A 67,912-nucleotide genomic window follows, 5' to 3' on the forward strand; every position below is an offset into this window, starting at 1 on the left:
ATGGTAGTCCATAAACCAATGAGTGGCATAAGGCTGGGTTTAAACTTGATTGTATTATATATCACACAGTTCTCCTTACTGGATTACAAAAAATGAGCAAACAAGGAAACATTACCTGAAACTATTTTTTAAGTCAAAATCTTGTCCAGGATTCCAAAAGAAAAGCAAGTGAGATAAACATTTACAAATGTCAGCCCTTACTGCATGAAGGCAACACAATGACATTACCTTTACTGGCATTTATCAGGCCCACGCTGAGTTACATGTGGGTGGGTGTATTGCCCCGGGGGACATCTTCCCCAATCCTTGAGTATGTATGACAGCAGTTCTTGTCTTGTTTTACAAAGTGTTTTTTGTGAATTATATGGTTCATAAAGCTGAATGAAAAAGGAGAACTTGAGATATATTTTTTTTCTGTATTTAAAAAACTGTTTATTTTCCTGACTGCTTTTGCTGCAGTGCAATGCAACGTCATCCAGTGACACACGGCCTTGGCTGATAAAAGATCTTTCACGAGGTATTATGACTCTTTTGAAAACCTACCAGCAGTTTATAATGTGCAGTAACCCCAGCTGATTTATGAGGGGACATTATTATGGAACTGTCTCACAGTGTAGTAAAACAATAACCTATTCCCACTAGCTTAACAGAGTCATGTTCAAAGTGTCCGTGTACTCAAAATGAACCAGTTCGTAGTGGCAGTGGCAATGCTAGTAACACTGGCTCTTTAACTCATATAGAGTACAGATTACATTAGAGAACCAACTATCCAAAAAAAAAGTTATACAAGGTAACACATCTTACAACTGGTACCTAACAAAAATAACATCACTGACTAAACCGTCCAAAGTGCTGAAAATAAATGTATGCTACGCTGCAGTTTTGGCACTCAGCATATTCTTTAAAAGGCCATGAACAAAATGGGCCCTTAATCCTTACAGTTCCAGGAAGAGAGAGGTGCTTTAGATCCAACGCCAGCCATCAGCCACAGAAGAGGGTTTCAGCCTGTGATCCAGTGATTGATGAGGACCCTAATGGGGCACTGTGGAAACGGAAAGCCAGGGAGGAAATGCCTCCCATCTCACAACCACTCTTTAGCAACAAGTGTACGACTAAATGGTCGTTGAACGCCACAGAAGCAATGCCTCGGTGAGTGTGTGTGTGTGTGTGTGTGTGTGTGTGTGTGTGTGTGTGTGTGTGTGTGTGTGTGTGTTTGTGTGTGTGTGTGTGCCTGCAAACTTGCAACTGTGTATGCAGGCGCACATGTTTTCATCCATGCGTATACAGTATGTGTGCGTGCATGTCTGTTATTGCTGCAAGCGTGCACATGTTTATATGAGAGTGTAAGCATGATTGTGTGTGTGAGGAGACGAAACTGGCTCGCGCTAACCTACTAATGGGAGCATATTCGATAAGAGACACTTACACCACTCAGCCAGACGATAATGCAAACACAGATCCATCCTCTTGGTGTTTCTATTCCAAGATGGCCTGCTTTCTTGGAAAGCTAAATGGAGCATTAGCAGATGGTCTGTATATTTTAGTGGAGTTTTTTTTCCCATAGAGGGAAGTAGTTATTTATTTTCTATGTAACTAGATAGCAGGGAGAGAGGAACAGGGGAGCTGATTGGATGAGTTTAATGCACAAATGATCCATATCTCCAAGAAGAACAAGATTAATGTCCAAATGAACTCATCCTTCTCACCTAAAATGAACTGCTGCGGTGTAGACACACTAACGCAAAGTGCCAACCCACAGTGTCTCGCAGTTCTGTCAAATCATGTTTCAGCAGAAGTTCATGACTGTTGCATCTCAGCCTGCATCGTCTTTTTAATGCCCACAGAGTGCGCGTGACGAAAAAGACAAGCCTTTTTCAAAATTGCCTGAACGTGAATCATGATGGGGCGTTCAAGTACCCGAGAGTTGCCTTTGAAGTCAAAAAAGAAAGAAGTGTTGAGTAGAAAGGGTGAAAAAAAAAACTGTCCACCCTCACTTTCCCTCCTTTTTCCAGCCTCTTTGTGTCTCTGTGAACTTGCTCTCCTTGGATGAGACACAAAGGCTCCTGAGGAGAAAGGCCCCAGAATCGCCGCGACTGCCACACACAGATCTTTTCACTGGAGCCGGCCGTTGGAGCCACAAACCCAATGCCCGATCTCCCCTCGTGTGTGTGTGTGTGTGTGAAAGTACACCCCCACCTCATGTAATCTATGGCTTCTTCTTCCCACATCAAACTAGAAAGGAATGTGACCACCACACAAAGCAAAATCCCATTTAACTGGAAGACGGCAAGCATTTCTAGGAAACACGCACCGTGCAGAAAAAAAGGCAGCTTCATTTCTAAATGAACTGAAAGGTTCTATCATCATTAATTAACTTGAACAGAACATGTGTCACTCAATAAAATAAACAGATTTAAGTAAAAGTAGACAGGCACCTAGTTAATTAAATACTCACATGTGACTTTACATTTTAGTATTTTAGTTTTTATTCATTGGAATTATAAAAGTAACATTAATGTAGAATTTTCTAATGCGTAAGAGCAGTTAAAAGGTCCAACAGACCACTACCTACAAGATAAGTCATAATGATAACATCAAAGATAAACGTCATGTATGAGAAATTAATATCGGTAACGTAAGCCAGCTAGCTACATATTCACCTAGAGTATGCGCAACTTACTTAAATGTGCTTGGGGAGGTTGGAAGAGGTTTGTCTCAACAGTAAAATGTATGCTAGCCGGCTAACTAAAGCTAGCAAAAGCTGGTCACAAGGTCCAAACGAAGAATAGTTGTATCATTTTATTCTTTGTACATTTAGCTAGATTTAATATAAAAAAATCTGAAGAATTTGAAATGTAATCAACATAGATATTACTAATGTTAGCATCCAAAGATTCTTGTACGCCAATAGTTTCCACATACATATATGTACAATGGCGAGTCAACTCTGTAATATTTTGGTCAGGAATTTGCCTCCAGTACGTTTTTTTTTACCTTTGCGGTGGATTGTGGGCCTGCTTAGCTAACAGGCTGCTAACAAGCTAACATTATTGGTCATGTTCTTGTCCATGTAGTGCTCTGACCTCATGTTCCACATGACGGGGTGGCTTAAAACAGACAGTATGAGCCTTTCACCCATAGCTAAACAGGTAGTTTCTATCCATCCATCCAAGAGTTGCCCTTTCTTGCGTTGGACACTAGGGACATTATCCGTATATTAACTGATCTACGGACAACATGCGGAAACTAGGTGTTAACGTTACTGATTCCACATTCCTGTGTACCAGCAGCAGCTTTTGTTCTATAGGCTACTTATGTTATATGAACTGTGAGTTATGAAATGAGATGGAGGTGCTCAAAATAAAGCGTCTTGACATTACTAGCAAATGCACAAAACCCTCACCATCAATTCACTCCTGAATTCCCGTAATTTATGATGATGCAACTATTAGCTTAAAGGTATTGTGAGTTGTGGCACTCCTTAACTCCATGAATTGAACAAATGAGCACAAATAGCTCTCTGTATCCTCCACAATGTGCTCTAAAAGTACCATTGTATTAATTGTTTGCTGAAATGAATCCTTCGAGGCCTGGGGACAGGGAAGAGGAAGACTGCAATGAATGAGTTCCTACAGAGTCTTGCTTGCATGTAGAAGAAGCTAAACTCTTGTGAAAACTTCCTAGTTCACTTCCTTGGCTATGACCCCTGCTCGCTCAATCCCACCCACAATGACCCAGCATGGGAATGCCAGAAGAGGAGGCGGGATGAGGCTGCCAGCAGCATTCCACGGCTCGGACTCTGGCAGATCCGAGAAACAAAAGCATCGCAAAGACAAGGCGAGGTGAAGGCATGAAAGAGGAGGAGGGAGGAGAGGGAGTGATTATGGGTTAGAGTGAGAGAAGCATGAGATAGTTCAACGCAAAAGTAAAAAGCAGGGAGAAAATGGATGTACAAAAAGTGAAGGCAGGGAAGTGGAGGGAGAGGGAAAGAGGAGGGATTCTTGTCGACCCCACTGCTTCTTGGACCCCACTGCTCTTCCCATGGTCTGTACAGACACAGAACCACACCAGCTCCTGTTCTCACACAGTACTGCCCTCATACATCAGTCACATCCTATTACTGCTGACGCAGGGCTCCCAAAGAGAACTCGAAGGGCATGATGAAATTGGGGTCAAAGTGAATTTGAAGGCACGTCATGAGGGCCATTAGGTTATGGGGTGTCTTGTAGAGTGCGGACCTTTGTCTCTCCACCGGAGTGGCATCTCAAATTCAGGGCCATAAAGAAGAGAAGCCGTCAAATGATAGTTTGAACTTTTAAGCTTTGATCTGTTGGAGAACGATGTGAAGCTGTCTCTATACCATAAAAATTGGTAAATAATGCATGAAAAAAAAAAAAAGTAATGCAATTGAGTGGCGCCAAGTTTTCACTGTGGATTGAAGGCTCGTTATGGACCCTGTGGCTCTCCATTCCCTCAACACTCAGCACTGTTACCAGCCAGCTCGCATGGCAACATTGATCTGGATTTATGGATTCTCTCAGCCCCAACTTACCTTCAAACTAATCATGGCAAACTAATTAAAATGTATTCCCGTAGTTTACGGTTCATAAGCTACAGGTTTACTAAAGTGAATTACTTCAAAAAATAACTTTGTTTTTACCTTTTTTTTGTTACATATTATTATATTTCTTTGCATCTTTGACACTTTTGTTGATGCTTTTACATGTCAAAGGCTGAAGGTGCACATGTAGCCTCTTACCACTTAATGTGCCTCAAACAAGCACAAGCACACACACACATGCACACACACACACACAAAACATACATGCACGTGTTTGCTGCTGAGCTGAATCCCCTCTGAGACCTCAGTCCTCTGTGGACACCACCATGTGCCTTGACGTTGGAACCTGTTTTGCACGTGAGTTTGACCATGTGGCCCCTTTATCTCAGATTCTTCACCTCCACTTCTCTCCTCCTTCACTTCCTTCCAAACCACTCCCCTCTTCTCTTCCCCTCCTCCACACAGAGGAGAACCACGGGAGGTGGACTTCAAGAAGCTCAGAAAGACAAAGCATCTGCCTGAAAAGATGGATTTTCCAAAAAGCCACCAAAACCCCAGGGTTTCACACAGAGAACCAAATCATTTGTAGAGACATGACAGACACGTTTTTTGGTGGTTTTCAAGTAGCTACTGAGCTGGGTGTTCTCATAAAATGGGGCAAACGACCGCATGCTGCTATTGGCAGCCATTGCCCTAAGGCGATTGTAAATGTGTTTGACCAATCACTGCACTGCAGGTATATCACTGTTAGATTTGTTACAAGAAAATAGAAAATGCATCGTATCATGTGTCACACTGCATTAAATGTCGTACTATCGTGATATGCTCTCATTGAGGTGTTTTCATCTGTATTGTTTAGACACAACCCAAGACACGTTTGTAAGTGCCGTCAAGACAGAACACCCACATTTTTAAGAGGTATTTCAATGATATTACACTGCACTAGTTCTATGAACTATGTGGTCCTTGACTGTGTCAAGACTGAACTTGGGAAAATTACTCTAAAATACTATGCAGCTCATAAAAAGGAACAAGCTGCAATCAAATTAAATCTCATATTACACATACTGAGCAGTGTGAATGTCGATGTTTTAATCCATTTTACTCACTTCTCATTATATAGACAGTGAGTGATACAAATGTAGGTGTTTTATTAGAATTGATGTTAACTCTGCTTTACATGTGTTGTCAGTTTCATTTCATTGTTTTTGTTTGTGTTGACGTCGGGGCATCATTGCAAAAGAGAGCTTTCCCTCAGTGTCCCTCCCTGTTTAATCAATGTGATGATGATGATGATGATGACATTATGCATTCAATAAGGAGGGAAAGATCTACCACCATATCATGCATATAGATTCTGGACATAGGTCACAAACTGTCAATATTAGAGTAAATACAGAGGGATGAGAGTTAGTTAGTCATAACAGGAGCGGCTGTGGATTAACCAGGACATTATGATTGTCAGGCCTAGTGGCGCACTCACTCCTCTGACATCAGTAGGTCTGTATACTGTACACACACACACGCACGCACGCAAATGCACCTGCAAACTAGTCTACACAATCACCTGCCTGTGGTCGTCATGATGATGTCAGTAGACTGTGCACTATGTACACTGTAAACCAACGTAGGACCCCCTCCCACACCCACACACACTCTCCATCTCCCTGATGACACAGCAGTGGTGCTGCTCCAACACAGTGTTTTAGCTCATTATTTAAAACAGTGCCTCATACGGTGTGAACTACACCCAAAATGAGGGTGGCACCTAGAAAGATTGGAGGTCGGGAGAGTGTTGATGAGACATGTTGTTCACAAACAACGTCTTGTTGTGCTTCTGTACACGTGTACGTGTGTGTATTCTCAGCCGGGACTATATGCCCATATGTGGGCATGCCTGTATTGAGAATTCATGCACGACCGAGCGTCTGTCTCCGCAGTCAAGTGAGTCTGTGTGTATGAGAGGGAGCGAGCGAGAGGAATGGGTGTATATTTAGGTTGGCTTCGATGCGGTGGGACTCCACACTGCAGGGCCTGGCTGCCAGCCAAACTCCTCTGTTACCAAGGAAACATGCTGCAGCCTGGCATCCAAGGGGAGCAACCCAATTTAACCGTTTTTGGCCTTTTTCTGTCATAGGACACACACTGCATAGGACACACACACAAAGATACAAAAATATACACACACGTTTCCCTCAAGACATGCATGCATACACTTTAAGACACGTACATCCTCCACCAGTGAGGAAGTTTCATAATCAATGTAACCCCAGGAAATATTAATGAAGTTGTTCAGCATTAAGTCTTTTACTTTCCCTCTTTCACATTTGTCCTGCAGATCCTGTGGAACTGGTGTTGAAAAATGAGTGTAACACATAAATCAGCCTGCACATTCATCTATAACACATATGATTGGCCCTGAGAGGTGTTCCAGTATAAATATGTCTTCGTGCTCATGCATAGCCAATAATTTGAGTGATAAAAATCTAAATTTCAAGTCGAATACATGCATTTTTTTCGCAGCAGATGCAGAAGCATTCATATGTTTGCTCTGTGATGTACTGACACACATGGTAGAAGGGCAGCACATCCTCATGTAAATGCAAAGGGACAGTGCAAATACAGTTTGGACAGCTGTGACACAAAGAGAGTGTCAGGAAAACAAACAAACAAACTTGAGGTTATCACTTCAAACTGCTGAGAACTGCTGTTCAGAATGACTTCTGAGAGACCAGTCAGTCAAAAGAGGAAGGAAGAAGCCACGTGACAAGTCTGAACCCTGCAACACAGCAGTGACCACGCATCCACTCTGGATGGAGGAGATAAGGACGTCTGTTTCTATTCTGCTTTCCCACCACTCACTTGTATTCATTTCATCTCCATGTTTAGAAACTGAAAGTTGTCAATTTATTCAAATTATTACCATTTGATGAGTCAAACCGGACTGAATATGTTTTATGTTGGAATGAGATTATTGTGAAGACTGAACCACTGACAGCTGCAGTGTGCTCTCTTTACTGATGTCAGAGCGCCCTCTGCAGGTCTGAATATTACTGAGCAAATTGTCCAAAAATACCATTGTGTGTACTTTGCACTTTAGGAATTCTAATCATAAATTCCAGTTTAAGGACTTTATTATACTGGAGAGCTTCAGGTGGTAGACAATGTCACGTATGCAGAGCATTGAGCAGTCAGATATATGATCTGTGGGAAGTGAGAAATATCTACACAGGCTGAACACAGCTTAATAGCACCACCCTCAGCTCTCAGAGAGCAAACACTGTGACTCATAACACACTGACCTAAAAAACAACAGGGCACGTTACATAAATGATGTGCTGTATCTTTGAAGTTTGAATGATTTTACACACAGTTTTTTTGCTGACAGTAGTTTAATGGAATATTTTCTCTACTCTCTAGAACATAATCATCCAAATGCTCGCCAGTTTTCAGCTCAGAGCCACACTTTGTTCATTACAATAAATATCAACTTGACATTTGAAAATGCAAACACACTAAATAACTAACTATAAAACATGACGAACCTGCCTCAATATCAAATCATTCTTTAATAACACTTAGTAACACAGGTTTGTCAACCAAGAATTCAACTGTAAAACATTGTGGGTTGTATAGTTTTGCAAATAAAAGCAGTTAATAACAGTACAAACATAGCATATGATACTGTGCAACCTGCACATGATATACAGTGTGAAGTTAAATGTTTTATTTCCTTGAACTGTAAAGCATTCTACATATTTTTTGGCCAAATACATGAAAGTGAATGAGTCATCTTTACTTCATGGAATGTATACTAGACACTATCTCGGGATGGCCATCAACACGTTGACGTGCTGACTAATGACTACTCAGTAGTTATTACTACATTATTACAGGAGTAAGCCCATCTTCATACACAGACAGACATATAAACACCTCGCACAATACTCAAAACTTCCTCCGTGGTAGTTCCCGCTGCAATAAGTGACCACATTGTGTTGTGATGATACACTCACACACAGACTCACAAAGTGAAAACATTACAAACTGACCCAGGCTGGTAAACACTGATTTACACACCAAACTGGGTAAACAGGTTGCAAGACAATTCTGCACCTCATTTCATACCAACCTCATGATTGTACATTTCCGCCATAATTTCCCTTGCGAGAAATTGTTGATAGCACATAAGACACAAGTACGTAGGCACAGCGACGTGTTGCATGTGCTATTATACTCCTATACTGCACGTTTTCACACCTTTAGTGTTTGTGTGCATGAGAGACATTCTTAGACTTATTTTACTGCTTTGCCTCTCAGATTCCACTGACTGACAAAAGACAATATTGAGTTGAATTCCAAGTAGGGCTGTGACCTTTACTGAATAACACGCCCTTCTGTTGTTACATGAAAAGAGAACTCGCCCTGTGTGAACATGAAGAGAAAACAGGAGAGACCAACAACAACAGTAGAAAAAAAGGAAGATATATGTGGGAGAGAGGCGGTCCCTTTCCAGTAACTCCACACAGTTCCTCTTTCTGTAGAAGTCAAACCCGCCGTAATATTTCACTTTCAAAACATTGTACTTCCTGTTTTTAAGGCATTCAATAGGCCCGAAAATAAATGCACTAGACAAACACACACACACACACCCCTGCCAGTGTCAGCATGACCGCACTTGCTGACCTCCCTGCACACACACGGATAAAGCATTAAGCTGTGGGCGAGGTGGAGACCTGACATGTGGAGAAGGTGACGGTGCTGGCTGCGTTTGTCTGTGTGAGGCTGTCACTCAGAGCCTGATGTGTGGATGACTGCGCCGTATGTGTGTGTTTATGGTAATATTACCCTTGTTATGCCACAATATAATATAATAAATATAATAGAGAAATGCTGATTCTGTTGGAATCGCCTCACAGTCAGAGGATATTTTATTATGTAGTGAACTATATGTAAATCAAAGGGGCACTATGTAGTTTTGGAGAAGAAATACAAACGAATTTTTTTTTTCCATAAGTGAATAATCAAGCTGCTCTCAGGGGAAAATAAGGTCCAAGAGCACTGTTTGAAGCTAGAAAGGTGGCAGGGTCCGCCACATATAAACAAAGAATAACAGTATAAATTGTGCTGTCCTTTAAGCTCAGTTTGTTTATTCAGTTTATTCAGTCAAAGAGAGTTTGTTTATTTAGTTTGTTTAGGCTGAATCGTTTTAAATGTCTTCCCTAAAACTACATAGTCCACCTTTAGAAAGATAAGAAATACTTATAAAGTAAAAAAAAAATGCTTATTTTCATAGAGAAATGCTGATTTCACTACAACTTTACATGAACCTTACACTGCATATTTTTTTTTCTTTTCATGTCACTGTTAGGATCACCTGACAATCAGAGGATACTCTGTTATGTAGTGTACATGTAAATGAACTGTGACCTACATGTAGGGACTAAAACTTGACAGTCAAAGAGAGAGGAATGAGAAGACTGTCAAAGAGCCAAATGTCCACTGGAGCTGTCAAAGATGTAAAAGTGTGTGTGTGTGTGTGTGTGTGTGTGTGTGTGTGTGTGTGTGTGTGTGTGTGACACAGAGACTCTATATGGGGGCAGGGCAGCAGGTCCTGTCACTTCAATTTCTCTGCTTTGCTGGCTATCTCCTCTAGATTGTGAAAGAGAGGGACACCAGCCAAGACGCCATCCATGTACACACACACACACACACACACACACACACACACACACACACACTTCACCGCAGTCCCAGAGCAGCAATTTAGTGTTAGCGTTCAGGGCCCTGGGACCCCAGGCCCCCCTACTGTCTCCCAGCCAAGCGTGAGTCCTGGCCCAGCAAACAGAGCATCTTTCACGGGTGGCTGCCAGTGAGCACGGCTCCGTCAGCAGCATCAGCGCCAAGGAGCTGACTGGTGAAAGCAGAGCAGGACTGATGACTGATGCTGTCCTCTAAAAAACATGGGGACATTTGTTACACAGTGTGGACTGTCAGGACGCTGGGGATTTGACCCCCGTCCCCCTTATTACTGGAAACACAAGACTCTGAGGAACTGACTTTATCTTAGGTTGCACTTACAGTCAGTTCACCTACTTCTGTATAATACTGCCATCTACAGTATAGAGCTGAATGTCAGTTCAAATTGAATACCGTAACACTTTAATAATAATAATCATATTCATAATCATAATCATGAGAATAGCTTCCAAATTTCACTCCACGTAAATATCTCTCATCTCTTATATTAAGCTCCATAAAAGCCCCCTCACACTCACTTAACCACAACTAAGTATTCACATATACTTTTCTGATCTATTCATCAATCTGAGTTTGAAATGACGGTCAGCTGTTACACAGAACCCGGTCGTTGCAATGTGGGCTAAAATAGGAGTCCTTTGGAGTGACGTAAGTGCTCAGGTTACAGTCAGGCGAACTGCGTTTCACAAGGTGAGATGTTAATGTGTGCAGAACGTGAAGAATCCTGACCGGAGTGTCGACTTAGCTATCCAGTTTCTTCTCTCAGTGTTCAGCGCATCAGACCAAGCCAGAACAGCACCGCTGACCGCTTGCCGAGGATTCTGTGAGATGTGTTTACAGAGGTGTGATGTTACAGTCATACTGCATGTCTCAGTAAAAATGCATTCTTTTCATATTGATATACAAACAGGTGGTAAAATGTTCCCTTAACAAGAGGGCAGGAGATGTGTTTGCCTTTAGTGTCACTAGATGGCAGCATTTTACTTGTTTCTATGGGCCTGGCACAGCTCAACAGCATATTTGACTGATGGGTTTGGCTTTTCTTGTGTTACAGGATCATGTGCTTCATGAGTGAGTGTTTCAATGAGCGTATCGTCAATGTCATCCAGCAGCATTCGACAAAGAGAAGATAAAAGGAGGAATCTACCCCTAAATTCCGAAGCTGACACTGTGTCATCATGACATACATCAGCACTCTTCACACATCATTACCAGAGCTTGTAAACCAGACTCTCCTCGCTATAAATATTCAGTGAATCTGCTCACACCTCTATGAGGGTATGAATAAATGCAGTTGCAGTGTTTTGACCACAGAGGTGGAATCTGAAGAGTGCTTGTAAAGTGACACAACAGAATCTCCTCATTTAACCAGGTGTTGATGGGGAAGAAGATGTCAAAGCTAAAGCAGTTTTTAGACGTGTGATCGCATTGAACTTCAGCATTTTATGTGAGCACTTTTAATTCACGGTAAAAAAGTATTATAAATATCCAAGTAGGCTGAGAAGACATAGAAGTTTTGTATAGGTCCGCACATTTCATGGTAAAAGTGACATATTTGAAATTTCTATGAAATCAACCCACAGTTTACACAATAATTACCTCAAAATGTATTAAAAATTACCCCAGTATAATTTAACAATGATAATATTCTGCTATTTTCCAATAAGCATTTAATAAATAACAGGAAATTATTTAAAACATTTCCAGGGAACTTTCAACTGCTTTCTGCTTAGCTTCTGCTGATCATGCCACTTCCAGCCAGTTTCTGTCTGACTTCCCCTCAGCAGGCCACTGAACTGAAGTGAGTTGTTGCAGTTTGATTTCCGACTCGTTTCCGCCTCACTTGTGGTAATTTGAAAGAAAGTTTGTTAACCCTTAGATGCATGAATGATATTTGTTTTTTATTTTTGGTCCACACAAGAATGATTTTCTTTTTTTAAGTTCTTTTCATTTTTCACTTTTTAACATTTTCAGAATATTGAAAGCATTTTAAAAACTTACTAACTTACTATAAATTATAGGCAAATGATAATAACACATTATAACTATAATTCACACAATAGTCATGAATGACACACGCACACATACAATACATACAGTAATGTTAGCTAGATCATCGTGCAAGTATATTATTGAAACATATCAAATATTTTCTGAGGTAAAAGATGAGGATTGTACTTACATGTAAAGTGTGTTGTCCACATTAAATATATTCCTGACAGCCACAGCTGATAAGAATCAACGGTTCTTATGAGATTCCATAGGAAAGGCATGCAAATCATTTTTGACCCACTTATTGAAGCTCGGGGTAGTAATACAAAAACTAAAATGTCTTTAAATGTGTAAAAGATAAGTTAAAAATGTAAATGGCATTACATCAAAATCATGTTTTTTGCAGGAGCAGCTGGAATATGAAATGATAACAACTTTTCATCATGAAGATATCGCAAGAAGACGACCTCACCGGGTCGTTTCTGAAGTTCTAAATGTGATAAGTAGGATAATAGAAAGCTGGAACATCTACAGTTCTTCAGAGGGTGTCAGAGTATTTCTGTATTTTCTTAACAACACTATCAATTGTCTTTTATTAGACAGTCACTGAGACCTTCTACTTATATTGCCACCTCCCTCAGAGTATTGCCACACTACTACCAGCCAACTTGACAGAATATCAGCTTTTCTGTCAAGCTATTATTAGAGATCCACCGCACCAGACAAGACACAACTCTACTACAACAGTGGTTGTGTTGTGTTGACAAAACACAACACACCGTATCCAGCAACTTGTAAGTCCTAAGGGGATTACAGCCACTGTGCTGTGCCTGGATCTGTTTCCAGCGCTCTGCTCGCTGTAAAATCTCTGTGGAATCTGTGTGCCACCCTGTTACCCCATGATATGAATAACTGGACAGGCATAGCAGTGGCTCAGCCTCATACCACACAATTATCCCAATTAACACCAGCCACAGGGCCTGCTGTAGGCCCGGGAGAACGGCATGGTGTAGCGCTGTCCTGGATTCATCAGATGGAAAAAAGGATGGAGGGTGGACAGAGAGGAGAGGAAAAGAGAGAGTTCATGTTGTAATGCGACTCTGGTGTGACTGCCTGGGTCGTTGCTCCTCATTCCATTGTTTGATATTTGCCTTGGCAGGAACACGAGGTGTCATAAAACATGCATCCTGAACATAACTTCTGTAAACCCTCCAGGACTTCACCCACAAGTCATCATATCTTTCTCCTTCCAGCCACCTGTGCTGCTACCACAGCTCAATCTGTCATTTGTCACACAGAGGTTTGGCCCTAAAAGTACCGAGACTGACAAGCCATACAGCACCATGGAGCAGGAGCCATATAAAGCTGCTGGAAGGGTTATTTCAGAAACACTTTGTATTAAGGTCATTGTAATACGCATTAATTAATTGTAATGAGCCTCTAATTAGAACTTATAAGATGCTTATGCATTTATTATTGTCTTTTAAGACAATTATAAGTACTTATTAGAAACATGCAATTTAAAGTTAAGTTAATAACATGCTCATTAAATAAAAATACTATATACGGGTTAATAATAAGGGTTAGTAATAAACCAATAATAACATTTATTTTTGGTTTATAACACACTTATAACTACTCATTAGAAGCTTGTTGTGTGATTGTATTTGATAAAATAAAGACTCTTCTTCTTCCTCTTCTTCCTCTTTGTATTTTGAAGGGTTTAGATATGAGGGAGCCTCAAGCTTACACTGTAGCATTTTAGCTAACAGAGCCGTGTTCAGCCTTTCAGTTCTCGCTGGGCTAATGGGAACAGTTGAGTATCTGCAGTTGTTAATTCTGTCTTGCATATTTCCATATTTAGAAATGATTGGCGCCGCGCTACTTCCTCATTTCAGCCCTGTCCATGACTATCCTAATCATCTGAGTTCACGACCAAGAGACTTACTGACTCTACATACATCATCACAGAGGAGACAGGTCCAAAAGGACCCGCAGGGAGTCGGCCGTGCTTCAGGCAGAGCCCTTTGTGCAAAGGGTTGCAACAATGATGAGCACTGGAAGGTTTTTGTTTGTCTAGGTTCCTTGTTGACCCATAATTGAATTTGTCATTAGGACTGATAATTAATTTGTATTTTTAATTATTCAGTCCAAAACAATAACCTAAAAAGCTCCAAAATAAACAATTTTAACACGATAAAGACCAAAGAGCAATACTATTTCATTGATATGAGAGAGACAAAAAGCAACACATTTCATATTTGTTTGGCGCATACTTAGTAAAAGACAATGCAATTATTTGATCATTAAAAATATAATTAGTTCCATTGTTTTTATTCATTTGACTAATTAAATAATCAACTGCCGATCTATTTGTCACTAAATAAAACAAGAACAGACTTTATAAAGCTGTTGTCCAAATTAGCTCATTACCTGCAAAATGGAGCCCTGTACTGTTCAGAGATACAACTCTATCAGGCAGAAAGCTCTATCCATAAATCGGCATGTCAATCTGAAACCGTATCTTAGCAGCCTGTCTTCACCCACTCTATCAACACTAGCACTGCTGTAAACTCCATTCCATCACTCCATCCACTTACTAACCTTTCTATATTAAGATCCACTGACCCCCTCTCCCCTTGTCTGATCATCTGAGTGCTGTTCATACACATTTCATCAGAGGTATCCTGTAGTACATTACACATACTCTACTACTGATCTCTGATTACTGTTTATTATGACTTCAGTTTATATGCATACGATGAAACGACAGTCACCAAGTCAGTGCATGCTGACTTATATTACATATTAAAGAGATTTTCTGGGGTATTTTTGGAGGTGGACTTTGTGTTTTATTCTCCTGCTGATGACAGCCTGTGTCGATGGTGTGATCCATCAGAGGCCTTTAAATAAGCCTTGTTGTTCCATGCTTATGAACCTTTTCACATCCATCATATCATCCACTCAGGCTAAATTTTAAAGCTCACAGTTGAAAAGATCTTTCTCCCTTGAAGGCCGTGGAAGTGGATTTGTGGATTTGATCAACTTATCTATCTGTTTGTTTACCAGGTATCAGTCTTACTCTATCTACTGTATCTTAACTGGTAATGTTTAATACAATTTGTTTGCCCACTGACAACGTCTATACTGTATTTTGATTGGTCCATCTGACTGGGTGGGCACTAGAAATAGTTCTCATGATACAGTAGTTCCAATGGCTACACAGGCAGTTAGCTGTAGACTGATACTGGTAGCCACGATGCATCAATGTTTTCCCTACTTGACTTTGTGACGTGACAAGTTAGTTACAGTGTGTCATAGTTCAAAACAATGGTAATGTATTAAATGCTGAGGTTATATAAAAAATATTAAAATATTAAAATATTAAAATTAAAACATTTAAAAAATTCTGTACAAAGTGATATTATCACATTTTGGGCACTTAGTAGCCTCATTAAGGTAGAACCTTAGCCCTCCTACTAGGGGTGTCACGATCTCAATTGTAAGTCGGTTATCGATCGTAATGACGTCACAATCTCAATCTTCGAAATCAAAGGTGGAATGAGGATTTAGCCAAGCCCCCAGTGTCACGTCCGGCAAACGTGCCAAGAGGGAAAAAAAACGCAGCATGTCATAGCATGGCGAGTGGATTCACATTAGATCAGGAATTGCAGTGAAAACAAAGGTTTTCCCATTCATTGTAATGAGGGTAGTTCATTTTGGCTGCGGTGCGAGCCGAAAAAAGTTGAGACGGAGTCAACTTTTGGAGAAACGGGAGAGACTTTACTGTTACTTTTAATCCATTGATGAGGACAAACTATCACTAGTAGGTCCAGCATGCTAGTAGCAGAACAACATAGCAGCTTCCTCTCTTGGCAAACTGATCAGCAGGGGTTCCCAACACGTCACACACATGGACCCTGGAGTGACACTCCCACGCCGCCGCACTAACCTGCAACATTTAACTGCACCACCGTCTGCTTGCAATGCGCATGTAGTAGCTCGTCCACAGGCAACACAACAAATGTGGCAGGACATCTCCAAAGGCATCATAAAGAAGTAGACTTAACTGAGAAAACAACACCATATTATATATATATATATATTTTATATATACAGTATATATATATATATATATATATATGTATCATCGTGCAAGTATGTCACACCACATATTGGATGTTTTGTTGTGAACTTGAATGACTGCTGTGAAGAGTACACACTGCAGTTACAACAAAGAGTCACTAGACTATGACTTCTTTTGTTACAGTTAGTTTCTAATTGACTGGTGAAACAAGTTATTGTTGCATTTATATTGTTAATAGATGATTTAAATTTGAAAATAAGGCCTTAGTGTGGTACATTGCAAACGAGTAATGGAGATTACATCACCCAAGACATCATGTGAACCATTTTTTGAAATAAGAATTAAAAAATTAAATGAGTTATCGTGGCATAAAACCAATGATCCTACACTAGACCAGTCTAAAAATGGCATAGCCATCTGTGCTAAAAGAAAAAACAACAAAAAGATCGAGAATCAAATTGAATAGAATCAAATCGAATTGTGACCTAAAAATTGAAAATCAAATTGAAATGAGGATTTGGAGAACCATGACAACCCCACCCCCTACATTGAAAAGACTAACAAATGAATTTGAAAAGTCAGTGTGCTTTTCAAGAGCGATAAATATAAATGCAGCAGAGTAAAAGCCAAAGACTGTCTGGCTTATTGTTGAACTTTTTCCCCACAGCTTTAACCAGGGGATAAAAATATGTAATTTGAGAATGAAATGACATAAAAATCTATTTTATTTGAATTATTTTTAAGCTCAGAAAATATTTTGTTGCAAATTCAATCTGATTGTTTCTACTCGGCAAAATATAAACAACAAATTATGTTACAGAAGTTAAATACATGGTTTTAAATACATACATTATTCATACATTAACTGAAAATAATAAATCACTATATATATTATAGTATGTATATATATAGTGACACAGCTATAACCATATTAAATATATTAAAATGTTATATATATGATATATAATTTATGTAATTATAGTATGTATTCATTCTATTAATGTAGGTGTTCATGTATAATTTATTCACTCTCTATGACACCTGAGCAAACTCATTCACTGATAAAGGCCTCAAGATGCAAATGAAAGCCCTGTACAGAAATCTAGTGGACCTTGAGTTAAGATTCTTCTTAATCAGTTTTCTACTCATTACTAACTCCTCTAAACACATCTGTTAATGACTTCTATATGTGGATAAACAGTGACTAAAGATTTTGTAAGATACTGTGACGATTACTTGTTTGTAATGATATACAGTATCATTAAATGTGATACAGATATGTTTTAATCATTAATTAGCCGTTTATTCACCGGAATACATTATGGGAGAAGTAATAGCATTTCATACAATACATTAATAATAACTTCTGCTTCACTACATTATAGAGTATCATAGTGTGTCGATACTGCTTATAAAGGTTTATGAAGGCTAATAATTTTGTAGCCATGTATGCTAAATCAACAATCAGGGATTGGTACATAATAGCACAGATTAAACATGATTACTGTGGCGAGTGGGATAATGGCGAACCTTGAGAACGTAGGAGCAGCAGCTGAAGAATGCTAAAGCTGCATGTACGAATGTGTGTGGGAATGTTGTGCATGCCTTGTGCACATTTGTGTGTGTTTGTGTGTGTGTCAGTGAGATTACCATGAACAAGATGAACCATCTGTCACTAAGAGTTGGACTGTAAAGATGCAGTTTCTCACGCCCAAGAACCCTATACCCAGAATCATTACTGGTGATTAATACATCTTTTCTCCTGCAGCAGGTGCTCACACCGAGTGTTTGAACGTGTCCATATTTTAATGTGTGCTGAGGGGAAACATTTCACCTTTGTAGAATGGATCAATACCACCCGGCCACATAGAAGAAAGTGTCTGTAAACTAGCCAAATGACTGAAACATCATGTACGGGCAATTTGTGCGTGTATGAAGGGTGAAGTCACGACCTCAAATTGATGGCCTGGCCAACGTTCACAGCAGCTGTCAGATATGGTCTGTGATAAGAGCGACACTTTTGGAAACGATGACATGTTAATGTCATTTCACACAAGGCTAAATTTCTCAATGTTAATGTTCAAGCCTTGAACTAAGTGTCAGATGTCATTCAGCATCTGTCCGTCTATTTGACTATGTTCAGAAAAGCTGTGCGAAATATCCAGTTTGTAAGAAATTCACATGCAAAACACTTGCTGTCTATTCTGCTTACAGTTAGAGAAAAACAATTAGATCCTCAAGTAAAAGTAACACCCCTCTGAGTCAAATACGAAGGAAGTGCGGTCATAATCGATGCATTAAAGCTGCTCTATGAATATTTTTATGATCACAATGGATGAACTGATTTCTATGTAATACTGTACAAAAGGTATCGCAGAAATTGATTAATCCTAAGATATTGACTATATTTAGTGTTTTAGTGTGTTCTGAGCTCATTGTTGTTAAAAACACACGATACACCACATAAATAAAACAGTTTTAGGACCCATGCAAACCACATCAGTCTTTGGGGCGCTTAGTGAGATGGGAGCATCATTCCATGGTCCGATCCAGAATGTGGCGGCACTGCACCTCAAAGCACTTTGCTAACTGCCATTACACAATAAAGGAGTAGCTGCTTCGTTGCTATACCACTAGCATGCCAGTCCTACTATCGAGTGACAGAATGAAAAATAATGAATAACGTTGTGTTCCCCCCCGTAGCATTTAGCCATGCTACTGTGCTAGTGTATTACCCATCCTACTCCGTCTCTGATCTGCAGGTCGTGCCCTCGCCATTGTAGGATTTATAAGTTCGCATGTCCGTCCTACACGGACTGTCCACATGGACAGATGAAAAAAATAGAAAAAACACATTTATTTTCTATAAATAACCAGGATGCGAGGGATATCATTTAAGCCCAGCTCCGACCAGTGATTCGCAACGCAACAAAACCATTTTAGAACGTTGCAGGGGAAAGTTGCAGCAGTGTGATGTTGTTGGTGTCAGCTCGTCAAGTCGCCGTTGGCTGGTTGGCTTGATTGACAGCTTCACTGTTTTTCCTCTGCTCCCACTCACTCGCTTTGTGAAACACACACCTTTTGTTTTCACCATTTCATCATTACTACAAATGCAACTGAAGCAAGTTACTCGCTGTTCTCATTCATATTTTAAGCCGCTACAAGTTACTGTTTATCCAGCTACAAAAAAAAAGAAAAAGCCTAAAATGCCAGCAGTCAACACTTGGATGAATGCAATTGAGATGATCCGCCGTCTCGTCTAGTCGCATTGGTGTGAACTGGCAGGTTTTCAGAACGTTGCAGACTGGCATGTTGCGAGTAGTTGCAAGTTTCAACTTGTTTTGTCACAAATCTTTAGGTGTTTTAAACTGGTGCACAAGGTCAAACTGAGTCATTTTACATGAAACATCGTCTTACACATTAATTATGTTTTTGGTCATTCATGCTGCTAGTCTGATTGGCAGCTTACTTGATTGGCCACTGCAACGTGAGGTTGTGTTGTGTTGAGCCAAATTCGATTCTGTTTCAACTTTTTTCTGGCGCCCCGCTGCAGCTTGCTCCACTGCAGCCATGACAAACTACCCTCACTCAAATGAATGGGAGGACCGTCATTTTTGCTGCAATGCCTGACTTGGTCTGAACGAGGCCTTGGCGTTGCTGTAAGGGGTCTTTTTCCCTGCTGATGTAGTTGAGCTGTTCTCCCTTGCTTCAAGGCAACCATAAATATTAATCAGATACTGTATGTGTGTTTATATACAAATATATGTTATTGCCTTTTTCTCTACCATCTTACTTTAGAAAGGTTTTAAAATTAAATTCTGAGATTCATTCCTACAATACCAGACAGGTCAATCATCTTCACCTTCCTTTTCATAAAACAAAACATGGCCAGTGCTCCCTCAGATATCACAGGGGACAAATATGGAATTTTCAAAGACATGTTGTTAAGATCTCCTTCGTTTAAGACTGATGGCTTCTTGACCACTCCTGACACACCTGTTTTTTTAATCATCTGATTTTATTTGTGTGCAAATAAAGTAAAAAAAAAAGAAAAAGAAAAAAAAAGGCTCTGAGCTAAGCAGCTCGTCACGTCCCAGAGCTATCTCAGTTCTGGATGCACACAGCTGAAACTGATAGTGATCTTCTGGTCTTACTGTGTGCATGACGGCAAACAAGAATAGTTTTTTATTGATTTCATCAGAGCACTGTGGACATGATGAGTGCTCAGGGCCTCTCAGCTGTGTCAGCAAGAAATAGATAATCTTTTGGAAACACTGGCCTCGTCGCTCCTGATGAACTTTCCATGATGCGGCGGTGTGGAGCAATCATCATTTGGAGTTGATATTCTGTCCAGTTTGTTTTGGAACTGATAGCCATGGTTTTTATTTTCACTGCATGTCAAAAACAGGAAGATTTTGAATGCCTCTCTAATACTAATCATGGAAAATAACCCTACTCTTCTCACTGATATCAGTGACAGACAGCTGAAACTGCTTTGCATGGTGTATCTTCTTCAAATCAATTGGCAAAGTGTTTGGCAAAGGAACAGCGAGAACTCTGCATGCACTGACCTGGTTTTGTCTACACAGCACTCTAATGCCATTCCACTGAGAATACTAGGACAGCAGTGGTATCGTGATGGGACGGGAAGTTGGGATATGGACCCCGTCTGGCGCCTTGAAGACTCCTCTCCACCGTCCTGGGATGTAAAAGATCCCAAATATGACGTGACCCCATGTCCGTGGTGACAGCGTAACATGATGATCACAAGCTTCAAAACAAGCTCCACAACGTAACGTTAATCACTGGCGGCAGCCTCGCACTGCGCACTTGGAGGGTTGTTGAGATGATAGTGGACTGCTACTGAGCATAGCAGGGTGATTTTAGACTCCATGCAGTAGAAAAAAAAAAATATATATATATATATATATATATATATATATATATATATATATAGATATGAAGTTTGTCTCAAGTAGACCATAATGAGTTCATTCTAAAATGTAAAACATCTTCCCATCCTAACGTCCAGCCACTTCACTCGGATGAGTCACCCAAAATCATCAAAGCTCTAAACCAGTTACATCCAACTAAATGACCTTTGTAGCCTTTTGGAAAGCCAGAAGCCATGGACTACAGTGACTGGCACCTCATTAACCCACCACAGGCCAAAACACCACTGTATCCGTTTCTTTGTATCGTTAGTGCTGCGTGTGTGGACGCTCGGTGCCCCCAGAATAACTACAAGGGGTCACAGTGTTGAGTGAGTTCACGGTAAATGAAGCACAGGCCAACGCGCACACACACAGACACGCTCACTTGCGCACAGGTGCAGACAAAAACACCCCATTAGGCCTGCCCGAGTTGTAGGCAACACCCCAGGGGGCCTTGTCTGTATGAGTGCCACCGCTTGAGTGCATTCATGGCGTTCAGTTCAGAGCCATGAAGGTAAGACTCCCACTGGGCTGGTGCGGGCTCTGTTTAAGCCCCCGTGAAGTGGAAAGTTTGAACTCATCTAGTCTGCAGATGAGATGATACTACAGATTAAGAGTATACAGCCATTCCAATGGATCTGTAAGGATATACTTAGATGAGTTTCCCCACCAGGAGAAGGTTTAGCTGCAGCAGCCAAGCTGTTTGGGGCACCAACCAAGCTAAATGAATGTAATATGAGAGTGGAGAGCATCAAAACAAACTAATTGATGGATCTAATGGTTGTAGTGATTGTGTGTTAAAATTTTGGTACATGAGTTGCCGACTTGACATCAAACAAAATTGGGTTGATCGTAAGAAATGTTTCCCAAAGTTGTGTTGTATAGTCTTGTGTCATTTTCTTTGCTCTTCCTCGCCACACAAACACTGAACATAGTTGTCAATGTGTTGTTTCAACACTCTGTGCCATAAAATGCAAAACAACTTATTTTCGGCGTCAGTGTTGTTACCCCATTCCAACATGTGGCACATGAAAACACTGAAGTCGGTTGAACAACTTCTGGACCATCCGAGGTGCATGTGAATTTTTTATTATATAAATAGCACAATAATAATCTTCTGAAATAATGTATGATTGCAGATTTTTGGTTGAAAAATGTAACATTTTCTTGTCACTACCCAATGTGAGTAGTTGCCTGATCTGAGTGATGCAAGAGCGAATGCATCTGCCATCTTGGACAGCTAGGCACAGCAATGTACTATACAATGCACTGTCTAAATACTTAGAGCGCTTAAGTTGTGCTTGATGCTTTGAAAATATTGTTCTTGAAACTTACATGCCAATGAAGCATTGAATTTAATTTGCATGCTCGACTCATATCAGGCAGCTACTCAGATCAGTTACTGACAGACCACAAAACCCTTTCCCAAATACGTGTGCCTTAGCCTTGTATACACCAAAAGAAAACACTGTACTTACAATGGTGGTTATAGCTTAATGCTAACTACGGTATGCTAACATGCTCACGATGGCAATGCTAAAATTCTGATGTTTAGCATGTATATTGTTTACCATGGTCACCATCTTTCTGGCCAAAAAGCTTTGAGCAATCAAACCTACCATATCATGTTTACCATTTTAGTTTAGTGTGTTAGCATGTTATAATTTGCTAAATGACACAAAACACAAAATATAGCTTACGCTGATGGTAATGCCAGTAGTTTTGCAGTTTTTTTGTTATTAAACTAAATCAATGTATATGCTGACATTCTGAACTGATGGTGGTGTGAGATGTAAAGTCAGAGGATCACCAAACGCTTTAGGGTTCATCCTCTGGGCACCATGGTTATCCAAACAACAAGTGAATTGCAGTCCATCCAATTGTTGTCAAGATATTTCACCTGATAAAACAAAATGTCAACCTCATGTTGGCTCTAGATGAAAACTCAAGGGATCACACAAGTCAGAGCCTCTGGGAACCACGAACACCTGCAACTCTCATAACAGACCAAAGTTGTAGACTGACCCGCAAACAGATGGATATGCTATCTGTAGTGCCATGTTGCTATCATTGCTAAATACATGTCTCTTCCTGTTCAGAGGATACAAAGGTTTTTTTTGTTTGTGATGAGGATGTAAAACAGGAGATGACACCAGTAATAACTAGACATGTTTTCCCCATTTGTCTTTACATCACAGCAATCATTACTCCCCTCCTGGTGCAGGACTCTTTGGTAACTCTAAAGGTAAACTTCAGTCCTCTCCAGTCATTTTTATATTGCATAACATTCCATTCTACAACATTATAACTATATAAGATATCATTCAGACCAAATGTGGGACTGCACCAGTGTCACAGCAAACATGTACAGTACAGTATAGTACCAGTGTATAGTCAACATATATAAAATACAACATTATGGCTGAAGTGCTATCTCTCTTACAAATACCGATCACTCACACATATCTAAATCCTTTGCCAAAACAGAGAAGAAGTTTTTGGTATTACCGACAGTTAAACCACAGTATGGAGGGGGCGTCATTGGACGTGTGGTCTTCTGTGTGTGTTATTGCTAGTATGTGTAATCTAATCAGAGCATCACAACCACGTGCTGCACCATTTACTCAGACATCCGAGCTCAGTTTGTGAAGTGGTAATAAATCTCTACAAAAAGGTCAGCAGTGAGGGGAAATTTCAGTATCAAAACCATCTTGGCAAAATTAACAATTAAACGTTCTGTTTTGAATATTAATATGAGGTCAAATTACTTAAAGGAACATTATGTAGAAAATGGCATTTTGTGCGATTTAGTGCAACACCACTGTCCTAAATACAAATCCCAGGTCTGTAACAATTCGCCAGATGTAATGTAGGTGCTAACTACAAACTCATAAACTCTACTAAAACTCATTACATCATCAAATATGTAATGTGTTGAAAACTTGTATGTTGAAGTAAACATGTATGTCACAGAGTTACATACATGTTCACTTCAACATACAAGTTTTTCCCACCCTCTCACTGAAGTTACACAGTGCAAAAACAAGTGATAGAGACAGAGACACGTTCACCCTGTTACATGACACTGTACCATCAAAAAGATTTTGAAGCTGATATATTAAAGGTAAAAAGCTACATAATGTTGCTTTAAGTATCATCAGCTACACATACTTAAACTATCTGAAATAAGCATTTTACTGTTGTAGTTGGTCTAGACAAAGCTTATTTTACATATGTAATATACTCTTGTATTATGCAACAATTTATAACATCATATGTTTTGTATGTGAACTCTTTTTTTTTTAAATTGGTACCTGTAGCTGTCAAATAAAAGAAGTTGAAGTGCAGTATTTCACCTGTAGTGCAGGAGCAGTGTAAAGTCGCATGAAATGGAAACACTTGGACCTATAAATTGTACCACGTACTTGAATAATAATTATTTATTTATGATATATTTGTTAAATCTTAGTGACAAGTACGGTTTTTCCCTACATTACGAATAGTTTGTGTCTGAACATTTTATTTGTTTAAAGCTGCACTATGTAGGTGTGGGGAAGACCTTTTAATCAGTAGAGAAAGATCTTCACTGACTAATTTTTTCAGCTTAAACAAACTAAATAATCAAACTCTCTTTGTTTTCATGACTGAATAAACTGAATAAACAAACGGACCTTAAAGGACAACACAATGTATAGTTTTACTTTGTTTATATGTAGCGGACCCTGCCACTTTTCTAGCTTCAAACAGTGTTCTGGGACCTTATTTTCCTCTGAGAACAGCTTGTTTATTCAGTTATAGAAAAGATGAATAGTTCTGACTTTGTATTATTACCTCATTAATGTTGTAAATATTAAAAGTCTTAGTTTGAATTTGTTTTTCAAAAGCTACATACAGTAGTGCCCTTTTAATCAGCATGAGCCATTAAAGCCTTTTAGATGTTTTATTACAGAAAGTGCATCAAACCCATTCCCAAAATGGTCATAGTGTTACTTACGGATTGAATTTTAATGAAAGAAAACTTTACCTCTTTTTCCTTTGGACCCTACTGGAACCACCTCAAGAACCCCATGCTGCAGCAGCAGCAAAAAAGGTAAAGTCCACCTTAATAATCATTATCGGTTTTGTAATCCACAAAACTTTTCCTGAGCTCCACAGCAAAACAGCGTTGAAGCATTCTCCTAAACAACTGAAGTAGACTTGTTTTAAATGTAAAATAATGACTGAAAAAAGACATAAAATGGCTCCACACAGCTTGTCTGATGTCAAAACTTCAGCCAACTTTCCATCAGCACAAGGGTGAAAAGATAATGACCGAAGCTATAATTTTTGGGTGAACTTTTCCTTTAATATAAAGCGGTGAGGTCACTGACAAGAGGTTGTGGGGCACAGAGGCACTTCTGGCTCTATTGTCTCTTTACAATGTGTGTGTATATATGCGAAGTAGTAGTGACAGACCCATGAATCTGTCAAGTACTACGAAGTTGGCATATAAAGAAATCTGTGAATGAGTGACAGTTGACCTTCGCCTAGGACATTTTCGAGTGCTTCTCCTTTGCATACGCAGTACATATACAGTACATGTGTGGAGCTGATTATACTGTATGTTGGCTAGCCAATGTGTGTGTATATGTGTGTGTGTGTGTGTGTGTGTGTGTGTGCCCTTTGCACAGGCAGTTTGTAATCAGCTGTCAAAGTGGGCTCTGTCCCCATCGCAGCAGTTGAGAGCTGAGCTGCATGCTGGCCAGTGAGCTCTCAGGTCCAGTCTGCACGCTGAGAGAAGGAGCAGGACGGACAGCACATTCAACCTGCACTTCTACAGCGTATTGATTAGCTGTGTTTTGTCAGCTGTGAGCATGCCAGCCTGAGTGTGTGTGAGTTGTTTTTGTGTGTATGGTTTGCCTGTTTTCTGACCCCAGTGACTGTATTGGAAACCAAGTGAACAAAGGTAAGACTTGAAGTAAGTGATCTATATCTAATCATGTGATAGGGTGATACCCAATACTGCTACTATGTGATGCTGTTACTGCTACCACTTTTAATAGCAAACCACCACTGACCCAACTGAAGTAACAGTATTTAATCATCAAGTTCAATTATCTTTTTGTCTTTGTACATCTTACATACATTGTTGCTATTATTATTCCTGGATTCAAGGTTTTATTTGTTATCTTAAATAGCAATATGTGTAGTGAAATACAGTGTGGCATAGTCATTGAGGCTCTACTAACGAAATGCAAAAAATGTTAAAAGTAAGATGGAAATATTACGTCAAAATGTGACATTGGCAAATTAAATAGAACAATAAATTGTCAGACAAGGCTGTATATACAGAGGACAGAGGACTGAGTTCAACATCCTGAGGAGAGACTCTCTCTGTTGGACAGCTACAAAGGAATTAGCGCTACTTTAAGAGGTAATGCAGCCAATGTGGACGTCTTTCATATAACATAACATAAACTGAAAGTGTATGTAAGACATGACATTTTCTGACATAAATAAAAACTTAAATACACTTTCTTTTATATTTTACATGCACTTTACATGTCAGTTTATATAAGAAATAACATACAGTATCAGGACAACCAGGCCAGGGCCCAATCAGTACTTACTATCAAAAAGGCATTTGTACAAATTACAACCAGAATGGCGCTCAGTAGAGCACATACTTTCACCAAGGTCCAACAGTCCCTTTCAATCAATAAAGCCTAATATAATATTAAAGTCAATACCTCATTAAGATCCAATCATCATTCCCTAAGAAATTAACGAAAATGTCGAAAAATCTCACAATGTAAGAGAAAGTGAGAAAAAATTCCTGGATCCCTTTATCCAGTCTGCACCAAATGAGATTGGGCTCATCCTCCATCCAAAATGAAAACATGAAAATTTGTCCAGTAATTGTTGTGTAATCCTGACAAATCAACCAACCAACAAACAAACAGAAACAGATTAAAACATAACCTCATTGGCAGACATAATTATACTATGTTTAATACGTTGGCCGAAAAAAGCAAGGTATAAGACAGATTTTGAGTTGATTGCAAAACAATGTTAAAAATGATCTTACTCAAATGCAAAAGTTTCGCTTTGCACATGTTTTTCTCTTGATTGTACCTGAAAATACAGCCCTTGGCTGGCATTTTGTAGCATTTCTTTTACTTTTAAAATACGGATAATAGTGCGGCTGTTCTTAGAGTCAGGTAATGCCTGAACAGAACTAGTTTGTATGTTTTTGACTTTGATGAAAAATCAGCAAAAAAGTGTTTCTAGCTGTTCCAAACTGCATAGAGAAGGAAGAGATGCAAATTCTTAAAATATAGGGACAACATATAACATAACATTCTCAGACAGTCTCCCCTGGAAATCATTCATGATGCTGTTCACATGAAAAGTGACAGAAATAGTTGTGTCAAACATGAAAAAGAGAGCTATAAAGAGAAGTAAATGCTGCTATGCTTACTTTCTGATCTCCTCACCAACCAATCATGGTGTGAAGTGGGTGTGAATGGCAGATTGTCAGTTTTGGACAGTTATAGAAATGGACGGACACGGTACCTTCCTCCTCTGCCGGAAATGTGTAGGGGAAGGTGATTTCTCAAAGCTGTCCCTGGACTTCATGATCCAGCATTGACTTAGTGAACATTTAATGGAAATCAATTGAATTTTTAAAGTAGAATAGTTACACGTCATAAACATATAACTGCAGATATCTCACTGCACCCACAGAGTTGGAGTTGCTCCCATCTGGCCTTCGCCCTAAAGGCCAGCTGTGACATACAGTATGGAAGAAGTCTTATTCTCTGTGACATACAGGCACTGGACACAGAACGACTGCATCAGGGAGCACTTGCTATTTATAAGATCTGCTCTCTGGCATATTTATACAACCTGTTTGCTGCCACCTGCCCATTTGCACCATTGAATGTTGTATGTTTGTATGTTTTTAATGTCATGCTGTTCTATACTGTATGTAGTGTACGTACTGATCATGCCTCTAAGATTAGTGAAAAGGAATTGTTTTTGTCCTGTTCCTGTATGGGTAAAGATGATTGAGCTGGGCCTCGCTGACGGCAGCCTGATCGACGAGCTGATGGAGCTGACGGCACAGAGCCTCGGTCAGCTGGAGATCCAGGAACACTTCAACATCATCAAAGAGATCGGCCGAGGGAAATACGGCAAAGTGCTGCTGGTCACACATCGCTTCAGGGGTAAGATGGACCTTTAATTTCTAATCTCTTTCAGTACCAAATAACATGTAGTGATTTCTTGCTTTTCTAACACCAATGACAGTAATTTAATTATGCTTGTAAATGCAACTCACTGTAGCCACTGAATGACATAACATGAGGCAATTTATTGGATAACATGCAGCTTCTTCTGAAGCCACAAAAGACTTTATACTACTTTATTCACACAGGCAGCAGTACTCCCCAAGACCTGTAAACACACTTTAATGTTTAAAATTAGCGGAGTTACCCTTTAAGATCTGTGTTAATTTTTTTAACTGTCAGCACAAAAAGAAAAACACTTGACTTAAGATATGATAGGTGGGTGCGCTCTTCCGAGTGGATGAGAACCTTGAACCTTGGCAATCCTGAGAGGAAGAGAGCTGAGCCAAAGTGGAGCGATGACTGGGTCGGTGTGGACAAAGGAGAGAGCTGAATGCCGAGCATGAGCTGGCATGTAGCTGGCTGGCTCCAGGCCTACAGGCTGGGTGGGTGTGTGACATGGGGCAAGTTTAAGGTTGCAGAAAAGCTATGCTAAGATATAAATTAAATAATTATTACAGCATACCCGATACCGTATCACTCCAGTGGTCATAAATGTTTGAAATTCTCTATTTCTTGAAAGTCAAAGAAAATGTGCATGAAAAGTGATAATAGTAACTAAATATAAAGTATTGATGGCCCGCAGGGACTCCCATGGCATTGAAAGTGATGCCCAAAGCCTCGACTAAGCTGCAGGGCTTTTTGCGGGAGTACTGCATCTCCTTACACCTGTCCCACCACCCCTGCATCGTGGGCCTCTTTGGCATTGCCTTCCAATCTAATGAGCACTACTGCTTTGCCCAGGAGCTTGTCATTGGGAGGGACCTGTTTGCTGTCATCCAGCCAAAGGTGAGTCAAATTCCGCCAAAAAAAAACTAAAAGACAGGGTCTAGATACACCAAACTGACATCATTGCAGCAATGAAGGCTAACTGCTGCGTTGCCTCACATCAAGCTGCACTTGAACACACCGCAAAGACTACAGCAATGTCCAACTAGCTCATACGTTCTGCGCCTGCAGAGCCTGTGAGATTAAATAACTTTCCACTCCACCTGGTAGCAGTAGTTTGTATTGGTTATTTAAAAAGAGAAACCTGAAGACTCAGGACTGTGGATAATCAAACTGCCATTACAATAAAGGAGTCTTCACCCCACTCTTGCTCATATATCAATCAAGAATATGTCTGATAAAAAGTTGGCACAGATTGCCCTGACGATTGGGTGAAATCATGGATATTATAACGACAGGCTCAGGGGGCTCTCTCCGTCTGTTTCCGTTTCTTTTCTTGTACACCGAGTCGCTTAGTTGAACAGCCAATCAGATTGATTTCCCTCACTGACGGGCCCCAACTGTCGGCCTGGTGTGTCAGGACCCTAAGAGTATTGCCAGGTCCGTGAGGTTGTACTTAGGTACAGTGGTGCTTTCAGATGAATGCTAATTATAGCATGCTAACATGCTCACAATGCTTAAACAAGCATGCCGAGGTGTAAGGTTTACCATGTTTATCATTTTAGTGTAGCGTGTTAGCATGCTGATGTGTGCTGATTAGCACATAACACAAAGTCCTGTAAAGGCTGAGGGGAATGTCATTTGTTTGTCAGGCATTTGGTCATAAATCAAAGTAAACTTGTAGTAGTAATTTTGATCTAATGATTGTGTTAATGATCTAATGATTGGGGAAACATGATGTCTGTACCAAATTCAGTAGCAATTTATCCAAATGCTGAGACATTTCACCCAAAACAACACATGTGAACCTCATGGTAGTGCTAAAGGCAGAGGCAAACTTAGTGATTTGGAAGCACTAGGCTAACTCAAGCATGAGGCATCCGTTATTCCTTATTTTCACCTTTTCTGAACTGAGAATGTGAGTGTTGGCAGTGGTAGAAGAACTTAGATCATAGTGTACTTACAGTTAATTATACCACACTATAAAAAACATTGCTAAAGACAAATTTTTGCTTAGGTAAAAAAAGTGTTATCAGAAACAAGTTTCATAAAGTATCTTCAAGGTGGAGCAAATTTTAACCAATTCAGGTCAGGAGACTACCAAAGTCATTAAGATTCATCCTCTGGGGATCAGGAATATCTGTGCCAACATTCATGGCAATCCATCCAACAGTTGTTGAGACATGTCAATTGAAAATATGAAATATAATTATAAATGATGGTGGAGGAAAAGTCATGAGATCACCAAAGTCAGCAAGATTCATCCATGAATTCAGCCTATTGCTAATCGACAAATGACTGACACCTCAACATTGACATCCAGAGAGTCATGTGACCAGTGTGGCTACAAAACAAAGGCACGTATAGTACAGTGGGAAAACATGTTGGCCGAATCCAAATGTCCAGATCCCACAGATCCCTTGTAAACTCAGACTACAGACATAACTGATGCTCCCGGGAAGTCCGCAAGCATCTACGGATGTCCAAATCCACAGTTCATGTAGTCTGAATAGTGGCTTGTGGACTTGGATTGAAGACTCTGTTGATTGAATCACCTACAGTTCTTTGCAACACAGATATGACTGTCAGTTTCTTTTAATAACCAGCAAAAGAATTGCAAAGTAACTGAGATGTTTCTTGCACCATGTAGAAATATTTTACCATGAATTGTGTGAGAGTCAAAGCACATTACAAACTGTATGTGCAAAGTCCCTGAGAACCCAGTCTAGAAGAATGGAGGGTAGAGATCTGGATTCAGTTTGTCTGTGTATTATGACACACTAACACTAACACTAGTAACACTAAAGGCCCTATCCCTCCTCTGTCCGATTCTTCTAGGTGGGTATCCCAGAATCTGCAGTAAAACGTTGTGTCCTCCAGATTGCCAGTGCTTTGGAGTTTATCCACAGCCATGGCCTGGTCCACCGTGATGTCAAGCCTGAAAATATCCTGCTGCTGGACAGTCACTGCAGCCAGGTCAAGCTGGCAGACTTTGGCCTGGCCCAGAAGAGAGGCACTCTGATACGCTTCATCACAGGAACGCTGCCCTACATGTCCCCGGAGCTTTGTACCGTGGCCCTGCTGGATGGCCAGAAAGAAGTGACCGCTCCTCCACTTAGTGTGGAGCCGAGCCTGGACACCTGGGCCTTCGGGGTGGTTATCTTCTGCATCCTTACGGGCTACTTCCCTTGGGAGTGCTGCATGAACTCGGACGACTTCTACCAGGAGTTTGCAGACTGGTGCACAATAGAGGAGAGGCCTTACACTGAGGAGGATGTTCCTCCTTTGTGGAAAAGGTTCACTCCAGAAGCCATGGAGATGTTTGGTAAGCTCCTGGCTCTGGATGCAGGAAAGAGGTGTACAGTAGGGGAAGTGAGAATGTATATGGAGAGGGACTGGCTTAAGAAGGCAGCAGAAAAAGAAAAAGTCAATGGCTCTGGGAATAATCCTGGGCATGGCGAGGTGGGGGAGCTGCCTAATACTTAGTAACAAACTGCACTTTAGTATAATCCACATCTTGTATATGCCTCGACAGCATGTAAAATGTGCAGTATAGACAATAAATCATAGGTGCCTTGTATCAGGCATATGATTTGCAGTGATGTCACATATGGTGTTTACATCATGTATATGGGTGGCGCATTATTTTAAATCTTGGGTCAATTATAAAAGGCCATTTGACAGCAACATAAACAAAAGGTCGACTGAAAAGTTGACTGGTGGAGGAAATGATCAACAGAAAATGCAAAAATAACTGTTGATGTTTTGTCAGATATGTTTTGTGTTGAGACATCTATTGAAGTTAGCATGCCAACCAGCTAGCCCCTAACCAGTTTGTTCATTAAGATGTAATAGTCCAATAATAAACAACACCAACACTTCTCCTGTGGTCTGAGCTGCCACTAAGAGCAGACTCAGCTGATACATCTGCTAGCTTGCTAATGGCAGAGCTGTTAGTGGTTACACTGGCAATATGCTTCCCCCCTATTGATGCACGCTTGGACTATGAATTTGACAGGTGGTCAATTCTTACATATTGCTCCTTTAAGGTAAAGGGGCACTATGTAATCAGTCAAGACTGGTTGTTGTAAACAATCACTGTTTTGCTTTTTGCCTGTGGCCGACCATTACTTTTCCAAGGGAAAAGGTTTGGGCACCCTTGTTTCAGTACAATATTAATGAGATAATAATAAAAACTCAAAAATATTTATTTTTTCCATAAGTGAATGAACAAGCTGTTCTAAAATAAGGTCCCAAAACACTGTTTGAAGCTAGAAAGGTGGCAGGGTCCGCCACATATAAACAAAGTAAAACAGTACAAATGGGGTTGTTTGTTTATTCAGTCATGAAAACTGGAGTTTATTTATTTAGCTTGTTTAGGCTGAAATAAAAATCAGTCAATGAAGATCTGAAAATAAAAGCAGAGCAGTTTGTTGCAGGTGTCACCTCAGTTGCTGCACAAGCTAATACAAATAGTTGGAACAGACGATTGTTAACTATATCATTTTCATATACAGTATGAATTTTGAGGATGTACAATTTGATGTCTTTTTTGTGTGAAACACGTTCTCCCAATTAGCTGTAGGTTAACCGAAGTGAAACGTTTTAAATTAAAAGAATTCACTGATAACCTTTGATGTGAACTGCAACACATCTGACAGTCTGACATTTTACATAGATGCCATAATATTATATCGATTATTATTGATATTAACATTTTGTAAACAATTGTTGAGTCAAATCTTTCCAATTTATGAACTTTTGTTATATTATAATATATCTCTTGTTTTTGTTCCTGATTTGTCTTCTGTCAAACTCAGTTGTAACCCTTCTATCTCTCAGATTTTCTTTGAAAATAAAGATTTAATTATACATATATTTGCATCATGATCATAATTACATTATATATATATATATACATGTATATAAATAACATATATATTACAAATCAGTGTTGTACAGTGTGCACATGTGATGAAGGTTCTTACGATCCCCCTCACACACTTCATATGATTGTTTTACCATTTTTCATGACATTGTGTATATGGTCATGCTGTGAGAGCATGCAGATGGAAAATTAGAAAATAAAAATCATGAATCCATCCATTTCTTCATGACCTATGTCAGATCTCTGGCTCAATCAGCTTTCCAGACCCTTTACATTGAATCATCTCTGCTACAGCTGCCCCTCCACTGATGGATGTCCTGTTGTGCTATCACGATGGGACATGTTGGCCTCTGAGAACAGGAACCCAAACTTGGCCCAGGGCCTGAACCTGCTTGACCTCCTCATGCTTTACAGCATATTTACGGCATTGCACTAACCAGGGTCATCTTTCAGCTGACCCCTGGGCCTGACTGCACATCCAGGCATGTCATACAGACACTAATACAGCAACAGTAAATCCAACCACAAAGCCTGTGTTGGCATTTGACTCACCAACTGTCTGTGCTGCTGTCACACACGCACAAGAGGCCCAGTGTTTAAAAAGATTTATATAATGTTCTACATGCCTGTTCTGTGTAACAAGGCATCACAACCACCTTGTTGACATCTTAACTTGAAAATACTTACATATATATTATATTCATGTAAGGTTTTTTCAGTGGAGATTTTTGTTCGACCTTTTTGCATATGGTTGTGTTTTCCTGCTTGATCTAACAATACAATCTCTTCATGGTAGACTAAACAGATAAGCAAGGTATCATTTCCAGGAAGCTATATCTACATGAGAAATCTTATCATCACATGACTTCCTTCGACTGCCAAATAAACATCATTTGGTGCTGTTGTGTAAGGCACTGTGTACACGGACTTTCCAATTTATCTTATCAAGCGGCTATCATGTTTCTGATACTTGAGTACTTAATCAGCACACTCGATCATCACACACTGTGGTAGATACTGTAGATACACACATCCTGGAATGCGTGGAACAGATGGAAATCTTATGAAGCTCTGCTTTTATGAAAATGTAAAAATGATGGTAGAAATAATTAAGTCAGTCCAAAGCTTTAATGAGATCATCTTTTGTGTTGACAGGTTGTAAAAAATCTACCAGGCTTATGTTCTTCCTCCTCCAGCACCTGACTTGTTATGTACAAATCATGTTTGTTTGGAAAGCTCCTCTAATGAGGTGTTCATGTATTCATTTATTAAGCACGTTTATAACAGCAGACTGGAAGTCCTATTAAAAAACTCTATTTAATAACACTATTATTTATGATTTACCACGTATAACTGCAACATAAAGGCTTATTCTATAGTCAGACACCGTAGCATTCATTAATTCAACATTCTCAAATTTAATGACAGCAAAATGCACTGAATGAATACGTTTTACTTTAAGTCCCCAAATTAAGCATTTATAAGCAGTATACAAACATTTAATGAAGGATTTACACTTGGTGTTTACACTGTAATGTAGTTGTGTACAGATTTAAGTACATTCTGTGTATTAATCTACAGAATTTGTCAACAGTTATAAGTTCTCCTATGAGGACATATATTATATTATAACACGATCAGTTCCTACAACAGCCTCCACTTATGGGTGCCCACAGGAGCAGTCGCTGACAAATAATGAACATTTTATGTGACATTGATTACTGCTTATGAATGTTGAACCTAACTTAAGATAAAAATGTTCTCAATAAACTGAATTACACCAGACAAAGTGATTATTTATGGCTTTATTGAGAAACACATATTACTTATCTAATGCATGACGTTATTTCCTGGGTGTATACTGTATAATGCCATTTGTTTATTTATGCATAAACATTCTGTTTGCGTAGCATGCATATACTGTAGTTATGCAACCCTGTGTTGTATAATAAAAAAAATTATAAAAATAAATGACCTGTATGCCTCCATTAACTTACAGCTCATAAATTATTATTATTATTATTATTAATAATAATGTTATCAATGTTATTATTACTATTATCATTATTAAGTCGCTGAAAGATCTAGCTTCTGCTGCTGCCACTTCTCATTCCCAACTTGTCAAATACAGCAGTGCGGTCTGTGGCCCTAAGCTTTAAACCTGAAGCTCTACTTACCGCGAAGTGCTCTACTGTCAAGTTAGCAATACCATGTACATCATACAATGTGCAGATAGACTTTTAAAATAAGGCTTGCTGACAAACATTACATGTAGTATGACATACTATGACTTTTGGGCCGATATAACATTGTCCAACAGTTGTGGTTTGGTTATGTTAGATCATTTACATTCATATGCAACAACTTGCAACTGTATGCCACATAAATTAATAACAGATCACTCTTGAGTTTTGGTTACAAATGGGACGCAGACACCAGTCTATGGAGGGAAAGTTCTGTAAAGAGTTGAACCCTGCTGACAGGGCTGTGGGGGTATATTCAACAGTGCAAAGGTCTCTGATCTGTTCATAGTCAAAAACTTTATATTTATAATGAAATATTTAAAATGAACTTTTAACATAATTTTACTTCAGTCAGCGTCTGCTCATTGATGTGTCACCACCAACACTATGTTTACATGCTCATCAGTATCCCAGTTATGAGTCTAATCCTAGTTTGGATTATATACTGGGTACAGTGTTTACATGGTTTCCAACTGTTTAAAGGTTTCTGGTTGTCTTTGAAGAAGGGGTCTTAAAGGTGCACTCTGTAGTTTAGGGGAAGAAATTTTAAACCGAAGAGAAAGATCTTCATTGACTTTTTTATGCCTGAACAAACTAAAAAAACAAACTCTCCCATACTGTTTTACTTTGTTTTCATGTGGGGACCCTGCCACCTTTCTAGCTTCAAACAGTGTTCTGAGAACAGCTTATTTATTCAGTTATAGAAAAAAAATAATATTTCTGAGTTTCATTAATATGTAAATATTAATTCTGAGTTTGAATTTCTTGTCCAAAACTACATAGTGCTCCTTTAACTGAAGTGGGAGAAGAGTACAAAGCAATCTTAGTGGAGATACTGGGAAAACCTCATAGTATGATTTGTAACTACCTTGTGTGGAGCACATGTTGAGACAAAAGAACAGCTGTATGTGAAGACGTCATGTGTTGCCAGTTTGGATAACATCAAGCAGTCTGTAGTGTCCTCTCCCTCACTGTTGATGTCACACCGACACATACACAAACACACCCACACCCACACCCACAGACCAGATATCCAGGGGTCCGTTTCACAAAGCAGGTTCAACAAATTCTGAGTCTAACCTTGAACCCTGAGTTGATCTACTCTGAGATAGGAAACTCTGAGTTTCCCTCATTTCAGGGTTAACAGACTCAGAGTTTTCACTAAACCGGCTTTGTGAAACGGACCCCAGGTTTTATGACCAACACCATACACACAGGAGCACTACTGATAAGACCACTGTTATGGAAGATACCCACAACTAGGGCCTTTCTCCCAGCTTGTCTGTCTGTTACCCCCATAAAAAGAAGCATTAGGAGCCCAATAAAACAAAAAATACTTTTATTAGAATTGATGTGTGTTTGAATTCAGTAGGACCACAGCCTGCAGAGGAACAACTGAAGAAAAAAACATAAACAATAAAAATGGCTACCTACAGCCCATCGGGCGTAATCCAAGTCTCCAGATGCTCCAAGATCCCAAATTGATTTCAAAAGATCTTTTTTATACCCTAAAAAACAATCAATTTGGGATCTCAGTGCTTCCAGAGACTTGGTTTACAGTGGATGAGAGTTTTGTTTTGCTACTTCAGTTGTTTAGGAGAATGCTGCAACACTGTTTTGCAATGACGCTCCTTGAACTTCACCTGACTTTCAATCAGCATAACTGCATTTCCATTTTTAGGTGAACTTATCCTTTAAAAGAAAAGTTTTAAACATTAAAGTTTTCACTTTAAATTGAATTTTAATGTACACAATGTGTCTTCTGAAGCAACTAAAGGTGGGCAGGAGCCCAATTACATTTACTTAACAGTTGGCTGAAGTGACTTTGGTAATCTCACTGTCAGAAATCAGTTGCTGGTGTTCACAGTGATGGAATATGTCAGCCAGTGGATTTTCATACTGTGGGCATCACTCTCAACAATCTAACAAGACCAAGGCACAGTGATGCCTCTAGCTACTTGCTAATGTCAACATGCTAATAATGATAATGGTAAAGTAACATTTTGATGTTTAGCAGGCATATTTTTTTTTACAATGTGAACCATCTTAATCAGTACCAGACCGTGTGGCAATCCATGCAGTGGTGGACTGATGTGGACATTTTCATGCTAGCCACAGCTGTCATGGCTAAAATCAATGGAACCCTTTGGGAAAAGATACATTAAACATAATTTGAGGTCAAATATCTTAACAACACCAAAACATCAGTATGACCCTTTAATGCTGGGTGAAAAGAGGGTAAAAGGACAAGAGTTTGTTCACTGCCTTGTGATAAACAGACAGAAACGGAGGATTCATTGAGACAAACTGAACCAAACAACACAATGCTTCAGCCCTTTGAGTCCCCCTGGTCCTCCCCTGTCCCATTGGGTCCTGCTGTGGAGAAATAGCACCTGGCACTGAATGAAAACATTACCTTTCACTTACAGGGCACTATCTGCTGTATCTATTTCAGTTTCAGCCATGCAGCAGGCTAAATCCTCCATCATGATCCCTCAGTAAGGCCTGTGAGAGTGAGGCTGGGTGTGATGTTAACATATCATACAAGGGCTGTTGCTTACAAATTAGTCCCTTTGGGTGTGATGCTGGCTCTGTGATCTTAGTGGCCCTTGGCTAACTCCTGACTGAACATGTGAGGCTCTAGCATGTCTGTCAGTCTCTTGAAAGCAGCACCAGCATGTCTGTCAGCCCCTTCCAGCATGACATGACTCATGTTAACATTTGTAGCGAGCAGCTGCTCTCTCTATGTCTCTACCATAGGGGAGGGATGTTTAAGTGATCATAGAGAATGTTAAAGTGCATGGAGATGAAGATGTTTTATCTGAGCCGGAGTGTTTCAGTGTCTTTCGTCGTCCAGGGGCACCACTTGGCTTTGTGTGGATGGATCAAAATCACAACAATCAATCAATAATAAATCAACAATGAATTAAAAATAACTCTGTAAGACATTATTGTATTGTTCAAGATGAGACCAACAGCGCATTTCAGGCAATCTGGAGTCTCTCTACAAATGATGTCTTGCGAAGAAATCGGCTTATTGTGCTGTGTATCAAACTATATACATACTTAACATACAGTTTGATACTCAACATCTGAGCCGATTTCCAAAACTCGGAAGTCTCAGAGGCATAATGTACTCGATGACACCTGAAAGTGGTAAGACAGAGCATACGCAAAGTCTTGGTAAACAGCTGTTCATCGCTCCAGTGTTGTGAGATACAGTCTTACCTGCATAGCTGATGCCATGATTGATTCTAAAACTAACATGAAGTAACATCAAAAATAACAAGAATCAAAGATAACTGAAACTTACATTGTTGCTGAAGACACTCAAACAATAAAAGACAACAATCATGGCTAACTGGACATTATATTTATTATAATACAATATTTTTAAAGGAATATTATTTGCTTTTATGCCAAGGGTAAGACGAGAAGATCCACACAAGTCTCATATCAGTACACCAAATTGGACTACAGCCATTACACAGTTAGCCTAGCTTAGCACAAAGAACGGATTTCTGTTCTTTATGCTAAGCTAATTCATATTTACTGGACACACATGAGAGTCTTCTCAACACAACTCTCAGCAACTATTTCTTGAAAGAAAAAAAAAAAAACATTTATGTGACTGTGAAATCTCAATGTTATGCATTCTTACAAAGTCTATAAACGTAACAATATACAATCTTTTAATGTGGTGCTTTGACCTGAGTTTGCTGTGACCTGAGTTAGCTGTTGGAGTTTGATACATGGAACATTTATATCATTTTCGCTGTCTCTGAGCTCTATGGAGATAATTTTATGCTGTAGACGAGTGGTTCTCAACCTTTTTAAGTCGAGATCCCCACAAAAAGTGCCAAAATGAAAAGAAAGAGGAGTTTTTGTTTGTGTGTCCAACCAAAACACTCAATACAATCTATTTAAAGGCAAATTATATCACTGGTCTCCACAGCCATGTGGCGACCCCTGGAAATTAACCCAGGTGGGGGTCCCGACCCTCAGGTTGAAAACCAATGCTGTAGGCATTGTTTAGATCGGTGATTAGATGGATTGCAATTATAAGGTAAATTGACAAACATGAAAAAAGTAATCTCACAACAACTATTGCAAAAATCAAAGAAGCTGCTAGCACAGAAACAACTGAATATACATCAGATCGTTCAAAACAAACTATGAGGAACAACAAAGGATATATGGTTATAAAACATTCTGGGCAAATCGCATAAGGGACATAAAGTCAAAAATAAACTCAGCCTCCAGTACATTTTAAGAGAAATACAATTTTAGCACTTTGTACATTTTATACATTTAAGAATCTAAACGTACATAAAATAGGAGACAAATCAAATGTTATCTCATTGGAAGCTGCACCATCAGCAGTACACAAACAGATAACGTGTTCTGTGTTTACAGGAAATGTCCTTTAGATGTTTGATAAATTGTACAATCTTGCCTGATTTCAAATATTTCATCAGTATCAGAAATGATGCTTAATTCCATTTCGTTTAGTCATGGGATGCATTTGGATTTTTCTCCATATTTGCATTTCAATTCATTTGAACCACTTAAGAAACTATTTGCTGCATAGGAAGATTATTTACAGTAAGATTGTTTGTCTGTAGGTACTTTTGACTATTTTGAGTAAGTTTTTCAAATTTTGTAAGAGTCATATTTTTTTTATTAGCTGGTTTGTTAACCCAGTTTTGGCTCACCCATCTTGGCCCGGCACCAGGTAGTCCTCGTCCCCCCGCACCAATCCTGAAGGTGCCACTGCGACACTTTCAGGTGTGGTTTGGGGGTTGTTGTGGACTTCAGCTTTTGTCTCAGAGACTTCAGGGCTGGCTTCAATGTCATCGTAATTCTCCTGCGGGTCGTCCACCTCATAGGTCACACCATCTGTTAAGAAGAAAACACGTGTTACAATTTACTTCCTCTAATTGCTGACAATGTGAGAATTTTTCAAGTACTGATATTTAAGTGTGAAAAAGATGGGATTGAAACTTTCCTGAGCTTTGATCGAGGGCACCCTCATGGAAGAATTTGTCTCCTGAATCAACAGCGGTGGCGTCCGGAGAGGTTTGGGGCTGAGCCTCAACCACCTCATCGATATCATCATAAGGAAGAGACGTATTGCTCCTGCCGTCGCTCTCCGAGATGAAGTCAGCATTTGGTCTGAACACTACATGAACAATTGCAACAAAAGACATTCACAAATACCTTCACATTGTCCTACCGTTCATAAAACCATGCCCTGCATTGCCATTATGAAAACATGAAGATAAGATATGAAAAAGAAAATACTTCACAATTTACAGCAACACAGAGACAAGCTAAGAGGTAAAACGATTAAAATAATCAGAGAGGTGACATTTAAAAGGTAGCCATGTATGGAGGACTGAGACTGCAAGAATCAAAAAATAAGAAACTAATTGATAAATGACTCAATAAATAATGTAATATGCCATTAAGTGCACTAAGACATAATATGGAAATAAAGGTAGTCATTCATTAATTTTTAAAATGTGGCATAAATTGCTATCGTAAAGTTATAGATATTAATATATCAATTAATATATAATGAATCATATTTGATTCATTAATTGATTTATCTTACAATGTATTTATGAATTTATTTATGTAATATTTTACCTTCATATTTCACCCTATTAATTTCCCTTAAGTCAATAATTTCCTAATTTTCTTTTTACATTTCTTTTTGCAGGTCTGCTTTATAACGCAAGTGAGGCGGCTATGACATCGAAGTGCATGGATCGACTATTGCTCCCACACCAGTGGCCATCAGAAGCAGTCACAGGCTCACTAGAAAGTATTTTAAAATGAATACATCAGATAGAAAATTCAATGGAAAAGACAATAAATAAAAGAATTAACACAAAGATATATAAATACAGAAGCAAATTAAAACAAATATCAATGTATGTTACATTTTATAAAATGATGAATGCCTCCATTTATTTTCAATATCATTTAGTGGCATATTCATTTATTTATTGGTTCATATAGCTGTTTTTGATTTTGGCAGCTGTGGTCCTCCACAGTTATGATGTGTGATATATGGTATATAGTTATAGGTAAGAATAAAAAGTAACATAATAATAAAGTATTTAACATAAAAGCACAATAACAGCTATGTAGTAGCGATGTAATGTTATTATACACTAATTATATATTATATAATTGAAGTGAAGTCTATGATTAGGATTCACTTTTCCGTAAACTGACAAAAACAATAAACACACACAAAAAAGAAAATTGCAGATTTAATGACAAATAAAATAAATGAATGAACATTTTTGATACTCACTGCCGTGACTTAAGGCCTTCATTTCATTTGCTTTACCCGTGACATCCTCGTAGTCGCCGCTTTCAAACTCTACTTCGTCTCTTTCAAACGTTCTCGCTACATGAAAAGAGCATTCGACATTTACTGGTACGTCTCATATTAATGAACTACAGGACAGCACAAGAGCCAGAAAATCTGTGGTAACATTTTATATTACCCATCATTAATAAATGGTTCATTTCAGTTCAGTTATTTAAACTTTAGTTAATAGTTATTTTGCTGCAAACAAAAAATTAAATGCTTTACAAACCATTTACTATGCAGTGGTTTTTAATACTTTGTAAATGGTTAGTAAATACGATGTACGAACATTGTTTGGCCATTACAAAGTGCAAACTAATGTTTGGAAACCTTTACAATTGCTCAATAAATGGTTTATAAGGCAATTCAATGTTATTTTAATCATGAAATAACCTAAAAAAATTATCTAAAGTTTAAAGAAGCACTCTGTAGTTTTGGGGAAGAAATTTTAATCAGAAGAGAAAAATCTTCATTGTCTGATTTTTGTCTGCCTAAACAAACTAAATAAACAAACTGCCTTTATTTCATGACTGAATAAACTGAATAAACAAACTGACCTTAACGTACGTTGTTTATATGTGGTGGACCCTGCCACCTTTCTAGCTTAAACAGTGTTCTGGGACCCTATTTTCCTCTGAGAACAGCTTGTTTATTCACTTATGGAAAAGATACATATTTCTGAGTTTGTATTATTAACTCATTAATATTGAAACATTACAATTCTGATTTTTTTCGCCAAAACTACATAGTGCCTCTTTAATTAAGTATAAATGTACCATTTATTAATGAGATTTAGTTGTGTTACCAAAACAGTAATTACGCAGCACATATTTCAACTCTGACGAGGCCTGTGCTTTTGTTCCAATGATTCTGGTCCATTGTATGCAGAACTGATGTACTGCTGTTTAAATGTCTGAGATGATCGTATGGCTAAAATATTAACACAGACGTTTAGTCAGCGTGCAGAAAGACTGGCCTCTTGTGGCATAAAGGCTCCAGTACACATGTTTCATTACAATGGGATGATCAGGATGGTCAGATGGATTCATTTTGTCGTCAGTGTGCTGAAACCACACACATTTTCAGGGTAATTAATTAGAATCTAATCAGTATTTTATTTTAGCTAACTAGCAGTGGATAGGTTAAATAGAATGATATACTCACATGGGACATACATGGGCCTCTTGGCTCTCCTGACAATGCAGACTCGTACAACTACAACAATCAGTATCACCAGAATCAGAGTTAATCCCACTCCCAGGATAGTAGGCACCATAGGGATCGTTTTGGGTATTGGTGATGGGGTTGGTGGCAGCCTATGCCCTGTAATCAAACACATTCACACTGACTTTTCTGCATTTGCTCACACAATGGGTACGTGATTCATTTAGTTATTCTGCACCACATTAACCAAATCAGATATCGGTTTTCTGTTAAACAAGAAGCAGAATACAAAAAAGTTGGTTCCTATACCAAACAACTGAATGAACATTTTGGGCATCAGCCTGACTTCATGGGAAAGGATTCATTGTTTTAGTTACCGGTGCAGATGATCTTAGCTGGATTACATAACTTTTGTTCACCGAGCCGCTTGACACAGTGCTTGATGTCGTTGAAATCTTTGTTGCAATCCAGTGCCAAGTTCAAGGTCTCCTAGAAATTTCAATGTCAACTTCATGTTAGACTGTTACTTTTTCTTAAAGCCATAAAAAAAACAATAGAGACTTGCCTGATAGCTAAAAATAAGGGGTGAATGAAATATAAAATTACATACAATGAAACAAAAGATCCCAGTTTAAGTAGACAGAATTGTGATTTACCTGTTTTTTAGAAGTCTCTGTTCTGTCAGGAATGCCACAATTAAGTGTTTCACACAGCTTCTCCTGAAGATTAGGGGGAAATTCCATGAGACACACTTTTTCCCAATCATCATGATATTTGACTTCAATCTCACCTCCACATTTTTCAGAGGTGTTGAACTCGACACTCGCTGCAAAAAAATAGAAAAAGTTCAACTTCAACTTTGGGAAATAGTGTTTAAAGGAATCATTCAGCATCTTAGGAAGTACGCTTATCCGCTTTCTTTCGAGTTAGTCGAGATGATCCAAAATACTCCTATAATACTCATACTATATTTTTCTCTGTTGAATATACAGCTTGAACTGGGAGACAATTAGCCTAGCATAATGAATGGGAGCAGAAGGAAACAGCTGGCCTGGCTCTGTCCAGTGTATTACTGTCGACAAAGCCAGCTAGGCTAGCTGTTTCACCATCCTTCCTGTCTTTATGCTAAGCTAGGATTGCTGTCTCCTGGTGTAGGTGACACGAGAGAAGAAATAGTGAGGAGTACGTTTATATTTGGAAATTGTCGACAATTTCTGTAATACAAATCATATGAACAGATTCACTGCTAAGTGCTAACAATTGCATATCAAACAGTTAAAAGTATCAACAGAGGAAATGTGTTTTACATTTAATGGGCAATCAAGTAAATTATTTATCATCAAAAACATATATAATCAATATACAGTACATATTGTTGATAATACTACTACTCCTACTACTACTACTACTAATAATAATAATAATCATCATGATAATAATGATAATAATAATGGCATTTCTTTAGTCAGGGTGACAGGAGGATCACAGTACAGTGATACAGAAAGTACACACAAACATACACACATACTTACCAACACAGTAAACGGAGACCAGTCCTCCCTTACACTTTCCATCGATTCTGTTGCACTGGCCAAGTTTGCCATGGTAGTCTTCACATCTGACATGCCAGGACTTCTTTACATCTTGGTTAGGTGTTTTAGTATCGAAGTGAAGAGCATTGCTACAACCCCGTTCCTTACAGACCAAGTGTGAACTATTGATGTTCCATGCCTTGTCATTGCTTTGACACACACTAATGTTATCTATCTTCACTTCACCCCTGCAGTTGCCTGAAAGGCTGACATTGGGCTCACCTAGGAAGGAAAACAATAACATAACCAGATTAACTATTAAAGTCGAGCAGAGAACTTATCAAGTCCATTAACAGTGAGAGTAGAGGGCTTAAGCATGGAGCTCTGGGGAGTTTAGAGTGTGGTTAACAATATTTTACATGCTACCAGGGTTTAATATTAAAGGTGCAATATGTAAGAATTGTATATTAAAACATTCAAAAATTAGCTAAAATTATAAACAGAAGATGAATAAATCAAAGACACCTATGTACACTTCTGTATTGCAGAGATATCTACTGAAATTAGTATGCTAACCAGCTAGCCCTGGACTGTACTTTTCATTATACAACTTGAGCTCCAGGTTAAGAAAGCTAGCTACGTGGCTAACTGAGGAAACTAGCTAACGGCAGCTGCAGTTAGCAACAGTTACCACATACCCTGGTGGTATAGCTGCTGCCCTCTATTTGTTTGGTGTATGAATTTGATTGGAGACCAGGGGTCCGTTTCACAAAGCAGGTTTAGTGAAAACTCTGAGTCTGTTAACCCTGAAATGAGGGAAACTCTGAGTTTTCCGTTTCACAAAGGGAGGTAACTCAAACCAGAGAAGGAGAGGTAACTCTAGCCTGTTTCACAGAGAGAGGTAACTTAAGCTCTCGGTCAGTTACCATGGTAACATACTCTATGAACCTAACCTGGTCGGGACCAGGTTTTTCTCACCAAACCTCGAGTTTCTCTCTGTCTCCGCCCTCTTTCAGCCACACATGGTATTTGATTTCCTCATTCATTCAGTCAGCAGGCGAGTTTTGGCGTAATATAGTTCTGCCGTCTGTTTTTTGAGAAAATCACTGCAAAAATCAGTCAGTAGGCCTACATTAGAAGTTATATTAGGTGGCGACTATTTTCACTACCATGGCATGTCCTTTTGATAATGATCCCGTGGATGAAGGTGCAGCATTACTGCGCAGAGAATTAAATATTATTATTATGATTATCGGACCGCGCATAGATGTTCTTGCATTTCCAGACAATTATCTTTTTGAGCGGTACCGTTTCACGTCACAGTCCATCATTTACATACACAACCTAATCCGTCCTTACATTTCCAACATTACCAACCGAAGTCATGCTCTCACATCCCAGCAGATAGTGTGTGTTGCGCTGCTTTTTTTTGCAAATGGGAGTTTTTTATACAACGTCGGAGATGCAGAGCACTTTACAAAAGTAAAAAAAAGTCATGAAAGGAAAATAAATATTTTTATGAATAGGCTTAAAATATATAGATAGTTCTAGGCATATTACATTTTATTAAAGCACTTGTGTCTTGGGGGGTGAGCTCAGAGGATGAGCTCCCTCCAGGCTTAGGGCCAGCTCCTCTGCCTCTGTTAGAGGTGGCGGTGCTGGGCCACCACCCGTTTTACGGGCATCTGCTTTCTTTCTGTTGGCTGAGTAGAAGTCTGTGTTAGTTTAAATAGGCTTAATTCTTTAACAGAACATGATATAGATGAGAAGACATGTATGTGTGTGAAAACAGCATTATGTTGGGGATAAAACAACTGTACAGTCAAACAGCCACTTAATATTTACTTTACAATGTAAAACATGATCAAAATGAGGTACCCCCATGAGATTATGCCGAGGTCTTACCTGTTTGAACAATGTTTTTATGTTTCATCTTAAGCTGCTTACACTTCCTTCTAAAAACGTGCTCAAACTCACCGTATGAGCGCATTAATAAAAAAAAACGTAGCCCTCCTCTTCCCCGTTGCCATGGTGACTCGTCGAATCGGGGCTCCATTGATGCTGTCTTTTTATACTTGTGGCGCACGCGCTTAACTCCAGGTGAAACTACTCCGAGTTGATCAAACTAACTCAAATCAGCTGTTCTGGAACCGAAAACTCAGAGTTTCCTATCTCAGAGTAGATCAACTCAGAGTTCAAGGTTAGACTCAGAGTTTGTTGAACCTGCTTTGTGAAACGGACCCCAGTTCTTACATATTGCACCTTTAATCCACACTAGCAAAGTTATTTTAACACTGACCCTTACACAGAAACCCCCAGAGAAGCTAAGATGCCTGCAGTTGCTCACAGAAAAACACTACAAAATGCAATAAATGCTAAAACCTGAGTGAACATCACATTCAGGATACCTTGCTGAGGCCAATTTTGAAAGATGTGTACAATTCCAAACACAAGCAATGAAGAGGAAAACTTTACACAACCAAACTCACTGCTATAACAAATGAGATAACTGACAATTATTCAGCTGTGAAATTTAGCAATGGAGTTTAGTGATGTCAACTGTTCATGGAATACCTCCACTACATGTACTTATTGTTAGACACTTACAAGCTAGTTGCTACTAGCTTAGGGTAGGCCAAGATGTAAAATATGCAGCAACCTGTAATTTGATAGAGGTCATTTGACAGTTTGAGGAATAAGTTAATTTGCTGTCTTGGCAAGAGTTCAGTGAGAGGATCCATACTGCTCTCATGTCAGTATGCTGAGTATGAATCTTCTGACTCATGGCAACACAGCAAGTTGACATATTTTCCCAAATCTTAAATGCTTCATTTAACAGTCAATCGAAGGTCCAGTGTGTAGAATTTAGGGGTATTTACGGGCAGAAATAGAATATAATATTCAATTGTTAGAAGTAAAAAGCTAATGTTATAAACAGACAGACTACACTGCAGCCACATGACTTCAACATCACCAGCAATAAGCGTCTTACTAAACAACAACTATACACGTTTTCTATATACTGTATGTTCAGTCTGCAAGTTGTAAAGTTAGAGTAAGAATAGCTTGTAACTAAAGTCGGCCTGTAAAGACGGACTAGTGAGTAGATGAGTCTCAGTGTTCGGCGCAATGATGTTCACTGTCTCTGACAGGTCGTGTCATTTAGCTACTTGTTAGCAACTGCTGTTTTAAGACACGTAAGCACTTATAATATAATATAATTCAATTCAATCAATATTTTGGGACTACAGACTACACCATTCTACAGGGAGGTTGGGACAAGGGTTGTTCAGTTGGCTGCAATCTGCAAGGTCAGTGCTACTAGATCTACTAAATGCCACTAAATCCTACACACTGGGTTGATTGATCATTGATCATTTAACAGCAATAATAAATTAAAATTAAAATAAATTTTACCTTCACATTCAATATAGAGCTGCTGTTGCTGTTGCTGTTGATGCTCCGTTGAGGGCGGAGCTTGACCTTCACAGTCCCATATATTTTGTGGCTTGGTAGAATTTGGACAGCTGAATTTTCCATTCCAGAAAGATTCCCTTGTATTTTTTCCTTCCCATCTCTTAAATTTGCCACATTTCAGATTCTTGCAAAGCCAGTTGCCCTCAGTGTCTGTCCAGCCTTCACTGGAGACGGCACTTTTCTTCCCCTCCGAGTACACATACACATGTCCACTGCAGGAATCTTTGAATTTCACCTCCATCTTTCTCCATTCTATGATCAGTGGTAGGAACAGGTGAGATAAGATTCAGGAAATACCAAACTCAAAAAACTTGATGTAAATAGCAGGAACTCAGAGATGCAGATTACATGTTGTGGCCACAAACAACAACAAACAAATTAGCTTACACAGACAGAGTAAAGAGATAATGAAGATATTTTGTGAGTGATAAAGTTGAAATAATTCCACGTACTGGCGCATCGGAGGCCACCAAGAGTGCAGGCTTTATTGCTTGCAGTGATCTCACATTCTTCTAATGACTTCTTGCCGGAGCATTTTATTTGTGAAATGGCACGAGCCCCTTCTTCTTTCGGTCCCAAGTCAAGCCTCATGATGGAAAGACCACATTTCTGCTGCCCACAGAACATGTTTTGTGTTTCGCTGTCATTGAGAGCATCCATGCACACTGGGAGCCACTCGCCCTCATACTCCAACTCTACATGTCCAGAACATTTGTATACCGTAGTATTCATTCTGGCCTTGACACTACCTGCAACAAAACAATGCAGGTACAGAGTTAGAGCCCCATGTTACAAATGGCATTGTTTATTTTAATAAAACAGAAGAAAAAAAAAATCTGAGTCAAAATACTACACTGAGTTCTGACCATTTAAAGGGGCACTATGTAGTTTTAACCAGAGGAGACAGAGCTCTACTGACTGATTTTTTATGCCGAAGCAAACTAAATAAACAAACTTGTTTTCATGACTGAATAAACAAACTGACCTTAAAGGACAACACAGTTAAATACTGTTTTACTTTGTTTACTTGTGGCGGACCCTGCCACCTTGCTAGCTTCAAACAGTGTTCTGGGACCTTATTTTCTTTTTGAGAACAGCTTGTTCATTCACTTATGGGAAAAAAAAATAATTTCTGAGTTTGTATTATTACCTCATTAATATTATAACTATTAAAATTCTGAGTTTGAATTTATTCTCTAAAAACTACAAAGTGCCCCTTTAAACACTCTGATTAGTATGTGCTTATTTCAAACATATGTGTTTGGAATTGAGTTCAAGATTTGTCAAATATGACGCAGCTGGAAGAATCTGGAAGAATTATGGAGAAGCAACAGTATTGTTCGTGAATTTGTACCAAAGAAGATTTTTAACAAAGATAGATTAAAGGGTAAACCCATCAATTTAAAAATAGATGATCAAAATCAATACAGCAGAACCAGAGATATCACCATTTTTATTCCTTTTTAAAAACCTGACGCCTACATTACCCACAATTCAACTGGGCTTGCATATTATATTCCATCTTCCCCTGGAGCAGACCCCGGAGGGTGCTGCTCAGCCTTGCTTCCATTTTGGCCTAGTGGAGGTTTTATATTTGTAAAACTTCCAATAAGCTGAGAAAAGCGATTTAAAAAATCAGTGACATCATCACGACGTAAAGCCTGTGGACTGCAGGAATTTGTGGGCGGGGCCAGTGGGGGAAACTCTACTGCACATATTCGACTGGCTGCATAACCAGGAAGTAAATGCAGACTCAACCAATTCTCATTGGTTTGAATGGGCGCCATCTTTGTATCTGGTATGTAGTTTTTTTATATACATCTAAGCTCTGGAGCTACAAAAGGCTTTATACTACTTTTTGGTGGATTTACCCTTTTATGGCATTTTCAGGTGGAAGGTAACCATGAGGCATCCAAGATGAGCAAAAGGAAAAAAACTACAAACTAATTCTGATCAAATTATGATGATTAGAGATATGAATGTTTAACAAACAATCCCTTACCTGAGCAGACAACATAGGCGGGCTTACAGGTGCTATCTCCTTTATCATATTTGACGATGTTGCCTTGGTTCAGGTTGGAGATATCCTTTGCAGTGTGCACACTCTTGAACAGCACCTCATTATCCGTCAGTGGGCTGTAGCCATCATGGACTTTCTCCCCACAGTTCAGATTTTTACACAGCATTTCAGACTTGTCTTTAGTCCAGGTGTCATTACACACACCTCCACACTCCCCTTCCACACAAAAGTGGACATTCCCCCAGCACGCCTTGGTCAGGTTCACTGTGATTTTTTCTGTTGGCAACCAAAAGGGCAAACTGGATGAGGAAGTTGTCTGCATCAGCACATTATGTATCCAGCATTTCTCAGACCAGTTTGAAAGGTGTCATTTGTAAGAAATGGCCATAATTTGAAAGGATGTCTTAAACTATAGCCTAACTGCTAACTACTGCTCACTACACTCTTTACTGTAGCTGTCGTTGGCTGTAGCGACGAGCTGCTGTTAGCAAGAAGCTCAGAGCTAAGTGGTCCTATTAGCTGACTGTAGACTGCCTGGATTACTGGGGGGAGTCACCACAGGCAACAGGGCTCAGCTCAACTATGACTCCAGGGATAAGAAGACATGGCAGCAGGGGACAATAGAGGCATGAAGCAGAAGAGGACCGGCAGAGAGGTGGACATCAGCCATAAGGGACAAAGAAAGGCGTGTAGAGCCAGAATATTTTCACATCTTACTCTGTGAGTTCAGGATTTATAGTTTTTCGACCAAACCAGAGGTTATTGTGGAAAGACAAACCAACGCTGTTCTGGTGAATCTTATTTTGTCTATGTCGAGTTTAAATGAAATGAAATGTGTTTTACAATGAGTTGAAGAGAATTTTAGTAGAAAAAGATGAAAAAAAAAATATTATCCAATGAATGTGAAGGAATAACAGTTAAGACATCATGATGTCAATGTATTGTGTTGAAGAGATATTTACTGAGGTTAGCATGCTAACCAGCTAGCTCGGCCCGTCCTGGTCCAAACCTCCTGTGCTGGCAGTGTGAGCGCCAACAGTCCATCAGGATAGTTAGCTGCATGGCTAACTGAGCTAGCTAGCTAGTATCAATTAGCGGTCGCTCTGGTGATACTGTGTGGTGCGAAGTTGAATTCAGCCGTGTACTGTTGGATTATTCTGTTCAGTAAGGAAAATAGATGTAAACATATTTCTTCTCTTGACGTTTTGTTCACTTTTTTTAATTAGTTGCAAATTTGCTGATGCAACTGTTGCCTCTTGCTGTTCAAAGTGGTGTTAGGAGACAGCCCAGGCAGGGGCTAGCTAGTTAGCATGCTAATTTCAGAAGAAAGCACTGTACGCGGACATCATTGTCATAACATCGACACTGTTGTTTCTTCACACTCTACTGATAATTGCAAGTCTTTTGTATTTGAATGTTAAGTTAAATTCTGGTCATATCTCACAAATATAACGTTTCAGCAAAAATACACCAATGCATCATCTCTTCAGACATGGAACACAGGACAAAATAAAAAACAAAAGGTGCGTATTGAATTGAATTATGTGTATGGACACCACCTTACATTACCTGAGCATGTCACAGTGGCAATCTCGTCAGTTTGGTTAGCCTCTTTGTCACACTCAAACAGAGAGTTGGCGCCGGATGAGCAGTTGTAAGATGTATGCCACACATCTCTAGAGTTGGTGTTATTTGTGAAGTTATATCCGGAGGCATACCCACAGTGCATCTGCCGACACACTGCGTCTGCAGACTCTTTGTTCCACATCGTATTATTCCCAGACAGCCAGAAGGTTTTTCCATCGTACTCTATCCCCACCTCACCAGAACACTGTTCTTTCAGAAATACCAGTTTGTGCTCTGACAGGGGAGAAAAAAGAGAACAGAAGGAAATATAAACAGTAGGAGTTAGGACTGATGGCAAGGTGATGGACTAGAAGCTTGTCCAGTGTGTTCCCTTCCTCCTTCACAATGCATGCAGAAATACGCTCAAGCCCCAACACAAACTTGAATAGTGTCAGCAGGTATACAGTGGAAATGTTCTGTTGACAAAGAATCATGAAAATGCTAAGTTGCAGTTTTTAAGATTAACTCTGACCCATTAGTTGTTGGAGTGAATGTTTTTAAGTATCATGTCAAAAAGGAGTGACTTGAAATTCTGTCCAGTCTTCACAGTTACATCAAAAAAATTGGATTTGATTGTTTGTTTTTTGTTTTTTATGGTTGACTCAAGTACTGTATTTGGTGTATTTGGTGTATTTGGAGTGCATTTTAAAGCTTTGATGTCTTCTTTAAAATCTGTTGGACTACGTTTTAGGAACAGTTCACTCAAAAATGCAAACTCGGTCATTTATTCCCCCACAAGCCAACAGAAAGACAGGTGACGTTTCATAGTCCACAAAACATTTCTGGAGCTTCACAACAAAACAGTGTTACAGCATTCTCCTAAACAACTGGGGTAGATGGGGACTTGTTATAAAACATAAAATACAACTGAAAACAACAACCAAAAAAACAACCAAAGAAAAAACAAACATTAATTGGCTCCATATAGCTCGTCAGGTGTAATCCAAGTGTTCAAAATCCCAGAGTTCCCAAATTGATTTTAAAAGACAATATTTACTTAATATATTTACTCTTCACGGAGCTGCCAAACTAAATGTGTAAGCACACACATGAGCTAGACTGCACATAGAGGGCATAAGTAATGTCTTTTCAAAACCAATTTGGGATCTCAGGGCTTATGGAGTTTTGGATTACAAGCTGCCTGAAGCCATTTCATCAAAAAGTCCCTATCTACTTCAGTTGTTTAGGAAAATGCTGCAATGCTGATTTACTGTGAAGCTCCTGAAATGCTTTGTGGACTAAACTGTGTGGGCGTAGATAATGACTGAGTTTTCACCTTTCACAAAAAAGAAAAAAAAAATAAGAGAAAAGAAAAAAGGAAAAAAAGAGAATTTAAATTAAAAAAATAATGACAACAATAAAAACAACAACAACAACAAAACACTGAGGTTATCAAAACCAAAACCTTTCTGGCTTCCTTTTGGTGTAATTTTCAAAGGCATATTTACTTTTGTTTAGTTTCAGAGGATTTAACTGCGCAACACAAAAAGAAGAAAATAGCTGAAATGTCAATTTCAGTAACTGTGTCAAGTTAAAGTAAAGTTAGTGATTAGCACATGGTGGAGAACTACAGAGTACATTTTCACATAAACGTTTTACTTGTAGGCACTTTCCACCATACAATGGCTGAGTCAGTGGCCTTTTTCTTTACACGGCTCGGACCTCAAGGAGAAATGTGGAGCGCACACTTCAGTGCCTTTACACCCACAAGTCTACTCTAACTGGCAGCATGGAACAGGAGAATGACAGTTAGGCACAGTAAAGGAGGTCAAAGCTGAAAACAGACAAACGGAAAACTACTTACTTTCACAGGTTATCATCACTGCCTTGTCAGTCGGAGTTGTCGGCTTATCCTCAATGCAATCAGATATTTCTGTGTTGTCTGATGGGCAGTTTACAGTCTTAGCCAGGAATCCATCTGAACCCTGGCTGAATTTTCCAGTATCAACAGATCTATGCGTCCCACAATTCTGTTTATGGCAGACTGATTTTGAATTTCTGTCTGTCCATCCTTGTTCAGTGACTCTTTGCCATTTGCCCTCATACATGATCTCCACTCTCCCAGCACATTCTCCAGGACTGTCCACCAATTTCACATCAATACTGTCTGTACCATGACAAGACATAAGCAAGATGTCAAACATGGGACACATACTAAATAAGAAGCTCTCTGCATACACTTCATTTCTATTTACATGTCCATTCACTTTGTATCTCTTCATGACATCACACTATCACAGATCTGCTTCCTTCTAAATCTAGAAGGTCAAAAGTGTTATGAAAATCCGGAGAGACGATCACAACATGATCGCTGCCATATCTCACCTGCACAGTCTACGTAGGCGATGGCAGAACACCTTTCATTGATTCGCTTCGCTCTACAGTGCCACAGCGAGGACTCGCTGCCTGAGCACTTCACATTGTCCACTATCCCCTTGGGGGATCCTGTGTTTTTTCTTGGTCCTGTACTAATAACCTAAAGGAGAACATTTATGATAATTTGGTATCACGTCATCAGTTGTGACGGACAGAAAACTTTGATCGACTCAAAAAAGAACAATAAGTCACAGAGAAACATAACAATAATAATAATAATAATAATAATAATATGTTTACTCGCTGTTTTGTGAAGAACTAAATGAGAAGATCAATATCACTCTAACACTTTGTCTGCTTAATATGAAGCTAGAACTGTAAGCCTTAGCCACCCGGGATGGGTTAACTTAGCTTAGCTTAGCATTAAAGAAGTATTTCACTGCTGCACGGATGGCCCTTACATAAAACTGGGCTGTCTTGAGACTGTTGCAAAACATTAAAACATAGGTATTCTGACAAACTGTTAACATTTAGCACTCCTCTATTGATCTGCATCTGAAAAGATGATGGATAGTGAAATCTTGACACTCGACAACAATTTTGATAACCCATTATCAAATATGTTGTTTTACCTTCAAATATGATGATATGTCTCTCTAGATTTTCACTATCTATTGTCCTTTCAGTTGCTGTTGAATCAGAAAGCGGTGGAATGACAACATTTTGTCAGATTTCCTGTGTTTATAAGACTTGCGACCTGGAACACAACAGTGACTAACGGACAAATCTCTAGTAAAACTGAAATCAATTCAGGAATCAAAGAATCAATTAAATAATTACAATACTTTCCCTCCTCTATTACTTACTTCAAAACAGTTCTGCTGCTACAACCTGAAGCAGGAATTATACTTTCCATGTCCGCGAGTGTGCGAGGGACCACTAGGGTCTGCTTGACCTAATTTTTGTCATCAGAGGGTGTATGTGTAGCCTCTGAGTGGACGTCCATGTACCTCAATTTGTTCTGACGTCCTGATTTGCCCACCACTTTACAACAAGCTAATGTTCTATAACGTTAGCCATCATTGTGTTGATATTTCTGTACAGCTGACATTACTGAGTCAGCGGTGGCTGAGGTTCTCTGCTTGTAACATTGACACAATATATTTTAGCTTTTAGCATTATTCTACAATCACTTGTGGCCACAGTTGCCTCTGTTGAACAGTTACATAGGCTTGCATTAAATAAAACATTATTTTATTTTTACTTGTGAAACCAGAGACTGAAAACTCACCTTGCCGCAGTTTAGCTCCTTGCAAACCACTTCAGCATCCTCTTTGCTCCAGGTGGTGGCACACACAGCATAACTAGAATTATTCTTTGTAATATGAACTTCCCCATAGCACTTGCTGTGGTTACCCATCAGAGTGACTGAAACACGGTCTGTGGGTGATAAAAATATAAGTAAGTGTTCATGGATTCTCAAATGGCTCAAGATAGTGTGCCACGGAAATGTGAATGTGACTTGAAAGGCTGATTTTTTCCCGTTTGATGATGATTTTTTTGTTCTTTTTTTTCAGTTGAAGAAATCATAGACATAACAATCACGATGAAACAGTTGTTTTGATCTGGAAATATAACAACAAAATGGTTGCTTTGAGGCTGCTTGTGGAAAAGACATGGTTGAATATTAGTTCATGGTTTTACCTGAGCATTCCAGTGTGCCGTTGTCAGCATTGTAATTGCCGTTGGTACCACAGTGCATTTGCTTGCACCAAACATCCGCATTAATCTTCTTTGGTTTATGTTGAGTCCATTTGTCTTTTTTCTCTATTTGCAGCTCCCCACGACAGACATTTGATTGTTCACCTTTGAGCTGCAGACGCTTGTGAGCTGTTCAAATGAACCGTTTTCTCAATTCACTGATATGTAGCAACACTTGAGTAAACTTAGTATGTGTGTGAGTGTGTGTGTTACCTTTACATATGACAGCAGCAGGATTTGAGCATTTGGGCTTTAGCTGAGTTGCACACTGCCACAGATTCTTTAAACCTTCAATGCCGAAACAGTTGACCCCCATCTTTGGTGAGTTATTGAATTCTGGTGGAACCGACCAGTACTGTTTAGAAATCTCCTCGGATGTGCCACAATTGAGGCTTTCGCACAAGACATCAGCTTCATCCTTTCCTTTAAGAGAGAGAAGTCATATAGTGGTCATAGTGTGAGTACATTTAACATTACTGATAACTGGGGTATTATAAGGAAGAAAAGCAGAAGGAAAATATCGTCAACCTGAGACAAATGTACATGTTTGACCCTTGGAGGCTGTCCTCGCATTCAGCGCTGAAAGTGTAAATTCTCTCTGTGCTCATTAAAACAATTCAGATTCCAAGTGGCAGGCCTAGAGCCTGATTTTTTAATTTTTTTTTTAATTTGGTTATTTAAGTCTGTATTTCGTTTTTTAATGAACATGAACACAAATGAACAAGTACGAAAAGATTTAAAAAAATAGACAAAAAAAACCCCCCAAAACCCAGCACAGACTAAACAGATGCACAGGACTGTCTCTGGAGTCCCCATAACATTAATAATGAAGAGTCCATCAGCACAGCACCAATCCTTGAAAAAAATCATCAATTGACCCATTCTAGAGATCAAACTTGGAAACGGAATAAAAAGTCCAAATAAATAAATAAAAGAGAGAGCCCCATCTTTCACCTGTATAGTAATTTAAATAAAATAAATTATTCATGATATTAAAAAAAGACATACATCCAAAAGGCAAATACATTTCTCCAAAATATAGTGTTGGGCTCCGACCTGTCTCGTTAATAAAAGACAAAAACTCAATGAAAAAGTCAAGCAGATACGACTTTTTATGGCCGTGCATGATGCATTCTCTGTCATTAGCTTAACCCGCCCTCTGTATTCAGGCCTAACTTGACTTTTCCAATGGTGGAGGATTATCCTAGCAGCTGAAATAAAGCCTGTTAGAGCGAGATCAAATGCCGGCTTGGTTATTAAAAGTAAACACGACCTGTCCCCCAGGAGGCAGAGATGAATTGATTCAGGCACAGGTGTACGCAGACACTCCTGTATTGCTTTGATTATTTCTTTCCAGAAAGGCAGAACCGGAGGGCAGGCCCACGTTACATGGGTAAAGGTGCCTACCTGCCCTTTACATTTCCAGTATACAAACTATTTTCTAGAATACCTGTTTTATGAAGATGGACAGGTGTAAAGTCATAACGATGAAGTATCTTGTATTGTATAAAGTCTGAGCCTGGTTTATGACATTACTAATAGTTTGGCAGCCAATCCTGGTTCAATATTCAGCAAACGCAAGTTTGATATGTAAACGTGGACAGTAGGAGAGATCTCAGAATACTTAATTTTACAGGTCCGGTCATCACAATGTAACAGATATCACCCTCAATGACTGCAATAATTTCATCAAAATGTATTGAAAATTACCCCAACATCATTTAATAATATTATTCAGCTATTTTTCATTAAGCAGGTAAGAATTAGCAGGTGATTTATTCAATTAATCTCCAGGAAACTGTTGAACTGCCCCTCAGCAGGTAGTTCTCCTAAATTAATTAATTATAAATTGCTGATTACCATCAAAGACGACTTCAAAGTCAAGGATTAAGTTAAAGAAGTTTCGGAAAGTTGAACTGACCTGCTGAAGTGATACATTGGTGATGAATTAAATTTTCCAACTGCTTGTTTGACAATAGTAAATTATTCTTATTAAATAACATTAGGGTAATTTTCACTCAATTTTTAAGGTAATTATTGTAGTAATTTCAAAGCAATTTGAAATATGTTGCTTTGAAATTACCAGTTATATTTACAATTCCAGACCCGTGAAATGAAGCATTCAGCAGTTAAACTTGTGAAATGAAAAACATTTGCACATTTATTTATTCTGGAACTTTGATGGAGGGAGAAGTAGGTGCTGTTTCAAGCATGTTATACAAAAACCATGTCAGACACACATTAGAGAATCTTTATGTTTGCCTTAAAGTAGGTATGTAATTTTGGGAAGAAATTTTAATCAGAAGAGAAAGATCTTCACTGACTGATTTCGTTTATGCCTAAACAAACTAAATAAACAAACTGACCTTAAAGGACAACACAATTTATACTGTTTTACTTTGTTTATATGTGGCGGACCCTGCCACCTTTCTAGCTTCAAACTACGTCTGGGACCTTATTTTCCTCTGAGAACAGCTTGTTTATTCATGTATGTAGAAAATAAATATTTGTATAGTTTGTATTATTACCCCATTAATATTGTAAATATAAAAAATTCTGAGTTTGAATTTCTTCTTCAAACTACATAGTGCCCCTTTAATAATCTTTAAACATGCTGTACTTTCTCTCGACAGAGAGACACATTTAATAATCAATATCCTGATTAAAAATGAAGAACTGTGTTCTCAGGTTGTGATGCCTCACAGTTTTTCTCATTCGCATGCAAGACATGTGTAGAACATGGTTCGCTCTCACATGCGGGGACTGCACATACGTCGACAAAATGATCTGCAGAAAATATGATCAGGCTCACACTTTTTCACACCCAGTTGTTTTTTGTTAAAAATATCTTTATAGGCTAAATTTTATTTTTTAATCAGACCTGCACCTGCATGATCAATTAAAACGTTAAGTCACAGCAGACAAGGCATTTGGAAATGATTAACACTTGTAGAACTTACAAATACATCTCACAATTTATTCTCAAGTGGCTCTCAAGTTTATTTCACAGACGTCAATTTAATAATCTCTTTAAAGACACTTCCCCCAGCCAGCCAAAAAAGTTTGTATTTTTTACCTCATTAATATTGTAAATATTTGAATTTGGCCCCAAAACAACATAGTGCTACTTTAATACATGTGTGGAGGGGATCTTTGTGTATTGAGTTAGTAGAATGTTGTTGGCACGTGATAATGTAATAATAAATGAGAATTTATATACAGTACAATAAGACATGACTGAGCCGTACTTTAACACTCGGCAGGTTGTATTCCTAAAGTTAACCAAGTAGTTTTGTTGCCTCAACCTCACTTGACTGTGATCTTTCCACAGCGTTAATAACAGTTCAAAAGTCATGTCATAGTATGTGAAATGTTTGCTTTATTTTGAAATTTTCATAACTTCAGAGTTACCTTATCAGGAAGTTTTTTTTTTTCTTTTTTCCAATACTCACAAAACTTTCCATCGGCATGGGGGTAAGCAGATGATGACTGAAATCTCATTTTTGGGTAAACCTTTCCTTTAAGCATTGAGTCATGAGTATTAATTAAATGTTATATATGGTATTTGAGCAACAGGGCCGTTTTTAAATTGTAGCCACCCTTGATATTTCATTTTACATATATGAAACATTACTTCTATACTTTTCTTAAGAGTGAACTTTGCATTCATTTCATTTGTTTTCGAGTATTTATTTTAGTTTTACATTATTGCACTAAGTACTTCTTCCACCACTAAATCATAATATTCATCTCACAGCCATATGACTCTTGGTTGCTCTATGTCGGTTACATTTCATTTCCCCTCCACATGAACAAAGTGTCCTTTTTCCCCTCTGACTCCTGAACAAGTGAACTGTACACACTCTTACCCCATGTGTCACCACAAATGTAGCCGTTAACGCTATTCCCAGTGTACTTGACAACTCCCGCACATGGAAACCCATCCAGGCTTATCTTGATATTTTCTAGAAGAGCAAAAAAACAACAACAAGTAGTTACAAATGAAATCAGCAGCCCAAATCATCTTCATCATGTGATTTTGTAATAAATATTTTTTTGTTTCTCTTGATTAGCAGCTCTTTTGTAGCACAGCATCTTTAGCTTATTTCTTAACAATACATATTAATCACAACAAATGTAAAAAAACAAAAAGCCCCAATTCACCTGAACACTTGATCCATTTTGTTTCATCCTGGGGGTAAATGCTGGCACCAAAACCAGGATTTTTACACTCCCACAGTTGACTCTCGTGTCCCTCACATTCCATTTCATCAAGCCAGACTGGTTTATTCTTGGGTCTTGTGATATCCCTTGAGGACTCGCTTGTCCCACAGTGGGTGCTTCTGCACACCACCGCTTCAGTGTTCTGGTTCCACTTTGTATCTCCAACGTAGCCCCATGTTTTGTTATGGTAGATCTCAAGTCGGCCTTCACACGGGTTGCCTTCTTCAGTGCTCAGAGTCAGCCTGTTTGCATCTGCTGACATGAGGGAGGTTAGGAGTATGTAAATAAAGAAAAATATTATCTCACTTTTATTTTCTGTTACAAAACCTACAATCTAACTGCCACGAAAATCTTTCCAAATTAAATCAAATTAAATTAAAAGGTAATATTTTTTATGTTTTTTTTCTTCTCCTAAACAAGTGAAAAACCATGCCGATATCTGTCTTTTTTAATGTATGTTGTTTTGAAGGAGTGTGTAAATGTCCCCTGCAGTGGACACCATTCTTCAACAGCATTAAAAGTGATTCTGTCACAGCTGTTGAATTATTTTTATTGTCAGACAACCAGAAAGGTAAAAACATATTTTCATCTAAACAAGATGTTAGAAAAACTTTTAACCAGATTGTAATAATATTTTTCTTGTACGTCTTTTATTCTGTGACTGAAAATACATCTGTCAGCTCAAGCAGACGTAATGCTCCAAAGGGTATATTCAGATGCTTATATTTAAATAAAATGTGCATACATTTAGATCAAATGGGCAGATATTTTGCTGTTTAAAAAAACAATTCAAGTGTAAATTGTATCATCATTTTAAATAAACATAGAAAATACGGCAGAATCCCCCAAAAATGTACATTTTTGTGCATAGTGTGCACTGGTATGGACAGATGTATATGTATTATGTATTATGTAAGTATTTCTATTATGTATTTAGTTGATAATATTTTTTGTACCTTTCTCATAAGAGGATTAACATTTATTCAAAAGTTACCTTTTTCCCTCCGCCATTTTTAATTTATGAGGCAATATGTCAAAACGATAAAGAGATACAAAGATAATAATCAACTGGAATTGTGAAAAAGGCATTGGGGTTCCGCCATATGGCGAGGGGGACATGGTACACCTGCTTAAATAGTTAAAAATGGCTCCCAAATATTAGTCCCATGCATGAAAGGGCTGACGATAGAGTCAGTCCATGTTCATTTTACAATTCTGTAATCTCTGAATGAATTTCTACAAAATATAGAAAAAATAAAAATGTCCTTACACAAAGCTTAACTTAATCCCAATAATGTATCTATTATTAGAAACTGTATTACCCTTGTATGCTTAATTGTATATTTTTTGACACAAAAAGCAGTCAAAGATCTGACCAGTGTTGATATCTACGCCACATGCTCGCCTAGTCAAAGAAAGCTTTTACTAAAACATGTTTCTGTTCTTCTTTCTCTGTTTTATTTAAACAAACCTCACAAAGTAATTAGGTTTTACACAGCAGACAGGTCTGTTATTGGAGCACGGGGACATTTTTCCTGATGATGGCGCTACTGTGACTTCAGTAAAAGTCTTCTGTAAGCGCTCCACTAAAATACATGAAAAGAATCTTTCATGGCAACAATTTGGACAGTAATGGAAGCAAAACTATTTAAGCTTACTTTAGAATTGATTCAAATGTCATCTGAATGGCTTTACACAGACTTCACAACATATCATGTGAATATTATGGAATTTGATACGCGACACTGATAATTCATGAAGATTTCAGCCAAAAGACACATTTCCTATTTTAAGTTCTATATGAAAAGACCGACCATGACTTACATAATCTTAATGAACTTGTGTGAGACGTGTGTTATGACTTTTAGTAAGTTGTACGTTCACTGATTACCAAATAGAAATTATTATTTTTTTATTTTTTTTATTTTTTTTAAGTTTTAATGTTCAACACATCAAGAAAATTCAGAAAAAAACTTACAACTAAATATTTTTCAACACAAACAATTTTTAGAAAATTAAATAAATAAATAAAAAAAACATAATAATTATTTTCCTGATTGTAGTACTGTAGGATTGTATACATATTTAAGATACTGTTTTTAATAAATAAATAAATACATTTAAACAATAACTTTTTACAAAAAATTACATTTTCAAACTTCAGATTATCAGTTTGGTCAAACTTACAGATCACCCATTTTTACTTTTCCTATTAACCTTCGAGACTTGAACCTGGATGCTATACAGGACATGCTGCTATCAGATACTACTGCGCTGTTCATAAACCCCTTATCTATTCATTAGAGACTTTACCTTTAGGAAATGACAAAAAATAAATACAAATAAATAAATAAATAAATACATTTTAAAGAGAGATTTCCTGCAGTACCTGCGTGTGCTTCCCTTCCAAAAAATATATCGTTTATGGAAGGGCTATATCTTACAGAAAAAAACAAAAAACAACTGAAAATGTGTCATGTCAAATCATGAAAACCAATATCCTATTATCAAACACAGACAGTTAAATCTGAAAGGAATATCTGTAACTTGCCTTGTAAGTCCACCGGCTCAATGTGAGCTATGCAGAGGAGGAGGAGGAACCACATCATCACCACAGCTCATGACTAGAGAGTGAGGCAGATGAACGATCAGCTCAGCTTTTTATATTGCCAAGGATGTGCCTGCCAAAAATGGAAATGAGCTATTACATGCATACTGTGCACAGTGAGACTCACAAAAACTGTCAGTCAGTGAAAGCAAACTGAAAAATAGTGACAGAAAGGCATGTTCATATGGAGGACCTGGGGCGGAAAAAAGGAATGCAAGATATCAAAAATAATAAAATAAATTTGCGTCCAAATGTTCCTGAATCAGAACCATATCTGAGTGGATTCATGAGTAAATCAATGGCGGACTTAAAGTTAATGTCACTGTGATGACCGCTGAGACATCGGTGGAACATGTGCAACAAATGAGTGGTGTTCAGAAGGGACTGGCTGTGGGAAGTGTCTTAGAAACACTGCACATTTCATGAGATTATGAACTTGATGGCTGTTGTGAGATGTATTTGTAAATTCTACAAGTGATAAATATTTTCCAAATCCCCCTTCAACTGTAACTAAATAGTTCTATTGATCACACAGGTGCAGGTCTGATTAAAAAATACAATTTAGCCTATAAAGATATTTTTAACAAACACCAACTGGATGTGGAAAAAGTGTGAGCCTGATCATATTTTCTGCAGATCATTTTGTCTGATTTTATGTACATCTGGCACATGTGCAGTGCCCGCATGTGAGAGCGCACCGTGTTCTACACGTCTTGCACGCGAATGAGAAAAACTGTGAGGCATCACAACCTTAAAACACAGAGTTCTTCATTTTTAATCAGGATATTGATTATTTCATGCGTCACTCTATCGAGAGAAAGTACAGCATGTTTAACGATTATTAAAGGGGGCCTATGTAGTTTGGAGAAGAAATTCAAACTCAGAATTTTAATATTTACAATATTAATGAGGTAATAATACAAACTCAGAAATATTTATTTTTTCCACAAGTGAATAAACAAGCTAGTGTTGTCCTTTAAGCTCAGTTTGTTTGAGCACGCTCTTCTGATTAAGAATTCTTCCTTAAAACTACTGTATATAGTGCACATTTAAATGAAAACTCAGTCACACCTCCACATGGTAGGGCCTTCTCGATGGTTTTAACACAAGTTTAAACTTTAATATCATTTCAGGGTTTCATAATACCCCAATCATATTTGAGTTTGATTTATTTATTTGAGTCTTTCAGCACTTTATACATCAGCATTTTGCACTTTTGTATTTTAATCACAATTTTTTGTTGCGTTTGCCAGAACATTTATCTGCACTTTTATTCCGCTTTATAATCATTTACATAATGTATTTAGAAATTACATTAAAATTTATTTTTGGGTGCCCATAAATTATTGAAGTTAGGCACACCATTGCATCCAGTGTAAAAAAAATAGAATAGAATAGAATTTTAATTAAAGTGGAGAGTTGAATTATGAACTATTAACCCTTTATTGCATGTTGCTGCCATATGGCAACAATCGACTAACTGTCCCTCTTTAAAAATAATTGTTTCCAAATATTTTCATTATTTAAGCAGTTTGAAGTCATCAAAACAAATTAACTGTTTTTATCATGTTTAAGTACTAATTCATGCAGTGGTAGCTTAAATAAACCCAATCCATTTATATTCTCTTAGTATATGTCTCAGCTGGAGGAGAAAGCATAGCATAGATCCATTCCTGGAAAACAATACAATCCACAAAAACTGATGGCCTAAATGTGTTCAAATATTTTAAAGTTGCATCTTATTAAAATGTCTTTGTTTCCAATTATACCACAACTATAAACACAGCAACACGAATGGATGTTAATTGTCTGGGTCAATTTTATTTAAAATAATAATAATAGTCAATAATTGGCAATAGTTGCCATTGATTTTAAAAACTGAAGTTAAAATTACAAAAAAAAAAAAAGAACATTTTTCTGAATTGACTGCTCAGTTGGAATTACAACAATTACATTGTTCGGGACATTGTTGGAATTTTGCGACAATGTAACTGTAAACTCCTTGTATAACTATCCCAAAACTCAAAAATACAATATACTGTAAGTGAGAAATAGGATTAAAATAGTCAAAAATCATTGTTTGTGTCTTTATATGAGCAACATATCCTATGGTTGTCTTAAAAGTGATTGTAGTATTGTTTATACGACGGAGGAACTTTTCAGAGCATCTGTCTCTAACAAAGTTCAAACTCACCCTCTTGAGTAGTCCTGACATCTGTAAGAATTTGACAGAGAACAGGTCCGTAAATACAAAGACTTAGCTTTAAGTAACAACACACTCTGCAGTTATCAAATGTTAGCTCACATCAGAGAAATGTCACGCTATTAATATTCTGAGAAATGAAGCATTATCTTCCTGAGAATAAAAAGGTACCCATTATCACAAAGCATCTACAAACTATAAAAAGCTCTGATAGTGATGGAAAAAATATCTGACTTCCTCGACAGAGACATCAAGACACTCTAAATAAGACTTCAATTACAGGAAGGCATTTATATCAAATCGGTGATTCAATTTACCGTGACATTTTTATGTCATATGTTAAAATAATAAAGTAATAATAAAGTGCCATATATATATGTATATATATATATATATACATACACCTCAATACACACAGTCTGAGGTAAAAGTATCCCATAGTTTGCAACAACCATAGTACAATGTTAAACAACAGGAATAGAGTCCCAGCACAAGCCAAGTTATTTAACAAGAGGCAAGACATTACTCAAAAGTTCTCCTAGTTTACAATCAATATAATATCAATATCATACAATCAGATATGTATTTCTACCCCCGAGACAATTATCATTACATACAAGTACAACATATTTTATTCCTTTCCAGACCTTTGTATCTTCTTGTTATTTTAGGAATTATGCTATGAGAAACTTGGAGATTACAAATAGCCTGGGCTATTTTCACAAAGTAGATACTTTTCAAACTTAAACAGTTCCTTCACTTCAAATTATAGATCACACGATGACAAACCCTGGAGGTCATGATGCCACTTCTGCAAAATATAATTTTTCTATTTCTGCCCGACTGCAGATTTCAGCCATTTTATATTCTCCCGTCTCTGAGCCAATGAAATGTATGAAAACCCATATTCATCTGATGTTTGCTGAAGAGACCTCATCAATGGTGATATGTACGTTCCAGCGACATACAAGGGAAATAAACAGTTATACATTTCCCAGGTGACTTTTGTTTCTTTCCCCTTCATCAGACTCCCCCAGTAACCTATAATTCTCTTTTTAATACTAATGCTAACATACATAATACATTGACAATGTTTCAGCCGTGAAACCAGCTTCTTCACTGAATCAAAAGAGTGGCAACTTCATGTGCATGGGGTCAGATTTTTCATGTGAACACTGCCTGGATGTGGACTGTGGCTGTACAGGTGCAAACTGAAATATGTAAGAGAGCTGCACCGGGCTGTGGTTTTGTGGCTTCAGACTTTCCAGAGCTGTAACGCACCACTAAGTACAAGTCAAACACACTTTGCTGCAGAATGCAAAACACAAATTAGAGAGATGACTCTTAAGTGCCCTGTAGTAAGTTGCTTAATGGCTCTTATGCTAAGTACTCTAAAGCGACAGATCGACCGCTGCTGGCAGTGAACACCAGTGCAACACAGTGTTATGACTGGAAAATGTATCCCTTCACAAATATACTTAATTAGAGTTATCTGGCTAGACGGACAACCTACACTCAGCACAGGGGCTCCCACTTCAATCAGCATTTTTCTTTTTAGCTCTTTATTTTCAGGTGCACATTTCTCAGTGGTAGAGGATGCATCTAGATACTTTTACTAAAGTAAAAGTAGTAACTCTACACCGTAAAATATTACCAGTTAAGTCGTGCATTCAAAGTGTGAGGTAAAATTGTATTATCAGCAGAATGTATTTATAAATCAAATGTAAAGTACTTAATGGAGGAACAATGACCACTGGAAGTAGTATACTATTGTTATATCATTCATTTGTTATTATTGAATCTATAAACAGCGTTTGACTGATGTACAATTAGAGCTAATTTAACAACTTAAATACTGTCTGTATATATATCTGTATATATATATATATCCACAAAGCTTCTGATGTCTCATTCACCAAGTGCCTCCATGAATGTTCAATGAGGTTGAGGTCAGGAGACTGTGAAGAAGAAGTCAGGCCTCCTTGGTCTTCTCTGTTCTCCAAGCAGTGGTGTGTTGGCTCATTTAAATATATATGAGGATCGTTTAAAGCTTATTTATTAATTGTGTTCATTTTGTAGGTATAATAAGCAATCAGCTTATGATATTTGCTTTTGAGAGCGAATTATCATGTGGCATTGTGAGTTTTTTATTTGTATTTTTTATGTATAAGTATAGCTCAGGTGTAGCAGAATGTAAGCATATGTATGCATACATACAGTATATACATAATAATACATACTGTATAGTGCAACTCTTTGAAGCTATATGCATCGTATCAAAATACATGGTGAGTGTAAAGGTGTATGCACGTACTGTATGTTGAAAATGTGTTTGTTGTGCCCTTTTTATTCCTGTTAGTTTAGTTTTATTTAGACACACCCTAAATATATAAAGGTCTTCTAATAAAAATAACTTCCTTATCAACCAGAACTTGAATACAACTCATGTAAACAACTGTTGTTTCACATAAATCACTGTCTTGTGTCAAATATGAACCAAAGAGGAGTTTTATTAATAGGTTTGAAATGTTTTTCCTCTCCCACCTCTGAATTTTTGAATATCATGACGGAACATTCTCAGCGTGTTTTTGACCGCGCATTTTACACTTATCTGTGAAGCAATCAGAGATTAAGTATAACTGACTCCACCATCGGTTTGAGAGCGGAGCTGGCTTAGCAGAAATGAAGCCACAAAACCTCTGGGTTGTGTTCTTGAAACCAAATCTTCTATCTAGGCAGGAAACAGTTTTTCACACTTGCTTCTGCCTCAGATGTGCTCTCAGGAAACACGAAAGTGTCAGCTCCTAACTGTGTTCATTTGAGTTTATTTGAAGAAAAAAATAGCTGCGTGCGGGGGCTTTATCTATAATGTCTAATTGACACAGGAAATCTGTGTATTTTTATTGAATAT

General features: G+C 38.4%; 2 protein-coding genes across 3 annotated transcripts; one reads left to right on the forward strand and one right to left on the reverse strand.

Moving 5' to 3' along the window:
• Positions 1–26,069: 26,069 nt before the first annotated feature.
• On the forward strand, positions 26,070–33,328 carry LOC311264942 (serine/threonine-protein kinase SBK1). 2 transcript variants are annotated; one of them, XM_084366165.1, is made up of 4 exons: positions 26,070–26,291; positions 28,380–28,542; positions 29,249–29,451; positions 31,390–33,328. In XM_084366165.1, exons 2-4 carry the CDS (start codon positions 28,380–28,382, stop codon positions 32,035–32,037), a joined length of 1,014 nt encoding a protein of 337 aa, XP_084222291.1. In that variant the 5' UTR covers positions 26,070–26,291; the 3' UTR covers positions 32,038–33,328. The 2 variants fall into 2 exon arrangements, with proteins under 2 accessions (XP_084222291.1, XP_084222292.1); XM_084366166.1 differs by having other exon boundaries at positions 26,070–26,279.
• A 5,712-nt stretch (positions 33,329–39,040) lies between these two features.
• LOC311264774 (scavenger receptor cysteine-rich type 1 protein M130) lies at positions 39,041–60,452 on the reverse strand (the record flags this gene model as incomplete). The annotated part of the gene is made up of 18 exons (XM_084365873.1): positions 39,041–40,581; positions 40,697–40,864; positions 42,011–42,106; positions 43,235–43,393; positions 43,612–43,723; positions 43,891–44,060; positions 44,767–45,048; positions 48,184–48,495; positions 48,696–48,992; positions 50,246–50,539; positions 51,833–52,123; positions 53,694–53,996; positions 54,215–54,365; positions 55,497–55,645; positions 55,910–56,095; positions 56,180–56,389; positions 59,836–59,931; positions 60,131–60,452. The coding sequence occupies 18 exons, from the start codon at positions 60,450–60,452 to the stop codon at positions 40,394–40,396; spliced, it is 3,786 nt and encodes a 1,261-aa protein (XP_084221999.1). The 3' UTR covers positions 39,041–40,393.
• Positions 60,453–67,912: the final 7,460 nt, after the last annotated feature.

The sequence above is a fragment of the Pagrus pagrus genome (assembly GCF_965226575.1).
Source record: "Pagrus pagrus genome assembly, chromosome: 11".
NCBI lineage: Eukaryota > Metazoa > Chordata > Actinopteri > Spariformes > Sparidae > Pagrus > Pagrus pagrus.

Coding starts and splice junctions, on each gene's coding strand:
- LOC311264942 (XM_084366165.1), top strand. CDS start 28,380: ATGATTGAGCTGGGCCTCGCTGACGGCAGCCTGATCGACGAGCTGATG. Junction 28,543..29,248: donor GGTCACACATCGCTTCAGGG/GTAAGATGGACC, acceptor GATGGCCCGCAG/GGACTCCCATGGCATTGAAA. Junction 29,452..31,389: donor TTGCTGTCATCCAGCCAAAG/GTGAGTCAAATT, acceptor CGATTCTTCTAG/GTGGGTATCCCAGAATCTGC.